Raw genomic sequence first — 72,089 nt, forward strand, 5'->3', positions numbered from 1 at the left:
CCTTATCTCTCTTAAGATAGAAGACCTCTTTCATATCAGATTAGAGACGTTTTTTGCTATTTGTAAACTCCCTCAGCTCAACTGTAAACTATCGAAAAAATGAATAGAATGGTCAGTTTTGTCCCAAAAAAATCATATATAATTGCACTTATATATTTCATTTACGTTTATATATTTATATGCAAACAGGCTCTGATACCAACTGACGAAATACAAATATAAGCAACGGAAGCAATCTGGTATCAAATTTGCATGTAATATTAATAATATAATAACATATTTTAATCAAACATACAATCGAATGAATAAATCTTAAAGTGTGAGCGCTACCACAAAACAAGCCTTCACGTTTCTACAATCTTTTGTTGTGTGATCCAAAAAATTTCCGAACTTTGATACTTGTATGAGCAAGTATTTATTCCAAAAAACAAATTCCCGCGGGCAGCACGCGCGTATACACACACATATAAATACCTATATAATATTACTACTTAATATAGTGACAGTCTTATAATTTTATCGTCCTCACAAAATTTTCTTGTGGTCCTTGTCCTTTGATCTACTTTACTTTTTTAAGACTTACAGATATTTGACCTTTGTCCCTTGATATGCTATTTCAAGATTTTTTTTTACTTTTTATATTATTTATCTCTTATCACTCCTTGTGGATCTTACCCCTTTAGCACTTTAGAAAATAGTGGCTCACTACTCAAAGTCGGTGGCGTGTGTTTCTTTTAGAAACTTCAGAGTATTCAACTTTCTTATTCTCATACTTGCAGCTACAATTTCTTTCATCTCAAGCCAAGGTAAATTTATCTTCTCCATCATTGCTCTTCCTCTATTCCCTTTATGAATTTTTTGATGTTTAGACACTACGAAATCCAAACAAAAGAGGAACAAAGCCAACAACCTTGTTGGGTCTCACAATTACCAAGAAATGATGAATAATTTGCAGCAGGATATTCAAGATTTTCTTTCTAAGCATGTTAGCTGCAATCATAAGCCGACAATTATTTTGGAATAAATCTCTGATAATCTCATGCCTTTAATTTTTTGCTACAAAATTTAATAATGCTAGAACATTATTAAATCAAAACTTATGTTACTATAATGTGAATTTGAATTATGACACTTTTAAGTTTTTTTTTTTATTACTGAACTGGTCTCAAAATTTTTGTTTCCCTATTGCTAATTAAGATATATTATTTTTGAATGAGATGCCATTATGAACGTATGAGATTTCCCTTGTATGTATTATATTCCTAAATTGCATTCTCAAGTACCAACAACAAATGTGAAAATCCCGAATACTTGAAAATAATTTCTTTTATGAATTAGTCCTACCATAATAAATTATGAGTTATTTGATTAAATATTTATAATTTCATCCCTTAATTGTCATGCGTTCGAGTCACCAAAAGAGCAATAGCTCTAGCAAAAGAAAATTTATGAATAATTTAATTTATTTATTATAACTTTTTTTTAAACTTTCGCTTAGCTTATTTCATGTGTCGGATATAAAATTCATCGATATTTTGTTAAATAACTTTTCAAAACAATCTTCTCACTGCAAAACCTTCCCAAAACTTGTTATGGGACATTCACCTTTGGAAGTAGATATGCAAGTGGATTTATAATGGGATAACTACATGGCATAACTAAGTCTAGTACATATTTAGATTTAGTAGCTATAGTTTAGATTAATTACATCCCATAGCTAAAAATAATATGTTAAATACAATTAATAGCTACATATATATTTAGGTAGAATACCCATCATCACATTATTCATTTCCAACCCAACCCTCCCATCTCTCTCTCTCTCTCCCCTCTTCCCCCACTCCTCCGGCGAGGAGCCTCCAGCTCCGGTCACCGGAGCAGCTGTCTTCTCCGGTAAACTGTACAAACCACACCACCGCCACTGCCCAACCGTCTTCTCCGTCTAGATCTGACTGGCGTCAGTCGTCTTCTCCGTTTTGCTACAGATTTGACCGGAGAAAAACAAGTTTTGAAGAAATTGCACGGTTTGCCCTCCAAATGATTTGGTCTTTAATATTTTCCGTTCAAATAGGCTGGTCTTTAACTTTAGGCAGAACTTACATGTTTTTGCCGGTGTCAGTGTATTCAGAAGGTCAATGAATACACTATATTTGAAGGCCTATAATCTGGTGCATGGTTTGCCCTCCAAATGATTTGGTCTTTAGTATTTGAAGACTTTCTACAGTACTTGAAAGGACCACAACTTCAAAATACCGTGTATCTAGATCAGAAGGTCTTTAATACGGTGTATTCATTAATTTTTGCCGGATCTGGAAAATAATGTTTTTTTATGAGTGCATTCAATAATTTTTTAGCATATAATCCAGTGTATTCATTAAATTTTTAGCATACAATGCAGTGTTTGGGGTGGGTGTATTTTATTTCTTGTATTTAGTATTTAAGTGTATCCGTTAAATTTTAGTGCAAAATTGTGTTTGGGGTGTATTTTGTTTCTTGTATTTTGAAGGATATTTTTTTGTATACAACCGATTTTAAATATACAGTATAAAAGTAGCTACAAATGAATACAGTTGAGTTGAATACATTTGACTTGAATATAATTTAGTTGAATACATCTGACTTGAATACAACTTAGTTGAATACATCTGACTTGAATACAGCGAAATCTGACTCAACCGAATTTGAATACAATCTGATTTTTTAATACAATCTACTGTAGCGCACAAATGTAGCTACGAAATGTAATTAGCTAAAATGTAACTATGCCCAATTTAAAACCCCTAAATGTTAGTCATTTATGTAAAATTCCCATTTATAACAGGATGATAGCATGTGACAACTTGGCATGGGTCATTTGCATGATTGCCCGTCAAAGGCACTAGTCTTTAATTTTTGCCCTTAAATTGGTGGTCTTTAATTTTTGGTCTTCGCTAAAAATCCCTTGGTTTCAGGTTCAAACTCCCGCTCAGTCAATTTTTTTTTTTTAAAAAAATCGCAATGTAGAGTTTGGATCCGCGAGGCATGCAAAAATCTACCTCAGACACAATTTCAAACTCACCTTTTGCAATCACCAGAAGGCAAAACTCTGCCTTAAGGCAATGTTTTTTTTACTTAGTTGAAATTTACAAACCTCTGCCTTAAGCCTTAACTTTTGCCCGAATAGGCCTAATTTTGGGCAAAAGTTAGTGTTGATTTTGTATTAATGATTAAGATTGAGATGTTGATTTGATATTGATGATTAAGATTGAGATGTTGATTTGATATTGATGATTAAGATTGATAGCTTAATTTTAGGAATATATTGTATTAATGTAAATGATTAGGAATTGATTGTGTAATATTGTCTTTCCTTATTTAGTCTTAGAACTCATGTATAAGTACCCATTCTTATGGGTTGTATATTCATTAAGAAATACAAGAAGCCCTTTCTTCTTGCTAAAAATCTTCAGTTAGGCCTAACTTTGCTACAAACTTCTATCTTGATGCATGTGAATATGCCAAGCACACCAAAAACTCTTATCCTCTGAGTGACAATAAAAGCACAATTCCTTTTTTGACTATTCATTCTGATGTCTGGGGTCCTACTCAAACACTTTCTTTGTCTGGTAGTCGATGGTTTGTTACTTTTATCGATTGTTGCACTAGAATGACATGGGTATATCTGTTAAAGGCCAAAAGTGAAGTTTTCTCCTGTTTGAAGTCATTTCATAAGATGATTTGTACTCAGTTCGAGGCTAAGATAAAGATATTTCGAACTGACAATGGCACAGAATACATGGATAAAACTTTTGGAGCTCACTTGGAGTCTTTTGGGATAATCCATCAAACTAGTTGTCCTTATACTAGTGCACAAAATGGGGTTGCTGAAAGAAAAAATAGGCATTTGTTAGAAGTAGCAAGATCCCTTTGTTTACCATGAACCTGCCGAAGCTTTACTGGGGGGATGCCATTCTAGTAGCTGCCTACCTCATCAATAGAATGCCACTTAAAACTCTTAATTTCCGGAGTCCTTTAGAAGCTTTAAAGGGTAAAAATGACTATACTGTTCCTCCAAAGATATTTGGGTGTGTTTGCTTTGTTCACGCTAGGAACTCTGGGAAACTTAAACCTAGAGCTCTTAAATGTGTCTTTATTGGGTATTCTCCAACACAGAAAGGGTACAAATGTTATCACCCTCCTTCTAGGAGATTCTTTGTCAGTATGGATGTTACCTTTCGGGAATCAGAGCCCTATTTCAGTATTACACCATCACCTCTTCAGGGGGAGAATTATAAGGAAGAAGAGATGGTTTTTCCCAGTTCTATTGTTGAAACTACTGCCACAAGGGAAAGTGAAATTGGAGAAAGAATTCAGGGGGAGACTATTGAAACTACTGCCATAAGAGAAAGTGAAATTGGAGAAAGAATTCAGGGAGAGACTGTTGGGCGTTTGGATAGGCCTGATTTGATAACTTACTCAAGGAGAAATAGAGCGGAAGAAGCCATCATGCAACCTGCCGAAGCCGAATCTTCTTCTTCTGGTGAGTTTTCTATACTTCCTAATGAGTTAGATTTGCCTATTGCTCACAGAAAGGAGTCAGATCTTGCACTAAATACCCTTTATCTAACTTTGTTTCCTATAATTCTTTGTCGCTCTCCTATAGAGCCTTCGCCTTGTCTATTTCTTCTGTGTCTATTCCCCAGAATTGGAGGGAAGCTTTTGCAGATTTTAAGTGGAAGCAAGCTATGATGGAAGAAATGAAGGCCTTATCAAAGAATGAGACTTGGGAACTTGTCGCATCACCACCAGACAAGAAGTTGGTTGGTTGCAAATGAGTCTTCACTGTAAAACATAAAGCTGATGGTTCCATTGAAAGGTTCAAAGCAAGATTGGTGGCTAAAGGATTCACTCAGACTTATGGAGTGGATTATCAAGAGACATTTGCTCCTGTTGCAAAAATGAATACTATTATAATTCTTCTATCTTGTGCAGCTAATCTTGACTGGCACTTGCAACACTTTGATGTGAAGAATGCATTTCTTCATGGGGACTTAGAAGAAGAGGTGTACATGGAGATTCCTCCTGGTTTTGGTACTGAACAAAGTCAAGGAAAATTATGCAGACTGAAGAAAGCCTTGTATGGATTGAAGCAATCTCCTAGAGCTTGGTTTGACAGATTCTATAAAGCAATGATCTCCTTTGGTTACCAACAAAGCAATGCGGATCACACCCTCTTTATAAGACATTTAAAAGGTAAACTCACTCTTCTCATAGTTTATGTTGATGATATAGTAATGACAAGAGATGACAAAGAGGAGATGGCCCGATTGAAGAAGTTGTTAGCACAGGAATTTGAGATCAAGGATCTAGGAAAATTGCAGTACTTCTTGGGAATTGAAGTTGCTAGATCAAAAAGAGGAATCTTTATTTCTCAAAGAAAGTATATTCTGGATCTCTTGAAAGAGACAGGTATGACAGGTTGCAAACCAGCAGAATCACCCATTGAAAGCAATCACAAACTACAAAGCGGAGTTGGAAAATCAGTTGATAAAGAGAGATATCAGAGGCTGGTTTGAAGACTCATTTATCTCTCTCACACTAGACCAGACATAGCCTATTCAGTCAGCCTAGTGAGTCAGTTTATGCATGATCCTCGAGATCCTCATATGCAAGTTGTCTTTCACATTTTGCGGTATCTGAAGTCTGCTCCAGGAAAAGGTCTACTTTACTTTAGACATGGTCACCTCCAAATAGAAGCCTTTACCGATGCAGATTGGGCTGGATCTTTAGATGACAGAAGGCCTACATCCGGTTACTGTACACTCGTAGGAGGAAACTTGGTCACTTGGGGAAGCAAGAAGCAAAGTGTAGTTGCTAGATCAGGTGGAGAGGCAGAATATAGAGCTCTGGCCCAGGGTGTTTGCGAACTAGAAGAATTGAGACTGTCTGAAAAAAGGAAACTTTCCTTGTATTGTGACAATATGACTGCAATCAGTATAGCTCGAAATCCAGTCCAGCATGACCGAACAAAGCACGTTGAAATTGATCGACACTTCATCAAAGAAAAAGTCACGGGTGGTGTCTTGAGTTTATTCCACGTGTCATCAGAAAAACAACTAGCTGATGTGTTTACTAAAGGCCTCAACAAACGGACTTTTCATACACTGGTTTGCAAGTTGGGCATGTGCGACATCTTTGCACCAACTTGAGGGGGAGTGTTGATTTTGTATTAATGATTAAGATTGAGATGTTGATTTGATATTGATGATTAAGATTGATAGCTTAATTTTAGGAATATATTGTATTAATGTAAATGATTAGGAATTGATTGTGTAATATTGTCTTTCCTTATTTAGTCTTAGAACTCATGTATAAGTACCCATTCTTATGGGTTGTATATTCATTAAGAAATACAAGAAGCCCTTTCTTCTTGCTAAAAATCTTCAGTTAGGCCTAACTTTGCTACAAACTTCTATCTTGCAATTTTTTTTAATATTTGACTGAGCAGGGGTTCGAACCCAGAACCCATGAGTTTTAGACGAAGGGTAAAAATTAAAGATTTCAAATTTGAGGGGCAAAAATTAAAAGACCAGTGCCTTTGAAGGGCATTCCGCACAAAAAAATGACTTGGCATCTAGTAGTCTCATAAATGAGCCGGGTCGAACAGGCTTGACTACCTATCCGTTTCCCACTTCTAGTAAAAAAAAAAATCAACCGAAAAAAAAAATTAGAATTAGTAAGCGTTTGGTCATGAAAATCAAATATTTTTTTACTTTATTTGGAATTTAGAAGTTAGAGTTGAAGATGGAGTTGTGTTTGGTTAAAGATGGAGTTGTGTTTGGTTATAGTTTTGAGATAATTACACTGTGTATTAATTAGGATACCAATGCTATCAAAATTGACCCATATTTTTAAATCTTATAAAAACTGACCCAAACTTTTTCCCAATCTCCACTATCGTCGGTCACTGTCTTCCCTGCCGGTGAAGCTCACCGGAATTACACCCTCATTCTCCCTCTCTCTCTCTCTTTGCTGCAACTTCTCTTCCTCGCCGGAAGTTTTTCGGCAACAACGACCACGATTTCTCTTCCACTGCCTAAGCGCCGTACACACTTCCGACGCCGCCTATTCCGCTGCGGTGGCTCAGATCTGGCAAAAAATTACCTAGGTCTAGGTCTATCCTTGCTAGATCTAGATCTATCAGAAAACTCATCGAGGTGGTGGTGGAGAGCAGGTGGCGGAGATGGAATTATCGGCGGTGGGAGTCGCCGGAGGTGGTTGAGGTCGGCGATGGAGAAACCAGTAGGTGCAGGGTAGTGGGTGTATAATATTGTATAATAGTGTATATGGGTGTATGCACCCTCTTATACAATATTATACATTTTTATACACCTAAGGAAATCCAATTAGAGATAAGCTGCCCATGAGCATCATGGCATAGGTAAAAGGGAACGAGGAGGCAAGCCCCCCCATCTTCCGCATATCGTTCCTTATAGCCTAGTCTATATCCACAGCTGACGTGACTTGTGTATAAATATGTATAAGTCTTATTCAAAACCAGTCCAGATATATGTTTATACCCACTTATATAATATTGTATAATTGTGTATAAATATGTATAAGTGTGTATTTTCTTGTATAATGCTGTATAATTAATTTTTTTAGTGTTTATACTTACACGTTATATACCTTCAAACACCTATATATATATATATATATATTACTTGTCTTTTGTATGTAAGTGTATAAAATTGTATAAAAGTGTTTTTAGGCCAAAGCTTTGTAATGTAAGTTTTGGGCTATTTTTTGCAATGTAAGTAAACAAATTGTATATTTGTGAAATTTCTCCTATAGTTTTTGCAAATAATATTTGATTGTTTGAATGCACCAAAAGTGAAAATAACGTTTTGAGGTATTTTCCAAATTTTAAATATAATTTGAAGTTGTATTTAGAATTTTGATGGCCAAACGTTGATTTTCGTGATTTTTTTTTCCAGAAAAAGTAGAAAATTCTCATGGCCAAACGGTCCTTAGAATACCAAAAAAGAGAGATTATAAAGAATAACAGAAACCGGACAATCTTTATTCAATTAACCGTTAATTTAAACTTTCCAGCCACTATACTTCTGCTTCTTTTTTTCACTACATCGAATCCTATAATTATTTACTTATAGGGTTTATTTAACAAGTTCCCTTTCCCTTGTTCTCACTACTCTCTCATTTCGATCCCAAAAAATGTCGAATTTCTCTCATAAAATGCGACTTTCATCAACTCTTCTAAGGCGTTTATTACAGCAAAGAGTTACTGCAGTTAATTCAAGAAATTTTACCACAACTGAAGGTCATCGTCCTATTATTGTTCATAAACGTAGTCTTGATATTCTTCACGATCCATGGTTTAATAAGGTAAATCTTATTATTTGGTTTTGTAAAATGACGTGTTGAAAGATCAGTAGAAATGTTGATTTGTTCGGTTAGTTGATTTATTTGTTATTGGAATCTCATGATCTGCAAATTGTCACTCACTCCGTCCCAATTTAAGTGTCTTAGTTTGACTTAGTTTGCCGAGGGTCTATTGGAAACAGCCTCAGGGCAAGGTCTGCGTACACTCTACCTCCTCAGCAGTGGCGGAGCCACACTATGCCGAGGGTGTTCATCCGAACCCCCTCGGCGGAAAAAAACACTATTTTTACAAGGTTAAAATTATTTTTTATGTATATATAGTAGATGTTGAACCACCTTAGACTTCTTCGTATGTTTACTTTTTTATATTTTGAACCCCCTCGGCAGAAATCCTGGCTCCGCCACTGCTCCTCAGACCCCACCTTGTGGCATTATACTGGGTATGTTGTTGTTGTAGTAGTTTGACTGAGCATGGAGTTTAAGAAAGTTAAAGATACTTTTGAATCTTGTGGTGTTAAACTTAAGATATGTAGAATGTACCAAAATGCCCTTTAATCTTGTGGTCTTAGACATGCTGGGTGGAAAGTTGGAATTAAAGAGTTGCCAAAAAAGGAAAGAGACATTCTGTTTGAAAGGGACTAACAAGGAAAGTAAGACAAACAAATTGAAACGGAGGGGTATTTTTCATTTTATGACGGAGCAGTTTGTGTGCACCTAGCCCTAAACTAGTCTATCGGGGAAATGCACTGAGCAATTTTTTGTCCACCAAGGTTGGACTAGATGAGTACACACTGAGTGTTGTAGTTAGGACTCGAATTGGGACTTCTAGGTTGTTACTCCTATGCCTCAACCAAACGGTCATCCCCTTGGACACTTGCAAATTGTTAATTATAGTTGCGCACTTTGGAGTGGAATTTCTGTATGCATTAAGTTCCCAGTGAATGGAAATTTAGGAACGTGAGGTCAACTTTGGTTAAATATAAGCAAATAAATCCTGGTGTTTGTTTTGTGCAATCTATGCAAATTCTTAACAAAGAAATAATAGATTGAAGGAAGCCAATAGATTTACTTCGGGGCTAAGGGAAGTGTTAGTACCTTATCGGCTTTCGACTATTGAACTGAAAGTACACTATTTCAACAAGGTATAAACTTTAGCTATCTGTATTTTGTAGGCCATAGGCGTGAGATCCAATCCTCAAGTAGTTGTCCACATTGTGAAAACTTCCGCGTTTTTGTCTTCAGTACCAACAAAATGCATTCCTGATTTCGTAGTTTTGATTAAAGTATGTGAAGAAATGAACATTAAGTCTAACTCAATCCGAAAAGCTAGCTCTTGAGGGGAGGATTATTGAAGACAATATAAGGAGATTACAACCCATTCCCTCAACTAATGTGAGACTTAACCCCCATTCCCCCCCCCCCCCCCCCCCCCTTCCCCCAGGACTGGACAACTAGAGCATGAATATTATAACACGGGGGACCCAACACTGAGAAACACAACAACATGAATTGATGGGTTTGACTTTGATACCATGGGATTGATCTTTGAGGGGAGGGCGCTCAACCAAGCGTCTTCCCAAGTTCTGATTGTTCTGCCATTTCCCGGTAGAAAACTAGATATTTTTAGTAAATTTGTTCCACAAGATCAAACTGCTTCCAAACTTCAAATACGTGTGGTGCGTTGTTAAGAGTCCCACATCGGTGGGTTAAAGGGTACATGATCTCCTTATTTGGACTTGGGCAATCCTCCTCTCATGAGCTAGCTTTTGGGGTTGAGTTAGGTCCAAGATCTATTTCTTTACATGGTATTATAGCCAGGCCCGCCCAACTTATTTTTTCCGATGTTGGGCCCCGATATTAAAATTGCCCACGCACCAGATGTCCAGCCCTGGGCGTGAGGTGGGGTGTTAAGAGTCCCACATTGGTGGGTTAAAGGGTACATGGTCTCTTTATATGGACTTGGGCAATCCTCCTCTCATGAGCTAGCTTTTGGGGATGATTTAAGCCCAAGTTTCTTTACACGTTTGTTGTGAACCAATGTTTCTCAAAGTGATTTTCAACCAATAATCTCCTCCAGAGTGCATTGTCATCCTTGTTGAATCTCCAATGCCATTTCTGTGTAAACTTTCATTACGGCACTTCAACTGCTTGATCCCAAAACCCCCATTCTTCCCGTTTCTAATAAATTGTGCATTAACAGGACATGCAATTTTTTTTTTTTTTTGGTTGAAACTGGTTAAGTTGTATTCCTCAGCATTAAGGATATGCTGGCTACCTCCAAAAAGTTACAGAGCTCCTAAAATTCTACAATTTGATTTGCAGCTTCTACACATTGTTGTTTGCACCAAGAAAATAAAGATGCAATTCTAACTTTCTGGATGGAATAGGATCTATCTTCAAAACATCTACTATTTCTCTCCCTCCACACAGTCCACCGGATGCAAGATGGTGTAATCCTCCACCATCTCCTTTGGCTTTTGCTTCCTCCCCTTCTGATCCAACTACTTAACAAGTCCGCTGTATGTTCAGGCATGATCCATATAGTGTTAGTGAGATTGAGTAGAAGTGCCCAAAGGGGAGCAGTGAAGCTGCAATGGAGGACCAAATTTTTGTTTGTTTCCTCTGTTTTGTTACAAAAGAAAGAAACACCTTGACACCAATTGCATTCTTTTCTTCTCTAGCACTTCATGTGTGAGACAAACTCTCTTTATTTCCAACCATGTAAAACACTTCACCTTGGTAGGAGATTCACTTTTCCGGATGTAATTCCATTGATAATGTGGTCTCCCAGAGGGTTTCATCATCTTTTTTGTAGGCACTGTTGACTGTGTAGCATCCATCACTGATATGATCCCAAAAGATCTTGTCTGAGTCAGTTGTAAGGCCACTGGCAGTTGCTAGTTTTCCCAGTAAAAATGCCACCCTTTCCACTTCCCATTCATTTAAAAGTGTCCTGAAAGTCAGATCCCACTCTTTAGGTGGCCAGCATTCACTTACTCCTGCTTTAAGGTTGCTGCTATGTTGAACAAATCTGGGAACGAAACCATGAGAGGGGCTTGGTAAATCCAAGTTTCCATCTCCTACTTTTAGTTTGAGGTTTGCTTCCAACAGAGGCCATAGAGCCCTGATAGCTCTCCATACTCCAACACTATAGGGATCAATGACTTCCTTTGTGCACCAAGGTTTTGTTTCACCAAATTTTTGCTTGACTGCTTCCTTCCATAGAGCATTTTTCACCATTGTATCTCCAGAGCCATCTCATCATTAGACAGTTATTCTATAGCCCTAAGTTTTTGATTCCCAAGCCACCTTCTTCTTGCTAAGTAGTACGTTTTTCCATTTCATTAGGTTGTAACCCTTCGCTTCTTTACACCCTTGCCATAGGAAGTTCCTCCTTAGTTTATCCAACTTTTTGATAACATTGGAAGGAGTAGGAAATAGGGACATTCCTTCGGATGTGTGCAGATGGCGGGAGATTGGAGATTCTTTGTTAGGTCAAGAGGTTACTAGATGAGAGAGGATTGTACTTTCCCCATGACTCTATATGGGTTCCTAGAGTAGCGAGGAAGGTGTGTTTCTTTGTATGGTTGGCAGCTAATCTGAGCAAGAGGAGGATTACTTGTGCCAGTTGGTGCTTTATGTGTAAGAGTGCAGGCGAAAATGTTGATCACCTTCTATTGCATTGCAAGGTGGCTAGTCGTTTGTGGAGAGTGGCTCTCAATTTGCTTAGGATGCGATGGGTGATGTGGGACGGTGAAAGAGGCTTTGCATAGTTGGAATCAGAGAAAAGGGAAGAGAAGATGAAGGGCATAGAGTGTCGCCCCTTTAGAAATTATGTGGGTCATTTGAAAAGAGAGAAATAGGAGGGCATTTGAAGGGGTGGAGCAAGATTTTGTAAAGTTGCAAAGTAGTGTTTTATCACTAGTTTCCTTTGGTGTACTTATGAGGTCCCTATTTGTATAGAGGATCGGGTCTCTTTTGTTGAGAATCATATTTTGGTGTAGATTCTCTCCTTTTGGTATACGGTGTGTATATGAGGATTCCCCCATTTGTTAATAAAATCATTTACCTTATAAAAAAAAATGGGAAATAGGGACATCACATATTTGGGAAGAGAATCAAGGACAAATTTAATTAGGGTGAGTCTACCCCCAAGTGATAAATATTGAGCCTTCCACCTAGTTAGTTTTTTCTGAGTTTTCTCCACCATGCCATCCCATATCTCCACTATTCCCAATGACATGCCTAGGTAAGTTGTTGGCATATTCTCCACTTTGCACTCCAAAATATTTCCCAATTCTTGAATCTGTGGCACCTCTCTATAATGGACCTTTCTGTTGCTTTAAAGACAAGTAGAATCTTCCTGATGTAGCATATTTGCTCTAACTTTGGTTCACAAAAAAACACTGTATCATCTGCATCCCCCGCCAACACTTGAAATCCCATAATCCATCTGTTATGCAATGCTATTCTCATCATGCTATCAAAACCTTCCATGGCTAGAATAAAGAGGAAAGGAGATAGGGGATCTCCTTGTTTAAATCCCCTTTCTGATTGAAAAAAAAAACCCACAGGTTATCCATTTATCAGAATAGAGAACCTGGCAGTTTTAATACAGAACTCAAGCGATCTTAACCATTTGTTCCCAAAACCCATCTGCCTAAGGATGCTCAGTAGAAATTTCCAGTTAACATGATCATAGGCTTTCTCTGTGTCTAGCTTGCACATGATTCCAGGCTCCTCTCCCCTTGAGTCCACACACTCACTGGCTATTAAAGTTGCATCCATAATCTGCCTCCCTTTTAAGAAGGCCATTTGATGTTTGTTCACCAGGTTGTGCACCACCTTTGTCAGTCTTTCTGCCAATATCTTGTACACTTCACCTATCAAATTGATTGGTCTGTAATCCTTCAGTACAGAAGCACCTACTTTCTTTGGAATTAGTGCTAGAAAGGTGGCATTGAAGCGCTTTTCAAAGATCTGATGAGAATGGAAAAACTGGATAGTATTAATGATTTCTTCCTTTAGTAGCTCCCAAAAGGAGAGAAAGAAACTCATTGGATATCCATCAGCGCCAGGTTCCTTATCCATAGCACAGAGTTTGATACTCTCTAGAATCTCCTTTTCATCAAACTGCCTTTGCATCCATGCCTGTTCTTCATTTCAGATGACTGATCCTCATGAGATCCTTCACTGTCAATAGGAGACCTGGCCATATTTTGGAGAATCTGATCCAATTGATCCATTTGAGATTGAAACTGATCTTCCCCAAAAGTTCAACAAGAAGTTTCTGTTTATATATATATATATATTTTGATAGGTAACTGAAAGAATTTTATTGAAGTAAAGAGGGAGGCAACTTTAAGAAAAAGCTGGATAGAAGTACATCTAAAAGATAAACTTTACAGTGAGTGTAAAGAACTAAGAAACTCAGCCAACGCCTCCGGTTCTAAAACGTTTCCGTTTATATGGTGAAAAGCTTAATTGATATCCGATTTGCAAATAATACCGGGCTTTCCTGTTTTCATTCTTGAGTCCATGCATTTATTAGCAGTCAAAGCAGCATCCGTGATAGTCTATCACTAATAAAAATCATTTGGGAATTAGTGCTAAATACGAAAATATCCTTTTAAACCTTTCCGCAAGTGCTTTTGATTAAACCTTATAGAAACACCAATCAAGTTAATAGGTTAATAATTCTTCAGTACTTCAGCACCATTGATCTCCAGAATAAGAGCAATATAAGAGGAGTGGAGGCTCCTCTAAAAAAAATCATCATTGTGCTAGTGGTTTAAAGCACCCATCAGACCTCCTTTGGTGGTAGGCTAGCTCATCTTAAAGAAACCCATAATAATCCTAACTCGGAGCTTTGTTCAGATTCGTAGGAAAATTATAAACTGTAATTCCTTAGAATGTGATTTGGAGGTTCCGGAATGATTATTATGTATTGTATGAGTATAACATTCAACATTGTCTGCCTAGCTTGTCTTGATCATCTGCCTGTGCTTGTAGCAGCTCATATATATAGATATAAATCCGGGCTTACAATAAAGATTAACAACATGATGGAGTTTAATATAGACAAGTAGATAAACTGGAGTTACCTAGAAAGCCGGTTTGATTTGGCTATTTTTTACCGTCTTACCTATGAATAGAGTGTACAGTTTTTTGCTATCCTCTTGTACTTTATAAAGTAGGAACACCCTTGTTTTTGCTAATCTAATTATAGTACTGCTGGGAGGGAAAAAAAAAAAAAGAAAGATGAAGGAAGAAAGAAGAAAGAAGAAAGAAGAAAGAAGAAAGAAAATTATAAAAGGGAAACCCTGTTTAACTTGACCCGGTCGAGCTATCAAAGGTATATCTCTGAAGAAAAGATTTAAATCACCTTTTCTTTCTAGTGGATTGTATTTGACAGGGGGACAGCTTTTAGGTCCTTCATCATTTTCTTTCATTTTAAACAATTCATCTTCTGGTTTTTAAGTGCTTGAGTTGGAGTAATAACTGGCAAAATTGTCTATAGAAATGTGGATAATGCAGCCCATCTTGATCACTCATGCTGATAAGTGTAGTGCGATAAGCATTTTCTTGCATTAAACTGTTTCATGTTGTGAACTTCATGTGAACACTTGGAAAGATTGAAGTCAAGATTCATAGTAATATTTAATGAATTTTAGGGAACAGCATTCTCATTTACAGAACGTGATCGTCTTCACATTCGTGGCCTACTGCCTCCAAACGTGATGTCCTTTGAACAACAAACTGCACGGTTCAGTAAGTTTCTATCCACTATTTTATTGCAATTATGTTTGGGCTATCGTCAAAGTCAAAATCTATGACACTATAGCATCTGAGTTTGTAATGAATAGAAACTTCCCCGCAACCTCTGAGTAGTTCATTTTTTTGAGTTTGAGAAGAAATTTGTAGTGTTCTTCACTAGTTGGAGACTTGTAGGATCATGTGGATTTTATAATGGATATTTGTCCCTTTTTTAATATGCTTGAAATTTGAATTGTTAAAGCTTACCAATCCTTTTCACAAAATTTGAATCCTTAAAGCAACAAATTCAGAGTTTTAATCATGTAGGCATCCCCCCAACCCCTCCCCCCCTCCCCCCCCCCCCCCCCCCCCCCCCCAAAAAAAAAAAAAGTGCGTTGGTGTTCTTTTATTGAGTTCAATTACTTACATTGCCAACTTTAAACCTTTTTCTGCATGCAACAGTGGCTGACTTGAAGAGGCTTGAAGTGCAAGCTAGAGATGGTCCATCTGACCCATATGTTCTGGCAAAGTGGCGGATACTTAATCGCTTGCATGATAGAAATGAGACTTTGTACTACAAGGTGAGTAACTGAACTTGTCCTTTAACAGCATTATATTCTTTGGACATCACATACAACTACATTCCTATTTGTAAGGGGAGGTCTTGAGTTCGACTCTAAACAATAGCAGCATTTAGTTAATTTATATTGCTTTGTTATCAAAAAGTTGCATATGAGGAACTATGGCTGAGAGTTTTTCCTGTGGCAGGTTCTAATTGACAATATTGAGGAATATGCACCCATAGTGTATACTCCTACAGTTGGTCTTGTTTGCCAGAAGTACAGTGGATTGTTCAGACGTCCGAGGGGCATGTACTTCAGTGCTGCAGATCGTGGGGAAATGATGTCAATGGTTTACAATTGGCCAGCTGATCAGGTTGGTGTATATGTGAACTCTGCCAATCTATATGTCAAGCTTTCCTTGTTACTTTGGGGAGACATTTAAATATTCGGTCTTTCCTACTAAATTAACATGAACTGCTCATAGTTACCTTGTACAGATAGATCATTTGTACTTCTATATCTTCCCTCGATACATAAAGATGCATATTGTTTTGAACTTTTGGCTTACAAAAGGGCTGAATAGAAAACTGTAAAGTAATCGCGCTGGTGTTCTGCAATTAGTCAGCAGTTCAGGCGATTTTCAGATAGACAGACAATGTCAAATGGATGACGAATCAAAAAAGAACATGTCAAATTGATTAGATCACAAAGCTATGCAGCACATTAATTTGCTTTTGCATAATAACAGGTAAACATTATTTGTCAAATAGAAGTTTTTCGTCGAAACAGCCTACAGCACGAAAGGAGAAAAATGAAGATCTTGTGGTACCTATCATGAAATATGAACATATATACAGTTCACTGCAAAATATCAATCGAATGATCCTTTACTGACAACCCATCCCTCAAAAAGGAAAAACAAAAAGATAAAAGGGGAATAACTTCACTAGAGTTACAATTGGTCTTGTGAGATGGTTAACTCTTTCTTTTGACATTGATCTTGTTCACTAGAATGAATGATTTTACTGCTTCTCCATTATGTTTTAGTGCTTAACTGCTTTTCATTTTTTTTCTTCTGATAGTTATTTTATATATCAACACTCAATAATGAAAGTGCATTTCATAGCTGGAGTTGCAATGTAGGTTGACATGATTGTTGTAACTGATGGAAGTAGAATATTGGGTCTTGGAGATCTTGGCGTTCAGGGTATTGGTATTGCAATTGGGAAGCTGGATCTGTATGTGGCTGCTGCTGGGATCAACCCTCAAAGAGTACATTCTTGCTCCATATTGCCATTTCATATTGCTTGACGAATAAGGTTTCTTTCATGTAGTAAGCACTAAAACCAAAAAATGACACGGGAAAATGGAAAAAAGAACTTTTAGGAAGAGATGGAAAGAGTATTAGTATGTCATGAGATTTTCTTTCTTTTTATTTGAGGAATTTGATTTGTTAAAAAAGGTTGATGCTATTGTCTGTGACTCTTGAAGCATTTTTACCTGTGCTTGCATTAGGATATGAACAAAATGAAGAGATACCATGTCAAGCGCTTTACAACTTTCTATTCTGGTTCTTTTATTCTTTTTAATTAAGGTATTGTGTCATATATAGTGAATAGTTGTAGTCTTTTATGGGTTTCTTATAGTAGAAGCTACTTTTTAATGGTACAACTTATCTTCTGACATTACTGATGTAAGGCATCCAGATGTCTGTAATTCCTTATGATACAGTTTCTCTTGCCATCTTTAGTTTGTCGTACATACGTGTTTTTTCACTAAACTCTTGCCTTTAATATTCTTTAAATATACTGATTCTATTTTCTGTTTCCAATAGGTTTTGCCTGTAATGATAGATGTTGGAACTGACAATGAGAAGCTCTTGAAAGACCCTTTATGTGAGTACTTATTCTTTATCATGGTTAATGATAATGCACGACATAGTTCTCCAATGATCAAATCAATACAAACCAACTACTACATTATGTTTTCTTTAGTTTCTGGAAAATGTCCTGCATATGTGTCTTGTGTTTACATGAATGAATAGGAATATATTAACATAGCCAATTATTTTTAATATCTTAACTGAAGGCATGATCATACTACTCATTTAAAAGTGTGGTTGAATGGGATTTTATGTTGTGTATACCTGGCATTTGGAGTTACACTACTCCATCTATTATAAAAGAACTCAAGAAACAAGTGCATATGAACTTTGCCTAGCAGATGCTTAGCATTTGATCCAATCCATATTCTTGATAGATGTACTTGCACCTGATACATTCTCCTTAGGCTATGTATATATGTGTTATTTAGTACTTATTCGAACTTCCCGTTTCCATATTCTTCAAGTTTATCTATATGGATACTGTAGATAGTTGAAATCTCTTATTGCAACTATTGTTATCCTTGATATTGATGATTGCTATCATTGCTCAGTACCTCTCGGCATGTTGAATGTGTTAGGATCGTTTTTTGATATCTATTGTTACTCAGTCATACTTAGCTTGCTACCAGCAATGCCTATTGATTCAGGATCTCTCTCTCCCATTCTTACTGATGTTGGGGATATTCCTTTTTCATGCTTACAGATTTGGGACTGCAAGAGCGTCGGCTTGACGGAGAGGAGTATGTTGAAGTAATTGATGAATTTATGGAGGCTGTTTTTACTCGTTGGCCCCATGTGATTGTGCAGGTACTTCCCTTGGTTCATTCGAGCTCTTTTATTCATTCTCCTCATAGTTTCATGTTATGTATGTATTGCCCTTGAATTCACAGTTTGAAGATTTTCAAAGCAAGTGGGCCTTTAAGCTGTTGCAGCGTTATAGAAACAACTACAGAATGTTTAATGATGATGTCCAGGTAAATAACTTTATCAGTCATTTCCGAAGTATTTTAGTGTTTGGAAACATATGATTACAATAGTAAATGAGTGAATAATAAAAGTTATTGGCCCTATTGATTGACATATTTAGGATTAGGGATATGATTTGCTCATAAATCGGATGAAGTAAAAGCTTAAGCTGGTACAAACATTGGTAAAACACTCAGGGCATCTACTTGTTATGTGTCTGCAAACCTTACGGGGAGAGAGAAAAGAAAAAACTTATGTCATTCACCCCACTGTGTCTCATCTCATGTTATTTAGAGAGAGTGCAAAGGTTGCTCAATAATTAAGATATTCATGTTTGCTTTACATGGCAATACTTCCACAATATTTGCTTGTTCTTGGATGCCAAACTCGGGTGGAATTTTAGTGGTTAAGCGCCCCTTGTTGTTGCACCACTTACTTATACCCTCTTTGCTTATGGAAACAGACAAACATATACTTGATTGATCAGTTGTGCTCAAGAAAGGATAGACATCTTTTTATTCATAGTCTTTAAACTCCCACTTATTCCTCTATAAGGGCATACAAGTTTATTTTTCGATAAGGTAAATGATTTTATTTTGACGAGATATGCGGCGGAGTTGATAATAGATTAGAGGTTTGGAGACAGACCTGGGAGTCTAAAGGGTTCAAGCTGAGCAGGACTAAAACAGTATACTTGGAGTGCAAGTTCAGGGACTAACTCACTTGGCACATATGGAAGTGAGGATTCATACACATGTCATCTCCTGGAGAGGAAGTTTCAAGTATCTGGGGTCAATAATCTAATGAAATAGGGAGATTTATGAGGATGTTACACATCGTATTGGAGCGGGGTGGATGAAATGGAGGTTCACATCCGGTGTCTTGTGTGATAAGAACGTTCCACCAAACCTTAAAGGTAAGTTTCAGAAAGGGGAAAAGACACCATATGTACCCTAAAGTTGTCCGAATAAGTTGAATACACACTCCAATTAGTTGGGCGACCTATTACCCCCCTACACATTTCAGAAGTGAATTTAATACCACCCTAAAAGCTAATGTGGCACAAAAAATAAAAATAATTAAAAAAGTGGCGCGTTTTGTTGAAATTTATTTATTTTTTTCCCTTGTTTTGTCGCAAAATACATATTTTTAATACTATTTCCTCTGCCGACCCTTCCATCTCTCCGCCTAAAACCACTGTTGAACCACCACTAAAACCCAGCAGCAGATCCATTCAAAAGACCATTGTTTCCTCCATCCTAAAACAACCGGACAGCCACCAAACAAACCAGCGGATCGTCCCTGTTCCCCTGTGGAACACCAACTAAATCACCATCGTTCCCCTATTTCTTCCACCTGTGAGCTTAAGGTTTTGATTGTCCCGGTCTAAGCAAAATAGTCGAGTCAGTGGGGTTCTCGTTCGACTCCCCACCCTCCCCTTCTTCATATTATGGTGGTGGATTTGGTTGTGGTGGTGAAATCTATGTTTTTTTTTTTTGGTAGTGGAGATGTGGGTTTGGTGGTGTATAGTGAAGAAGCAATTGGCATGACATGGAATTTTTTTTTGAAATCTGACATAGTATCTTATGTGGCAATGACATGGCGATGATGTGGCACGAGTGTAAAATACCTCCCATTCTGTGATTGGTTATATGTGCGTTGGGGGGGGGGGGGGAGCGTGTTAGTTCTACTTAAATTAAGAACAAGGGGGGTATTAGGTCGCCCGATTAGTTTGAATGTGTATTTGACTTATTCGGACAACTTCAGGGTACATTGGTGTCTTTTCCCTTTTATAAAGTGGTGGGTAGACCAAGCTACTGTATGGGTGGAGTGCTGGCCGATCAAGAAATTGCACGTCCAAAAGATGAAAGTAGCGGGGATAAGGATGTTGAGATGGACGTGTGGGCATACTAAGAGAGATAAGATTAAGAACGAAGATATCCGAGACAAGGTGGGAGTGGCCTCCATGGTGGACAAGATGACGGAGGCGAGACTCAGATTGGTCGGGCATGTAGGAGGAGATGCATGATGCCCCAATGAGGAGGTGTGAGAGGTTGGCTATGGTGGGTATGAGGAGAGATAGAGGCAGGCCAAAGAAGTTCTCGGGATAGGTGATTAGACAGGACATCTAGTCAAATTTGGGGAAGCAGATGGGCTTCATGGGCTGAACTCAAGGCTAACGGGAGCAAAGGGGGAATTATTGTACTGTGGGATAGGAGGTTGTGGAATTGTGTAGATACTCAACAAGGGATTTTTTCAATCACTTGCAGATTCGAAAGCTTAACTGAAGACTTCAAATGGGCACTTACAGGGGTGTATGGACCATATGCAAACCCTGAAAGACTTGAATTTTGGCATGAACTTGCAGCTGTCAGAGGTTTATGGTCAGATGAGCGGGTAATTACTGGAGATTACAACGTTTGCAGATATGAAAGTGAAAGACTTAATTGCTCTAGGAGGTCCAAGGCAATGCGTGATTTCTCTAACATCATTCAGGAGCTGGAACTAATTGATCCCCCCTTAAATTGAGCTCAATTTACTTGGTCCAGGGGCGAGAACCACAATCAAGCCTCAAGAATTGATAGATTCTTATACTCAAATGAATGGAGTGATGTGTTCAAAGATGTGAAGCAGGTAGCAATGCCTAGGGCAGTCTCAGACCACAAACCAATTGTCCTGGAAAGTGGTGATTGGGTACCAAATCCCTCTTATTTTAAATTTGAAAACATGTGGCTCAAGTATGAAGGGTTTATGGAAATGGTAAAGGAATGGTGGCGATCCTATACTATTTCTGGTTCTCCGAACTTCATTTTTATTCAGAAGCTTAGGTCCCTGAAGAAGGACATCTCAACATGGAATAGGGATGTGTATGGCGTGTTGGCTAATAGAAGACTCAAGGCTCTGGATGATCTCAAGATATTGGATCAGATAGCTGACCAGAGAGTACAGACAGCTGATGAGAAGTTCAAAGCTTTTAATCTGAAATTAGAGCTCCAGCAGATTGCTCTAGCAGAACAGATATCTTTTTTTGATTAAGCACCGGGTGTCCGGGTCTCTTTGAGCCCCGACTAATCCCGGGGGTGCACAGGCCTTCGGCAAGGAGTTTCCCGCAAGTGCACCACGGGTAATTCAGGGTTTTACCCCAGTCCGATGACCCTCAAAAATTGTTTGCACCCAGTGGGTTTCGAACTTGAGACCTTGAAAGGGAGCACCCCAAGGCTCAAGCCAATTACCACCAGGCCAACCCTTGAGGGTTTAGCAGAACAGATATCTTGGAGGCAAAAATCCTGGTGTTCTTGGCTTAAAGAAGGGGATAGGAACACTAAGTACTTTCAGAGAATTGCAAACTCTCAAAGAAGGTACAACTGTATTGACAGACTCTTGGTGGAGCAAGAACTCATAGAGGACAAGGATCAAATAAAGGAGGAAATCTTGAATTATTATCAGTCTCTATATACAGAAAAGGAGCCATGGAGACCTACAACAACTTTTGAGAATCTGACCTCACTAACAGCAGAGGAGAGCGAGGGTCTGGAGTTACCTTTTGAAGAGGCAGAAATTTTGGCAACACTAAATTCTTGTGCTCCTGATAAGGCGCCAGGGCCTGATGGGTTTACCATTGCTTTTTTTCCAGAAGGCGTGGAACTTTATCAAATCAGATTTAATGGGGGCTATCAACCACTTCCACCTCAATTGCCACATGGAGAGGTCCTGTAATGCTTCTTAAATAGCCCTCATCCCAAAAAAAAAAGGGGGGGGCAATAGAGCTCAGGGACTATAGACCTATTAGCCTAATAGGAAGTGTGTACAAGATTGTGGCCAAAGCACTAGCAGAGAGACTGAAGGGAGTCATTAGCAAGCTGATTTCAGAACAACAAAGTGCTTTCCTCAAGAGTAGGCAAATTACAGATGCTTCCTTGATTGCTAATGAGGTTCTTGACTGGAGAATCAATAGTGGCGAATCAGGTCTTTTATGCAAATTAGACATTGAAAAAACTTTTGATCAATTGAGTTGGTCCTTCTTTATTGATATCCTAAAACAGATGGGATTTGGAGAAAGGTGGATAAGGTGGAGAAAATTCTGTATTTCAACCGTGAAATACTCTGTGCTGGTTAATAGAAGTCCGGTTGGTTTCTTTTCCCCCGGAAAGGGCTTAAGACAAGGGGATCCTCTTTCCCCTTTTCTTTTCATTCTGGCAATGGAAGGTCTCACTCAGATGCTTGGAAAAGCCAAGGAACTTCAGTGGATAAAAGGTTTTCAGGTGGGATGTAATCCAGATGACTCAATCAATATCTCACATCTGCTATATGCAGATGACACATTGATATTCTGTGGTGCTGAAAGATCCCAAGTTATTAATCTCAACCTCATTTTGCTCCTTTATGAAGCTTTAACAGGCTTGCACATAAACATGCTCAAGAGTACTATATTTCCAGTCAACGAGGTTCATAACTTGGATGAATTAGCAGAAATTCTTTGTCGCAGAACTGGTTCCTTCCCCACCACCTACCTCGGACTGCCTCTGGGTGCCAAATTCAAATCTAGTGGAATATGGAATGGTGTGATAGAAAGAGTGGAGAAAAGGCTTGCAACATGGCAAATGCAGTACCTCTCTATGGGAGGTAGGCTGACTCTGATTAGTAGTGTGCTTGACATCATCCCAACCTACATCATGTCATTATATCCTATGCCAGTCTCTGTCCTAAAACAATTAAACAGATTAAGGAGGAGATTCTTATGGGAAGGAAGCAGTGAGACTCACAAATTCTCTCTGGTGAAATGGCCTATAGTCACTCAGCCAAAAGCTAATGGTGGACTAGGCATCAAGAATCTAAAACTACATAATCAGAGTTTGTTAATGAAATGGTTGTGGAGGTATGGTCAACCGGAAGCAGGTTACTGGAAAAAAGATAATTATTGCCAAATATGGAGCTCAGAATCATTGGAGTCCTAAGGATAGCACATTTCCACATGGGGTTGGCCCCTGGAAACATATCAGCAGCTTCCATCAAGCCCTCTTTCAGAACATATCTTATAAAGTGGGCAATGGTTTGAATGTGAAATTCTGGAAAGATAGGTGGATTGGAAATGAATTACTGAAGGACTCTTATCCTAGCATATTCCTTATTGCCAGCGGCAAGGACTCCTCTATTGCTCAAAATAGAGAGGACAACACTTGGAGGCCCTTACTTAGAAGAAACCTAAATGACTGGGAGATCAATGATTTGATTGCTCTCCTAGCCACACTGGAGGTTTTCATCTTTACTTATCAGGAGCCAGACAGAATCTTATGGGGAAGTTCAAAGGAAAAGAATTTCACAGTCAAGGAAGGATACAATGTTTTTTGCTCTCATAATGGTGTGCTTGAGGATTGGCCCTGGAAGCATGTTTGGAGAACAAAAATGCCACTCAAAGTCTCCTGCTTCACCTGGACAGCTCTTAAGGAAGCAGCCTTTTTTGGTAAAGACCTCTGCAAAAGGAAAATCCCACTAGTTAACAGATGCTATCTATGCCACCAAAGCTTAGAAAGTGTCAATCACCTACTTCTTCACTGCCCTGTCACCTCTGATATCTGGAATTTCTTCTTATCAATTTTTGGATTATCTTGGAACCTTCCTCGGACCATTAAGGAGGCTTACACTAGCTGGATGTTTTGGAGAGTTGACAAAACCATCAAGAAGGTCTGGGAAATGATCCCAGCAGTCATCTTTTGGGTCGTGTGGAATGAAAGAAACCGCAGGTGTTTTGATGGGTTATCAACTCCAACACATTCACTGAAGGCTAAATGCTTAGTTTTTTTGTTTAGTTGGAATTTTCTTACTCCTGTTAATAGCATTGACAATTTTTGGATTTTGTTAGCTCCATGGTACTAGTATAGCTTTAATGTAATGGAGACTAACATGTTTTTTGCTTCAAAAGCCCTCTGGATTTTGCTTCTGGATTATGGCACCTTCCAGTTGCCCTATATCAATGACAACATCTTACTTCATAAAAAAAAAGGACATGACACACCTGCAGCTTTTCGAAGACATGACCCTAGATAGAAAGATATGGAGGTCGAAGATCAGGGTAGAATGTTAGTTGGTAGTCGAGCGTTGTCTAGTTTCCTTAGCGGTATTGGTATTAGTACTCTCCTACTATCTTATTTTCGATTTTAGTATTACCTGTTGTTTCCTTGGCTTTGGTTACCGCAGTATTTTTTGTTGTTGCTATTGTTCTCTTCTCCATTGTTTTCAGTTTGGCTTATTCGCTACTGTATTTGCATTACATACTTAACTCTTTTTTATATGCATTATTTGAGCCGAGGGTGTATCAGACTCAACCTCTCTACCTTCACAAGGTAGGGGTAAGGCTGTGTACACACCACTTGTGGGATTACACTGGGTATATCGTCGTTGTTGTTGTAAATGATTTTATTAATAGTTACCAAATCTCAGGGATACAAGTAGTATACTAGTATACCAAACAACATACGATCTACAACATCATATGATTCTCTACTAACTACACCTAACATTTTATACAAATTGGAACTTTATGGATGCACCAAAATGAAACTAGGAATGAGTCTCTATTCCTCATGTATACTTAGTCACTCTCTATCCTTTCAAAAACCCTTTCATTTTTGGTTCTTCCATAGGACTCACATGAGTGTTAATGGTGTAACTTCCCACACTCTTCGAATTTCTCTTCCTTCCTTTTAATGTCCAACTAGAGTGGCTCCTTCGCTATGCTCGATATCGTCCATTGCAACCCGAATCATCTCAAAATCTCACACCATAGAGGAGTGGCCACTTGCCACCTGACTATGTTGGAAGAGGTGGTCCACATTTTCACCTGAACATTGGTACATAAAGCACCAAAACATATTTAATTTTTTTTTCTTCAAAATTTTGCTGTCAGGATTGCAATCCTCTCTGCAAACAAAGTAAAAGACACACCTTTCTTGGTTCCATTAAGTCCAAACCACTAATGCGGAAAATCGGATTCCTCCCTCACCAAGAGCTTATGATTTTATGACTTTATTGTTGACAATTCATCTATTCCCACTCCCATCTCCATGATTCTTGACTAGAATGTGATGTATTTCCTTATAAAGAAGTCAACCAGGCATTAGAATCCAGCTACTTCCCACTCATGAAGGTTCTTCCTAATCCTTACGTCCCAATGAACTCCCACAATGTAATTTTTCGATTTTGTACTACAATCTCCTTCTGGCTTGAGATGTTGTAAGTATTCGGAAATGTGAGTTTCAAAGTCCCATCTGACACTGCATGTGACTCTAAAAGCTGAGTTTGCTTCCATCTCCTACCCTAAAAGTTATGTTCTCGACGAAGTACCATCCTTCCATAATATATCTCCAAAGCTCGCACTCAAATGAAAAAGTGGTAATTTTTAGTCCTCCACTCTCCTTTCACAATTTCATATTTTTCAGCTATCATCTTCTATAGAGCACATCTTCTTCGATAGAGAATGCTCCTGAATTCTGGAACTCCACAACCATTTCTCAAATAGGGCCTTGTTTAAAACTTGGAGATTTTCAACCCCAAGATGTCTCCCTCATATCTTTGGAGACGTAACAACTTCCCTGCTCTCTAGTTGAACTTCCGATTCTCATTTGCTGAATCTTGTGGGATTCCTTTTGAAACCTTTCCAATTTACTCGTGATACTGATGGGTGCGTGAAGCATTGACCTGAAGTACATGAGGAATCTCGATGAGTATTCTTAATTAATACTTCCTTCTCCCCTCTCGATAAGTATCTCTTTCGTGGTCCTGCTAACCTCTTCACAGCTCTCTTAACCACAAGGCTTCATGCTGCTTTGTCCTTTTTGGAAGCGCCCAATAGTAAACCAAGATAAGTTGTTATAACTGCTCCAAACTTGCAATTTACCACCTCAATCCTCAGTATTGTCCAGTTCACCCATTGGAATGATCTCACTTCCGAAGTTGATCTCAGGCCTGACACTACCAAGAACCATATAAGAACATGTCTTAGTTAATAATGTCTGCATCGCAAAAAACTACAGTGTCATCTACGAACTAAAGTTGTAAAATCTTCACTGTACGTTTTGCTCCTATTGCTGTAGAGAATCCCCTCAAGTGACTAGCCACTTGCAGTTCCCATAGATTTATTCATCATTCTACTCAATGCTTTGATTACCAGAATGAATAACAAGCCTGCCATTCACTTTGATTGGGAATCTGACCGTTGGTATGCAGAAATTGATCTACTTCTGCCACCAATCTCCGAATCCCATCTTCAATATTATAAAGTCTAAGAACTTCTCGTTCACATGATCATAGGCTTCCTTCTGGAGTCTACCACTCTGTTCCCCACCAAAGCCGCATCCAGAATTTGTCTTCCTTCCACGAACATATTGTAAGAAGTAGATATCGTCTCATCTAGCACCTTCTTTACTATACAAGAAAGTACCTTAGAGATTATTTTGTAGATGCTTCCTAGTAACAGTGTTTTGGACGGCGCGCGGCGACAAAAGGCGACAAGGGCCTGCCTCGCCTTAAGGCGCGGCGCGCGGCGAGGCGCTCGCCTTTTTGAAGTGCGGCGCCAATAAATACCAAAAAATTAAAATATTTAATTGCATATGTAAATAATCAAAATCTCACTAGCAATAACATATTAGCAAATATTTCAATTCAAAAATTAAAGGTAGATAGTAAATACTAAAATTCTAGAACTTGAATGAGTCAATGACTCAATAATTCATAAGTGACAAGACAAGCAACACTAAAATTAAAGCAATAGTGCAATACTAAAAGTCTATTCAAATTCAAGATCTTCAAGATTTCCAAATTCTTGATATCCAAGATTCTCAACATTATATTGCTCCTCATCTTCTTCCTCCTCGGGCTCGGTCTCGGTCTCGGACTCGGAGTTTTCATCAATTAAGCACCGAGACCGAAGTGAGCTTGTAGCAGTAGTAGCTACTCCTTTGCCCTTGTTATGTGACCTTGAACTTGAAGAACCGCCCCTAAGACCATAGATATTCTCCTCAACTCCAGACGCCCTAGAAACAGTACCCCAATCAAGATCACATCCCTCATATACTAGTTCCTCTTCTTCATTTTGGGGGCATCCCTCATCACTGCCTCACATCCCTTATCACTGCCTTACTGGTCCAAACAGAGAAAAAAAAACAGAGGAAAAAACAGAGGAGAAAAAAACAGAGCAATTAACAGAGGTGAAAAAAACTGAGGGTAAAAAAACAGAGGAGAAAAACAGAAAAAGAAGAAGAGAATAGAAGAAGGAAAAAAAAAAAACCAGAGGTGGCCGGAAATAGGCCAGTTGTCGCCGGAAAAAAAGAAGAAGAAAGAAGAAGAACAAATGAAGAAGCAGAAGTCGAAAATACAGGAGGAAGAAAGAAGAAGAACTGAAGAAAAAGAAGAAGGAGAAAGAGACATACCTGAAACCTTGAAGGAGAAGAGAGGCAAACAAAAAACCCTAGCTGCTATTTTCATTTAAGTCCTCCACTTCATTTAAGTCCTCCACTTCTTTTAATTGTTTTTTTTTAAACCCTGCTCGCCTCGCCATTTCTGCTCGCCTCGCCTTGGCGCCATTAGCGCCTTTCTCGCCATTGGCGCGCCTTTTGAAGGTCTGCTCGCCATGGCCATGAAAGGCGCAGAAGCCTCGCCTCGCCACGCCTCTCGCCGAAGGCGACAAGGCGCTCGCCTTTAACAACACTGCCTAGTAAACTTATAGGCTGTAGTCCTCGATGTTCATCGCTCCCACTTTATTCCATATGATGGTCAGGAAGCATGCGTTGAGGCTTTTAATACATTTTCTGATCTCCAGGAATGCAACAATAGTCTCCATCACAGGAGACCATACTCCAATAATGTTGGAAGAAGGGCAGGGTAAATCCATCTGGGCCCTCATTTTCTCATTGCCCTCTCCAATTACTCCCCTATTATCTTCTCCTATTTGATTGATCATTAGCCTTTCGAGCTTCGTTCTCCAACTCACTTCCTCTTTATACAATCTTTCATAGAATTATACCATCACTCCACTTACCTCTGGTCCCTTAAATACCCCTTCATCCACTTCCACATGTTCTGTGAAGTTTCTCCTTTTATTCGCTATTTCTACCCTATGAAAGAATTTTGTATTCGAGTCCCCCTCCTCCAACCATAAATCCCTATTTTCTTGTCCCCAACTAGTCTCTCGAGTTATTGTCGACGTGTCTATCTCTCTTTATCACCTCCTTCCTCCCCTTCTCAAACTTAAGGTCTCTCATCTTCACCTCTACATTCTCAAAATACCTCACTATTTCACACCCATATGTTCTCTTTTAGCGTCTTCAACTTCTTTCCAAGTGGTTTGCTCATGACTACATATCCATTTTCACTAGTCTCGCCACTTTATCTCCGAAGCTCGTTGCCTTAAGTTACATATTCTTGAATATGAAAGTGGCACCCATGCTTCTTTCCTTTGCAACCATCTAAATGATGGGTGAATGGTCCTAGATAAGCCTAGGCAGGGAAATCTATACAATGTTAGCTGCCATTTTCCCTCAAGAGGTTGAGTCCTATGCCCTAGCTCATGGGAAATTAGCCTCAGTAAGATCAATAAGAAAATGGTTATTAATAAATTCCTAGAACTCCTCCATAGCCCTTGACAACATTCTGCAACCCATCCTTCCCTCTAGGAACCTTGAACTGAGGGAGGTTTATGTAGTCGAAGAAACTGGAAATGTGGTCCCTGTAACTATGGGAAAAGGGAAGTCAACTGAATTGACCATAATGATGCTTTCCTTCATTTTTTTTTAAAATAAAAGAAAAGAAAAGAAAAGAAAAGAAAAAACTAAATTGACCATGATGTTGATGTGGCTCCCAGTATTGGTACATATTTTGAATGTCTCATAGCCGGTGCATGATGTTTAAGTATTACTATGTCAAACGGTGGGAATTGTGTTTGAATGTAAAAACTTTCAAGCTATGGTTGTGAAACTGAGAGAACTCAAATCTTGAAGGAGATACTAGAGTACACGAAGAATTTCTTCTATTTTGCTTGCTCCTAATTCTATAACCTCGGCCTGGGACTTGAGATAACAAATGGAATCCATCTGATGATACATTATTAGCCTTTTGTTTGTGATGGGTGTTTCTTACTCTCAACTAGACAGTTTGCTTAAAGTATCCTGATTTTCTCAAGTCATTTTCACAATTTCCTCTTGAAATTTAGAGCCGTACTTCATCATTCTTGTACGCGTCTGCTCATATCTTCAGATCAGATAGATTCCTTACTGAAGTTCCTTAAATTTCCTGTGCTCTTCATTGTTTAACCAAGTTTCGCATTACAAGTGTGGTACAATTTTGTTTTCTACTCAGGGAACTGCAGGAGTTGCTATTGCTGGTCTTCTGGGAGCAGTAAGAGCACAGGGAAGGCCAATGATTGATTTCCCAAAAATGAAGATTGTGGTGGCGGGTGCTGGAAGGTTAGACTAGTAAACTATTCTTTTCCTGTCACAACGCCCATGTATTTTCTTACTCGAGTCATTGGCATGCCATTATGCAAGAACGACTTCGTTCTTTATATACTTCATTCTTTCTAGATTGCATTGATGTACTATTGTTTCCATGTTCCACGTCAATATTACCCTGAATCTTAGAAATAGTGTTTGATTAAGTATAGTGAATTTGGTTATTCAGTCTTTGCATTAGTGGTTGTATGGTTAGTTATGGTAGAAGATATCGGGGGTGATACTTAAGAGGAATAAGGTCTTGTGTTGAGTTGAGCTGCTTTCAGTTTCACATGGGTTCTTTGGGGTGTGGGGGTTGGGGGGGGGGGGGGGGGGAGGGGAGATGGAGAGTTTGACAATGTTAAAGAAAATGGACCTTGGATCGAATTCAACACAAAAAGCTAGCTCATGTTGTAAGGATCAACCAAGACCATATAAGGAGACCACCACCACCCTCAATCAATGTGGAAAATTCTTAACACCTCCTCGTACCCCTAGGGTAGGATATTGGGAGCATTGGCAACATAACATGTGGCACAATATTGTGTAAACCAATAGTAGGGATGAGTCTTGCTCTGGTACCATGTTAAAGAAGAGGCCCTAATAACTAGCTCATGACTCGAAGATTGTCCAAGACCATACTAGGAGACCACAACCATTCAATTAATCTGGAACACCTAATAGACGAGGAGAATACTACCTGAGACATTTGATGCACTGAGCTTTTCCTCTTTTTGTTTTCCTAGAGCTTCTTAAGGTGCCTTTTACATTTTGGTAAATCTTTAAGGTTTCTATTTTTCAAAACTTTTAGTAGTGCAGTGCAGGAATAGGGGTTCTTAATGCCGCTAGGAAGACAATGGCAAGAATGCTAGGGGATACTGAGATTGCTTTTGAAAGTGCAAGGAGTCAGTTCTGGGTGGTCGATGCCAAGGTAAGCATCTCCTCATTTGTTCCTTTTTGACTCAAAATGTTCTTTTAAGCTTCAGTCTACCAATATAACATTTTTTTTGTTATGTTCCTTCCTCGTGTAAATGACATTCTTGTTATTCTTTTTCTTGTTGTGGGTTACATGACTACATCCCGTTCATAATTATCTTAAAGAATCTTTACCTTTCCCTTTATCCTATTTTCATCATTATCTTTTTAGTAATAGTAGAAATGATAGTTTTCATAATATCTTCGTTGTTCTTTTTAAGTGCATTTAACTTTTGAAAGATGTTGTCCTACCATTTCACCATTGAAATGGTAATAAAGACAACAAACAACAACAAAAAGCTATGCCTCAGTCCCAAATAAGTTAGGGTCAATTATATAAATCCTCACTAACCATGTTACATCATATAAACTTATCTCAGATCAATATTATACAAAATAATAATAATAATATAATAAAATAAAGAGTACTAGAAGTTCTTTATGTTTTCTACTGTCCTATAAGTCTTTGAAAGTCTAAAAGAACTCCTAGAAAAGCATAGGAGATAAAGTAAAATGCTAACATGATAATTTTATTCTCAACTAATTGGCATCAGCTATATAGATCTTTTCTTTGATGTACCCTATTTCGCTAAATTTGCATGTCTTCCAGATTGTAGGTCTTTCGGCACAATTTCCTTCCGAAAATGTAACAAAGATAACATAACCGAATAATTAAAACTACTGTAAACTGCATTTTCCAAAAAAAAAAAAAAAAAAAAAAACTACTGTAAACCATAGAAAAAAGAATTATTTTCTGTAAAAAAATTTTCTAGCTCAAATGATGAAATATGTTCTTCCACCTACTATACTTATTCAACCTTAAAAGCAAGTCAGACATCAAGGTTTACAATGAAAAGCCAGCAGTTTCCATTTTTGCATTTCTTGGGTGTAGAAAAATCAGAGAGACGAGATAAGATTCTTCCCATGGTGGAGTAACCCTGATCCTGAAGTACAGTTTTGTAGTCATCAGTGAGTTGCTCTAGATTTTAAAATGTATTTTGGATCTATTTGATAGTTTGAGAAAATAGAAGGAAAGAGAAGAATAGTTGATCTTGAAAACTCTAAATGTTGCAATTATCATTAAAATGAAGTTTTTGGTTCAAAAGGCTGCAGCAAAGATAATTTCTTAAACCCCGTTTGTTCCACATAATCCTTGAACGCAAGTAGAAGTGTGAGAATGATGTAAAGAACATCAAACTAGCTGAGAAAAGTAGGTTACAAATGCTATTCTTTTTTTTTCCGACCTCCTCCATGGTGCATAGCCAGTCTTCTCAAAATCTTTTAGAGTTCCCAGAGGTAAAACCAAAATACATTTTGAAACAATAGAGAAAAAAATTCAGAATCAATTAGGAAGAGGTCAATTATACAAACAACCAGTGGTACTTGAGTTTCGAAGTAAACTAAAATAACATTATGCTTATAACTAAAATAATGTTTTGAACTACTCCTGTCTTGTTTCAGGTCTACCATTTATCCTAAAGGTCCCAATAACCCTTAGGAAGCATAATTCTTGCAGCCGATATATCTGTGAATGGATTTCAATTGAAGTTCATAGGCATTCTAATAAATCTAGTAAGACGAGGTTCCAGAGGAACTGAGAGATATATTTTCATTTGTAAAGTTTGCCCATTTGTTACCTTTTTCACTGAGGAAAGAGAGTGAACTTCAGCCTTACCAGTTTCAAAAAAAAAAAAAAAAAAAAGAAGAAGAAGAAGAAGAAAGAGAGTGAACATAATAGAAAACCTTCTAGAAGGGAAGCCAACTGAATTGAGCTTCTCTTTCCCTTAGAGCATGATCAAGTAAGTGGAAGCTTGGGAGCAAACAAATATATGCATGTGCTATTCCGTTTTTTCATTTTATGTGTCTTAGTTTGACTGAGTACGAAGTTTAAGTAAAGAGCACTTTTGAATCTTGTGTCGTAAACTAAAGGTGTCTATGACATACCAAAATTACCCTTTGAATCTTGTCGTCTTAAACATGCCATGTTATTCCTATAAGGGACTGTCATTGAGGGATAAAACGGGAATGTTGGAATTAAAAACTTACTAAATATAGAACGATCCATTCTTTTCTAATAACAGATGGACCTTAGGCTTAATTCAACCCAAAACTAGCTCATGAGGTGAGGAATGCTCGAGACCATATAAGAAGACCAAGTCCACATCCCACAACTGATATGAAAGAACTTAACACCCTTGCCCTTCCGCATGCCCAGAGCCTGCCAACCAACTGGAGTGTGAACAACATGATATTGGGCCCTGACATAAGGTAAATCAAGAACTGGGATGGTTTGGCTATGATATGATGATGGCAAATGGACCTTGGGCCTAATTAGTGTTGTCAAAGGTGCGCTCAAAGCGCGCTGAAGCCTTGAAGCGAGGTTCAAAACATGCTGAGCACTTCGCCTCGCTTAATGTGCGCTTCAGTGTCGTCATCAAGACTATAAGACAAACTTTCCCTGCGCGTGCTCTGATGAGGTGACACTAAACAATTGATATTTCACTTTATCATAAAAAAGGAATTAATTTCTTTGTCCATATATTTGTTATTCATGCTTATTACTATTAGTCTTGGGTTTGCCTTAGTAGAAGATGCCCCCTTTGTACTTCAGAAATACCCGATCCAGAGATTAAAAAGAATAGACTTCGGGGTTCTCCGGTTCAGCTAGGTCCATAGTTTCGGAATTTATACGCGAATCAAGATCGATAAAAGGAAGTTTACAGAACTTTTGATTTAATTGATAAAAGTCTATTTGAACTTCCACGTGGCCAATAAAAAAATTTGGGCATTTTAATTGAGTTCCCACGCGTTTTGACGACATGCATTCACTTTCTGGGCCATGTCACCGAATAAGGTGGTATTTATTCTACTTTAAAATAGTGGAATGGGGTTATAGGACCCCCGCAAAGTATAAGTGTGTTACAGCAAAGTTCAGGGGTGTTTTTATGCATTTTCCCAAGAAAAAACTGTTTGACTCCTCAAATAGTTACACCTTCACATTTTTACATAAGTGGGAGGGAGGGAGCATCTTATTTTTACGTATACATCTTTTTTTTTCTCCCTTCGTTATACACCTTCCTTTACTAAATCATGCACTTGAAGTAGATTTTGTGCTTACCCTAACAAAATTTGGTACTTTCCTATACTTTTGGTCTTTGACAACATTAGCATGGACATTTGAGTAAAACTCTAGATTATTTACCTTATCAAAAATAATTTGAGTAAAACTCTAACGTTGTATGTTCTCAGTTCATTATTTCTTGTATCTTGTTAAAAAAGTCTCGTCCACTGCGGTGATGTTAAAGACTTGTGCCTAAGTCTTGAAGGCAGGTGCAGCAAATGGTGGATGCCTTTCTTACTTTAGGTGGCGCTTCAGTGCACGCATAAAGACACCAAGCTACTATGAGACGCCTTATACCCATGAGCTCTATCTTTAAAGATGATTTTATTAAACAATAAAAAGTCAACAAAGGGGTATAATTTGTTAGCGAATGTAATGAATGAATTTGCTACTGATTATAAATCGAAATTATAAATTTACTACTCCCTTCGTTTCATTTTATCTCTTAGTTTGACTGGGCACTAACTTTAGGAAAGTAAGAGAGACTTTTAAATCTTGTGGTCTTTAAACTAAAGGTGTGTAATGTACCAATACGCCCTTCGAATCTTGTGGTCTTAAACATGTAGTGTGAGATGTTGGAATTAAAGAGTTACTAAGAGCCCATTTGGATTGGCTGATAAGTTGGTCAAACCAGCTTATAAGCCATTTTTTAACTTATATGGGTGTTTGGTAAGATAGAAAACAACTTAAATTAAGTTAAAAAGTGTTTAAAATAAGCCAAAACCAAGAAGTTGCTCAAACCCAACTTAATTTTTGTTTTTTGGCTTAAAAGCCATTTTGGTTTGACCAACAACTTTACCCTTTTATTCCTTATATTTTCTGTTAATTCCAATACTACTCTTACCTCTAAAAAACCTTTAAGCACTTTTATCCAGACACATAGCTGCTTATTTATAAAATAACTTTCAGCACTTAAAAAGTAGTTTAAGCACTTATGCTTAAAAGCCACTTTTTTTCCAGCTAATCCAAACGGGCTCTAAGTATAGAATGTGGCATTCTTTTAAAATAGGGACTAAAACGGAAAGTAAGACACATAAATTGAAAGAAGGCAATGTACGAAAACTAGCACTTATTCTATATGATGAACTTAAGATTTCATCTTTGTGTCTGAATCAGAAGTGTAAAATGATATTGAACTTCTGATTCAATTATTTTTCAATTCAAATAGTGTAATTTTTTCTTGTATTTACAGTAACTCTTTTCCAATCATTCAAACAATTTTTATTTGTTTCTTCATTTACTCCGCGTTTCACTAATGGTTGCGCTTGAATTATGCCTTGCACATAAACCTTATCAATCCTTGGTGCTTTTCTATGCACCCCTTTGACAATGCTGATCCAGAGCCCAAAGCATACAGATATAAGTGAGAGCACAAGCCCTATGAACAAGTAAAAAATCTGCTGGTGGTTTGGGTATTCCATAAAAGATGGGAAAGAAAGTACAGATACAGCAACAGAGTGGAATATTTGACGAATAGCAAGTAAATATAGGGTTACCTGGTACCTGTTGTTGGGGGAAGGTGGCAGGTAGCCCGTGGAATCAGTCGAGGCGCTCGCAAGCTGTCCCAAACACTATTTTTTTTTTTTTTTAAAATATAGGGTTATACCACATTTTAAGTATCAACCTCCTTTGGCAATAATTTTTTGGGCTAACTTGACAAGCAAGGTCGTGAAAAGTGCTGACATGCTTGTTGCCTGTGAGCAATTCTCAATTTAGACTTTGGTTGTGCGTTAAATGCATTTAATGTAGTTCTTTAGATTGTCGTAAGTAGTCTGATCCAATGGCTACAGTGCAGCGATATTGTAAATGTAGTTTGGACTTCTTTTGCTTTTCTATTAATATCTTCCTTTGTGGATATGAAATTTTTTGAGGATGTGAAATGTATTAGGTAGGTTTAACTATGACATAATTATTGATGGGTGTTTAACAATGTATTTAGGGATTAATTACTGAGGGACGTGAAAATGTTGATCCTGAGGCTCGCCCATTTGCCAGAAAGATCAACGAGATTGAACGTCAAGGACTAAGAGAAGGTGCAACTCTCGCGGAAGTGGTAATTAGCCTTTATCCTTTCATGAGCGAAGACTTTCTCATTTTTTATTTAAGAATCGGGGTTTTTATGGTCTGTCTCATCTTAGTGTAGGGCTCGGAGTTCTCATATTGTCTCAATTATTTACTGTGAATATACGCAAGTAAATATATATGAAAGGAAAATTTTCACATGACGGCTGTTTCATTTATCAGATAAACATTTGAGATCTCAAGGAAATGTTGACCGAGGCAAAAATAAGAAACGGTAGTTGTGTTCAAATGCATTTAATTATGTTGGTGGGAAAATAGAAGCTAATTGGACAGAGGAGCGGAAATAATATGATGGTGGCTTAACTCTGATAAGGCCAGTCAAGATAAATTAGATTTTATGGTTTACCTAAACAATGGTGCTTAGAACTTGTTTCAACATGAAGAGCTGAACATGGATTTTGGTGCAATAAAATCTTCCCTAGCTAAAAGTGTAAAATCATTCTATAAAATATAGCAAATATAGGTATTTATGAGATTGTGACTTAGCTTTGAATCACATTGCCGATCAACTGTTTTCTTAACTCGCATGGCTCGTCTTTTCCATTGTGAGAACTGAGAAGCCATGACAGAGCTGAAGAGAGAGAAAGTTAGGTACGCGATGGAGAGTATAGAGATAGAAGCTTATATACCAATATAAATGCATTGATTCATAAGTGAAATTTCCCATTTGTTCTTTGCCATGTACTATTAGTTTGACACAAATTACAATGTATTGATTCCGATCAGGTACGCCAAGTGAAGCCAGATGTACTTCTTGGTTTATCTGCTGTTGGAGGCTTGTTTTCAAAAGAGGTACAGCATGTAGAAATTGATAATTTGAATTTCTTTTAGCTACATAAATACGTACACTGCAAATTTTGTAGCATGTAGGCTGCGTTATTTTAATATGATAATCTAAATATGAATTCTTAATTTTTATACTAATGTCAAACGATCATGAAAAGTATCATTCAAAATTAAAACAGAGAAGAGTCATGCTAACTAAAGAAGTTAATTTATATTTTAATTACACATATTTGACATAAAAAGGTTTGTTTAAATATACTACCTCTGGTCCATTTTAAATGTCGTTTTAGCCAAGACAAATTCGATCCAAAATAAATGTCGTTCAAGGAAACCAAGAAGGCACTAATTATTCTTTTCGAAATCTACTGTTGCTTCAATAAATGATTATACGATATCAGCCTTCCAACAATTATTACTCATTTTGAGGGGAGAGAAAGTCTAATCTAGTCAAACAACCCTTATAGTTAGTGCTACTAAATAGTTTTTTTAATGGTGTTCCAAAACCTTAAACGGCATTTAAATGGACTGGAGGGAGTATTTTAAAATTGCATGTCCAAATTCTAATATAGCATCTAGTTTTTGGTTTTACATGATCAGACATGCTTGCTTGATTCCAGATTTAGCGTTTTATGTGAAAATTTGACATATTGAGTGGTTTTTTTTATGTTGATTAAGTACATTTGATGTCTCCCCTTAGTTCATTGTTTTAAAGTGTTTATGATCATCAAACACTTCATGTATCTCTAGCTGAAATCAATTCCTCTGTTTCTTGGATGAAATTTGGCAGCTAGAAAAAAGAGAATCGTTCTTGTCTTGTCATACAATGTGAAACCTCCATGCTACTTCCCACTAAAGAATATGTCAGTTTTGTAATAGTCTATCAACATTGAGGCATATGGTGATTGAATTTTCATGTTAGTGCTTCAGTAAATTCATTGTAGTAGACTTGCATTTGCATGCTAACAAATAAAGAACAGGACAAGACCAGTTTATGGATTCTCATTTTCCATTTCGGATTAATAGCTTACTTCATTTTCTGATTTAAAGTTTAACATAGAAAATATTGTGCTTTAATTGGAGCACAGTGTTTCCCTCCCATATCTTTCTAAGCCATCAGTGGCCGCTTAAAATGTGTGGGAAGACATTCCCCCCCTCCCCCCCTCCCTCTTTTTTGTTTTTTGTTGGCTTGGCTTGTGGATTCGCATTCGTACACCGGAGAAAATGAGCTGCTTTAAACATTACTTACAGAGGGGAAAAAAGGAGAATGGTATATATTAATTGAAAACATAAAAGGTCTTGAGAAGTTGTGAACATTTCAGGTACTGGAAGCCCTTAAGCATTCAACTTCAACCCGGCCTGCAATTTTTCCAATGTCAAACCCAACGAGAAATGGTATATACTAATTGAGAACATACAAGGTTTTGAGGTTGATAGCTTTCTCATTCACTGTTTTCTTCATTAATAGCTGAATGCACCCCTGAGGAAGCATTTTCTATAGTCGGTGACAACATCATTTTTTCAAGTGGAAGCCCATTCAAGGATGTGGAACTTGGTATGTCTAGTAACCATTGGTTCTAAAATCTGCTATCATTCTTCTGGGTTCCTCCGTCTTGATAGAGTTTTCATACTTTGCTCCTTTTTGTTGGTAACTTTTGGACTCCTTTTTGTTGGTAACTTTTGGAATACTGGTTTGCATGTAACTATTATACATAAATAGCAATTACAAAATAATATCTGATGTAATCTGTGATACCCCGTTGTCCCATTTTATGCGACTGATTCTTGACTGGGCAGGTAGTTATTTTATAAAACCAAGATTTATGACATATAAGCTAACTCTATGCCAAATACGAAAATTGCCCTAACTACCAACAGGTAACATGAGAGGTGGTAAGTGTTCCACATAACCCTTCCTAATAAAAATTAGTTTTTTATCTACCGGGGTTCCAACAAGTCAAAAGAGGGATGTTAAGCTTAGATAGTTTTTAAGTATAGAAAAGGTGCCCGTCTTTTCATAAATATTAATTAGGAAAGAGAGTCGAGATAAAATAGAAAGAGGGGTGGTTTTTAGGTAGAAAACAAAAAGTCATGCTACTATTTTATCTGTCATGCACATAATTAAGACTAAAACAACAACAACAACATACCCAGCGAAATCCCACAATGTGGGGTCTGGCGAGGGTAAAGTGTACGCAGACCTTACCCCTACCTCGGAAGATAGGGGTATTTTAAAGTTTAATATTTTAAATTTGATCCAATTTCTTGTTTATGACAAATACTACTTAGTTTAGTCATGCACTACTTAAGGAAACAAATATCTTTTAAGTAATTTTAAGTGCGTACAATTTTAATGTATACAGAGTTTTTAGTGGTTTGAAATCTAAGGATTGCTTATGCCAAGTCTAATTGGAACATAACCAAGTTTTATTCAGACGTTGTTTAACATTTAAGACAGGGACTTCCCTAACTTGGGTTGAGAGATACAATAAAATTGCAATATATTGGGTGGAAAAGTATCTTGTATGATTAACTTGATCTTTATTTGAGAGTTTCTCTGTGTTTCTTTTATTCACTCTCATATGAGAAACATGCTACTAATAGGAAAAGGCAAATGTTACAGTCCACTTTTTTGATATTTATTTTGCCCAGTTTATTTGGAAAAAAGAGTTACTTCTTTGTGTAACGTTTATATGGTTTCTTCTTGCTTTCGACAAGAAAAAGATGAATCATGGTCTTCAAATCATGTATAGCCAACATAAAAAAAAGAAAATCTTGTTGTTACCTGTTCAAAAAAAAAAAAAAAAAAATCTTGTAACGAAAAATTCGGTAAACTTGATATTGGTATAGATAAAGGCATACAAGATAAATTGATATCAGATGATAATATGTAAATCTTATTTGGGTTAACAATGTTTTATCTGCATGTGAATTTTGCAGGAAATGGTCAGGTTGGACACTGCAATCAAGCAAACAACATGTTCCTTTTTCCTGGGTTAGACTCCAAATGTCCAAAGTTTTAGATAGCTAGTCTAAGCTTTTCAATATTCTCTGTTCTGTTGACTTTCTTTCCTCCTAACAATATTTTCCATACATGCTTCAGAATAGGACTTGGTACTCTTCTGTCTGGATCTAGAATCGTTTCAGATGGCATGTTACAGGCTGCAGCGGAGTGGTACTTCCCTTTTTCGATGCTTTTGTAAAGTTTCATGTCTATTGATCTATTAGCACACGGTAGCTTCTACCTCGATATTCTAACTACAGCGTGGATTTTGCAGCTTGGCTGCATATATGACAGAGGAGGAGGTGCTCAAGGGGATTATATACCCTTCGATATCCAGGTATATGCTTTAGGATTACTAGGGAACTTCAATTTACAGGTTTACAGGGGTCAACTCAGTTACCCAAAAAAAATAATTTTATGGGGCGGGAGGGTACTTCGATTATAAAAACCGGAACTCTGAGACTAGTAAAAGAAATTGTTGATTTTAATTTTTAAGTCGGAATAAGTAAATAAGATAAAAATATAACTAGCAAAATTCAATCTACTGTCAGTAACTGTGTTTTTTTTTTTAATCCAACTAAAAACTAATAAAAATAAAATTCATGGGACTTGTGCCCACACCTTGGGCTTATATCAGTGAGTCTTAAATCTCGCCCGTGGTAGTCAAAACGCATCGTCTCACGCCCTCGCCTTTTATCAAACTGTTGGAACATAAATTGTGGAATGTCATTTACATAAAATATTATGTGAAAGCGCAAAGTCCGCTCACATGTTTTGTTGCTGCTCAACCAGTTCCTAGCAGCAAAGTTAAACATTTACTGCAGGGAATTGTCAGATCAATTCATATTTCATATTTACTGCCATCTAAAAATAGATAAGGAATATAAATTTCTCAGTTTGAATCAGAAGTTTCTTTCCGATACAAGATACAAAAATAGAATTTCAGAATTAAAAAATTCAATTTCAGAGAAAATGCATCTGAATTTCTTTAGTTGGGACCGATAAGAAACTTGTCTCAAGTTGGGACCAGCTCTGAAGATCTACCAAAATCCCAGTGAAACCCTCTTTGATATCAAGTAAATGTCGTCGTACAAAGCTCCAGACTTCCTCAACCTTCTTAGATCTTGTTCTCCGTATCTTAAGAATTATTTTTACATTTTGAAATGCATCACTAAGATGTCATTGCTCTATATGCTTGAGATTTACATTGTTAATAACAAAGTTAATGATCTGTTTTCATCACAGTATACGCGATATAACAAAGAAGGTAGCTGCAGCTGTGGTGAAAGAAGCTATAGAAGAGGATCTGGCAGAAGGATACCGTGAAATGGACAGCCGAGAGTTACAGAAACTTGATGAGGTATTTTTACTTCATTCGTTATTTCCTTCTTATCATGCTTTGAATTGCTTGTCATTATGTGGAGGGTCTACCCCAAACAGCCTCTCTACCAAGGTAGGGGTAAGGTCTGCATACACTCTACACTGGGTATGTTGTTGTTGTATCTTTCTATGTACCAGTCATCTTTGTAAATACAAAGGAGTTCCCATAGCTGTCTTTGCACCAGCGGCTTTTATTCTGACTATGTAATTAGTTACCCAGTTATTGGATGAACAAACCAAAAGCATATAGGATGAAGTAAGTGCTGTTTGCATTTGTTATAGTTGATGGAATTAGCAAGGAAGTCAACTAAATTGAACCCACTGGAAGCATAAAGGGTCTCGTAATAAGCTAGAATTAAGACAGAATATATTGCAAGCTAGGCTCCATAAGAATGAGGGCATAAGAAGAATGAATGTGAAACAAGATTGTGGTGTGTAAATGCAGGCAATTTGGATATCTAAGTTCATTCTTCTGGTAGAATGGCAGTGATAGATAGAGATTTAACACAGAATTAAAATAGGATAGCCAAAATGGAGGAGTGCAACAAGGGCGCTATGCAACAGAAAGGTTGCCTAACAAGGTGAAGGATTAGTCCTATAGCATGAATGTGAGACTAACAATGTATGCAAGCAATTGTTGGGCCTCTACGACCTGATGTACCTGCAAGATTAATGTTGTAAAAATTCGAATGTACAATTGATGTGGGAATAGACATGATTGGACAAGATCACAATGATCACATCCAACGGAGGGTTAAATTAGCACACATAGATGATAATATTTAATGAAGACGCCTTAGATGGTTTGGACATGTCCTCCGTACATCTACTAATGCACTAGTTCGTTGGTGTGATAATATGATGATAGAAGGTAATAAAAGAGGATGAGGTATGCCTAAAATCATATGGAGAGTCAGGGAACTTATCTCAAACGACCTACAGAACTATGAACTTAGCTGAGAACTGAACACACTTTAAGTAAAGAATTCATATTCGCCATACCTATTAATTAGGATTGAACTAGCTATTGGTTTTGGGATAAGTGTGACATCTGAGAACCTATTTGCCTCAGAAGTAAGATAATTTTAGTGTTGGAATGGTGCTAAATAGAACAAATGGATATAGAGAATTCATACAACCGAACCCAAAAGCTAGTTCACAAGGCGAGGATTGCCTAAATACCATATAAGAAGACCAATTACTTATCGCACAACTGATGTGAGACTTCTGACCCACCGCACAACCTATGTGAGACTTCTGACTCCTAAGTCCTATCCACCCCCAACCTCAGCACGCCCAGGACTGGACGTGTAGAGTGTGGACAATATAACATGGCAGTCCAACATCCGGTAAATCAAGATCGATAGGTCTGACTTTGATACTATGTTATAAAATGGGTTTTAGGGCTAACTAAACCCCATCTGACTAGGTCTAGTGGATTGATTGAAACTTGAGTTTGAATTTGATGCTTTATGATTATATTTATAGAAGAAAAAAGAATCTATAGTATGAAATGAAATAGAGAAACATAACAGTAAGGTTAAGGGAACTGTATAAGCAGCATATGAATTCTATTGTATTATTGCCCATAAAGAATGAAGTACAAAAGAATCAAACTCTGAGTTAGAGCATCTTAGTTGGGGGATAATGTGATACTCATGGGGAAATTAAAAGGATCTGCAAAAAAAAAAAAAAAAAAAAAAGGACTCGAGCATGAACTAGTACACTACACTACAGAGATATGTTCGACGTGCTATTGCACGTATTACCTACTTCATAAAGGCCATTCCGCATATTTATATAAATGCCTTTGGCTCAATCACCTCAATTTTTAGAAGCTGGCTAATAAAATGTTCCACCATAATGGGATCTTGACCACTGTGATAAAAGTACATCTTTCATAATTCTAGAAAATGAACGAAAATCTTTTTTAGAGGAAGGGAGTAGCGTAATCATCATAAAAATACCCTCTTCCAACGGTATGCTCAGGTTTGTAGGTGCTACTTTGTTTCTTGCTTCCTGAGAGAAATTGAAATACCAAGGAAGCCCTCCCAAGGCACTTTCTCTCATTCATCCATTCAGATTTATTCAACTGGTTTGGCTCTCTGTTAGGATTATCATGTTCCATCGTTTGTCAAGGTCTCCTCCGCTTATGTGATACCTGCTGTGCTTTTATTCAGCATGTAATTGAACTACAACTAAGGAAAGCCAAAAACTTTTTTGACCGTTCGAGAAGTTTGTTCTGCTGGTTGTAGTAATTGCCTACATTAATATTATTTCAAAACTTGGGAATTTTAATTGGTGGAACTCTATTTCAGGCACAAATATCTGAGTTCGTGGAGAACAATATGTGGAGTCCAGATTATCCAACACTGGTTTACAAGAAAGATTGATTATCTGTAGCGGCTAGCAAAGCTTCATCTTTTCATGTTTCTCGCAACATCAGCGAGGGCGTGGTGGATCAGCGATCATGTACATTTTGGGACACGATGGCATCATGTTTAATTTAGCATCCAGTAATATCCCTTTCTTCAACATTTGATCGGCCGATGACTTCTTGGTATTATAGCTTTTATTGAGTGGTCCATAACTTGGTTGTCTGTAAAAGGGAATAAATGCCCTTCTCCTCCTTCCATTCTGATTTTGAGCATCGTCAATGCAGATGTAATGTTCTGGGCTCTTGCTGCACAAATGTACTATAAATTGCCCTTTGATGTAGATGTTGTGTACAAGTGTTGGAAGTTCTGATAGTTCTGTGTACTCATTTTGACTTGGACAATAAAGTATTCACGTCGTCCCCCCAAAAATTATTACTACAAAATAAAACGGGATAAATTTTGAGAATTAAAGTTCATGGTTATCCTTACTATTCACGTCGTCCCCCCAAAAATTAATACTACAAAATAAAACGGGATAAATTTTGAGAATTAAAGTTCATGGTGATGGTTTTCCTTACTTTGGTTATCTTCGATTTTTGTACCGTTGGTACTTTTCTGTCTTCTATATTTTTATATTAGCTTTTATTCTTGCATCTCTTTCAAACATTTTTGGAAAAATGAGATTTTCTTGAGCTGGGGATCTATAAAAAATAACCTCTACCCCACAAAAGTAAGGTAAGGTAAGGTCTGCATACATTCCCCTCCCAACCCACCCACCCAAGCCCCCACTTGTGGGAATATATAGGGTATGTTGTTATTGAAGGTGCATGGCTAGTGCACATATTTCATCGTGTTTGGCATACCATGTGGCGCTATGGGAATAACAAATTTATTCATGGAGTCTTTTTCCAAGACTCTTGAACCATAATCTATTATGGCAAAACCCTTGGAGGATTTCTAGGATCTCTGCTCCTTGGACTAAGAGGCTTTTCCTTCAGATGGCATACTAGATGAAGACACAAGTTTTTAAAGGGCTTACAAACTTTATAAATTAACAGACTACTTCTGAATTTCTCAAACATGATTCCGTAGATATCGAGACAATGTAAAATGTTCAAGCAGCTGAAAACTGGATTTGGCACTTAATCTCGTTGAGGTATCATTTCAATTTGCATTACAGTTGCTTTAGCTTTTGAAAAGTGTAAGAAGTGTGGTTGATTGTAAAATAACATATTAATTTTCTGAAAACGAACAAAATCTTTTGGACCAAAACAATTAGTTAATTGGAAAAAAGTAAAACAAGTGCTCCGAAATCTTATTCTCAAACGGTGGTCCCAATGCAAAACTTTTCTCCAAAAATATTTTGTAAAGTAAATCAAAGCCAGAAACAAATCTAAAACACCACCAATAATTGGATTTTTTTTTTGGAGCGATATTATGCTGGATTAGTTTTTGAGAACGAGTTTTTGGAGTACATTTGAAGTCGATAAATTTGAAACATACCAACTTCTTTTCCTTTTTAAAACCTGATTTAGTTCTGAACTTCTGAATGAAAACTTTTCTAAACCGAAAGAGTTGAATGGGAAGCCGCATGAGGTGAAATCGCATGTACGTTTTATAGAGTGGCAGTAAGGGTGTCACACGTAATCAAAAGAGTTGGTTGGCGGTTCAAACCTCAGAGGGAGTTGAATAGTGGCCTTTCAGTTCGTTCAAAGGCACTAGGGACGAACCATTGCAGACGGTGATACTTCTGGAGTTCGCTCATGGGCTTATTCCTAATGTATTAGCTAGATTGTTAGGCATGAAGAACTACCCCACAGCTCCTGGAGCTGGCATACGACGGATAACTCAGCCACTGCGACAAAATCCTGGATCCGCTACTAGAGAACTCCCATGAACGAATGAACAAATTTGAAATGCAAACGCCAGATTGGAATAAAAAGTGATCCGTTAGTAGATAGAGGTCATAAGTTTATGACAGAGACATGTTTTAGTCAAAGACAAAAATAAATCATTTCCACGGATGATTTTGGAGCTTTAATTTAATGTATTTTCAATTCTTTGTTGTGTATTAAACATTTTCTGCTTCTAATGTCCTCTGTCTCTTGAATGATGATAGAATCCGGATGTGTGAACAACATTTCCACTACTAGTCATGAATAGTAATTTGAGATGAATAACATTTCATTACTATTTCATGATTAGTAATTTGACATGAACAGCATTTCCATTTTCCAATCATGACCATTCGATTGTCCCAACTAGAGATCTACAGAGTCAAAAAGAAAACGATAAAATAGAGGCACAGTTTAATAAATTAAATGTTGTTTTTGCCCAGAAAGCACCAAATACCATAAAGAACAAGAAAAGATAGATGACTATTAATAATTTTGCTATAAAGATACTCAACCAAAAATAAATAAAAACTCCATTAATTCTTTTCATTATACATGCCGGTGTTTGACTCTGCATTGAGTTTAAGAAAGGAGGACTTTTGACGCTTACTAAAAGTACCCTTAAAGAGTTTCCAGATATAGAAATGTGTCATTCTGTTTGGAACCAAAGAACCAATTTTTTTTAAGAAGTGTCATACAAAATAGATAGAGAGAGTAATATTACACAAACAACAACATGAGGTAATCGATAGTAGTGGACATAACACAAACCACTATGAAGTTTGTTTAGATGTTGAATAAAAGAATTTCAAGGAAAAGAATGACCTTTATGCTGCTATAACGGTCTACATCCTATGTTGCTCGAAGTTGTCGGACTCTTCAAAATATTGCCGCACCCGTGTCGGGTTCCCAAAAATGCACTACTTTTGGAGGATCTGGCACCCACCTAGTGGCTTTTTTTGAAAAGTCCGAGCAACATAGTCTACATCACCAGCTTCCAACTCATGTTTTGATTTTTCCTGCAGGAATTTCTGTTTCCAACTCTTCTAGAGCTGCCCATAACTTTGAGTCCTTGAAATCCTTGATAACAAATGTTGCCCCAGCCTCCGATAGTAAATTTTCGGGGTTCCTTAGACCTAAACCTACAACCGGCATGCCAGCTGCAACTCCAGCTTTTATTCCAGAAATAGAATCCTGCTCATGTGGAAAAAGAAACAACAAAAAATAAACATATTGTTGTTCTCCAAAAATTTTTGTTTATGCACTTCTCTCATATAGATTTTATGTGCTTCCCATACCTCAAAAACGAATGCGTGCTTAGGAGATACTCCAAGTTCCTGAAGAGCCTTCAAGTAAGGGTCTGGAAAAGGTTTTGCTCGTTCACATTCACTTCCGATGACAAGTAATTCAAAGAAATCCGAAAGCCCTAGCATTGAGATTATCAGCTCAGCATTCGGTCTCGGAGCATTAGTGACAGCTGCTCGTTTCAGACCGTGGTTCTCGATCCATTTGCATACCTCCTCAAGGCCATCCAATGGTTTTAACTGTTCTGATGCAATTCTGTGGATTTTCACAGAGATGTTGTTAGGATTGGTTTCAAAATATTATAGCAAGCGAGTATACTTTATTTAATGTAATTTAGCTGGTTCTGTAGAAGAACTCATAGGTTTCGGCCTAGTGTGCCAAGTTATGCAATTTAGATAGATTCTGATCCGAATCATGCTATTTATCGGTCATATACTGGAAAATCTGATGCTGTTTTGGAGTAGGTGCAAAATAGTTCCTAAAGTATGCTCTGAAGAGTTTTGGTCCTTTAAGTTAACACTTTTGGTCTCTGTCAAATATTTAATGAACTGTCTGCTAGATTTGACAGGAATTGTGAAAACAAAGATTTAATCAAAAACACTTGGGAAAGTCTCATCAAATCTTAGAAACTGCAACACAAAAAACTATACTAGACACCAAAAAGTAGACCAAAAATAGAAGAAATTGCACCGGAAAAAATGCTCCAAATTCTAGAAAGAGATAAAAAATAGCAGAAACTGACCCTCCAAATGTGAGTTCCCTCTAAATCCTCTTTTTTTCACAGTTCCCAACGAATCTAACATACAAAGTTCATTAAAACTTCGACGGATTCCAAAAGTGTTAACTTTTGGCAAACTTAAAGGACCAAAATTGTTCAGAGCATACTTTAGGGACTATTTGGAACCTACCCAAACATAAGGGACCATTTTTGTCATTACTTCGTTTTGATTGATGGACTTGTTGTCTGTTGGTGATGCAGTACTAGCTTACCTTCGAAACATGTCTTCCTTATCATCCATAAATTTGATAGCTCTCTCGAAATCCCAATCTGGGAAGAGGACACGACAGAGCTCATCATTATGCATACCGCTAATATTCTTTATGAAGAACTCCTCACTTATAGGTGCTCCACCATTGAAACCTATCTGATTGAAATAAAAACTTTTAGTTAAACAAAAACTATCTCCTCGATTTCATAGCACAGAGTTGGAACTGATCATAGCAGAAGGACAAGGCAATACAACCTCTTGAAGCATTTCTCGAAAGGCATAGTAGTGGATAGGATCTGAATCACATAACGTTCCATCAATATCGAATAATATTGCTTCCAATGGAGCATCAACTGCTAATGAACATTTACTGCTTCCAGGAAAACGGACGTTTAGTAAGTGAAGCAATGCCATACAGAAATCCACTTTTCTATATATATGCTAGACACAGAAGTTCCAATTCTTCATATAGATGCCAGAAAATATACTACAAAGTCATTATGGTAAGAAACAAATTTCAAACAAAAAGTTAAAATACGAAAAAAAAAAATCAGAATGAAAAGCATCCATTGTCTAATGGATAGGACAGCGGTCTTCTAAACCACTGAATTCGGAATATGGTAAAGTAGCTCCTGGGTGGGGAACTACTCCTTTGATGGGTGTTGCAATGGCCTTATTTGCGGTATTTCTATTTGTCTGAATAATCAGGAATCCTATCTTCTTTTTTACCAGAAAAATCCGAACTAAATAATTTCTGCCTCGCTATTGCAATAAATAGAACTAGACACAAGTTGCAGAAATTGTCGAAAAATATGCAATATGATACTGCGTATTGGATTGAATGAGTGTTTTGAGTGAGTAGTTACAATCTTGTTTTCGCTTATGTATCCTGCTAAGATGAGTACAATAATTATTTACAAGTCAAAGATGTCAATATTGTTTCCTGCTCAAAAATTAGCTTGAGTGGCTCTGCCATACTTTGGTACATTACATACTTTTTTGATCTACGAAGTGCAAAATAAACACTATGGAAACAATATAAACAATTTCTGACTCTTGTTCATCTAAACTATTTTGGTTTTGTTACTGAAAAACATAATTAGATAGAAAGGCCTTTTTATAAGGACATTCCTCAACTCAGTCAAGCCATCAATTGATTTTGAAGTAAAACTAGGTTGACAATCAGTATTTACATTAAGCCAAGCTGGTTCCGCATATTAAGCTTCCTTAGTTCTGCTGAACTAAGATATATTTAAGCATATATAAGTGTATACTCTCTCTGGCAGTCTAATCTTTTTAGATAAAGTGGTAGCACAATTCAATGTAATATCAGAACAGTTAGAGCTCCCTAGGTTTAAACTTCATCATAATACTCCATATTGTCAGGCAGCAAAGCTATCCCTAATCATGATGGTTCACCAGGGCCTCTTTCCTCCTCCCTTTTCGACGAGGCTTCTTCACTATGTATTTCCCTTTTGTTCTGTTTTTGATATACGTTACTTGAGCTAAGGCTCTATCAGAAACAACCTCTCTACCCTCACAAGGTAGTGGTAAGGCTGCGTATACACCACCCTCCCCGGACCTCACTTGTGGGACTACACTGGGTATGTTGTTTTTCTTGTTGTTGTCATAGGGGTCGGGACCCCCACAAAGGGGGAGGGAGTCGACTGAACATCTTAGCCATTGGTGGGAATTTCGCCCATGGTCGATCCTCGATTCATGTTCACCCTGGAGGATCGTGTTGGGTGAATTTTGACACTGTTACCCATTATAGAAAAATATTAGACCAGCTTGATCCATGAAAAATAAAAAAGGCCGGGCACGTGAGGAATCGTATTAAAGACATAAGCATATATAAGGGTCTGTCTGGTATGGAAGGAAACATTTTGCAGAAAAAGTTTTCCAATTTCCTTTTTTTGGTTGGTCAAAATGTAAACATTTTTCTACGGAAACAAGTTCCTTAAAATGGCTTCCTGAATGAAAGTAGAAAGAACAAGTGCCATAAGTGGCATTCCAAGTTCATTGTCTCCTCCCCACCCGCCGAACGCCACCAACCCTCACCCCTTGACCATCCCACTCCGCACCCCATCCCACTACCATAGTGTTTTGCTAGATTACATAAATATATTCTTGAAATAATATTTTTTTTCTTACTCACCAAACACTAGAAAATAAGTAAGAAATCCAATTGTTTTCCAAGAAAACATTTTCCTTCATACCAAACACACCCTAGTATATAAAGTGTGCATCTCTAACAAATTAAGCTTTCAGACAGAGTAATAATGCAATTCAAATACATCCCAAAAAAAAAACAATAATTCAATACTAACAATTTATATTTTTTGAATTGAAAAAAAAAAAAGGAGTTACCATTTCTGTTGGTTGGAAGTTTTTGATGGAGACAAAGACATCCTAGGAACTACTGACGTGGCAATCTTGGAAAGATTCTTTCTTGAAGTGTAAAACTGTTTGTTCTTGGTAAGTACATTGGAAGGAACACTGCAAAAAGAAAGCAGAGCTGTCATATAGTTTTTTCAGATATAATGAAATTGCAAATGATGAAAATCTTGAACTTCCCACTATCTTGGAGTATACAAAAGGACTTTCTAATTTAATGGATTTTGTTTGGGAAAATGACAAAAATGGTACCTTATATTTGAGTGTAGGTTCAAAATAGTCCCTTAACTATGCATTGAAACAGTTTTGGTCCTTTAAGTTGGCAAAAGGTTAACAACATTGAGCTCCATCGAATATTTAATGATTTATGTTTGTTAGATTTGATAGAAACAGTGGTGAAAAAAGATTTAACCATAAACATCGAGAAAGTCCCGTCAAATCCTAAAATGTGCACTAGATACTAAAGGATGGAGTATAAAATATAGCAAAAATTACACATCGAAAAGTTGTACTCCCTCCGTCCCAATTTAAGTGTTTTAGTTTGATTAGACACAAAATTTAAGAAATAAAGATAGACATATGAATCTTGTAGTCCTTTATTAAATATGTATATAATGTATTAAAATGTCCTTTAAATCTTGTGGTTATAAACTTGTCATGTAGTATGTTTGAAATTGCTAACTTACTAAATACAGGAAGATATACTCTTTTTGGGGCAGACCAAAAAAAAAAGTAAGACACTTAAGTTGACACGGAGAGAGTACCAAATACTAAAAATAAATAAGAAATACTATAGAAATTACAAGAATTGTAATTCTAAATGTGAGTTCCCACTAATTCATTTTTTTTTTTATAGTTTCCGTCAAAACTAACGGACAGAGTATTTGACGGAGACTAAAAGTATTAGCTTTTAACAAACTTAAAGAACCAAAACTGTTCAGTGCATACTTCATGAACTAATTTGAGCTACCCTCAAACATAAGGAACCGTTTTTGTCATTTTCTCGATTTTGTTTATTAAGGGATGTGGTGGTGAGGTGTGTGTGGTTCTGTGGTTTCGTCCTGGGATCCCACTCACTTTTGTTATTCACCGGCCAATCATTCATTGGCCAAGAATTATTCGAATATTCTCTTTTGCCCATTTGTTTTTAGTTTAATCATTTGGTATTCAAGATTCACCAGCTTGACTAATTTAAATTCGTGTCGCGTTGGATCTATTCATGGAAAATTCACTAAATATTAGGGTTTTTTATATTCTCAGCTCGAACCTGATATCTTTGAATAAGGCGGGAAGAATAAGGCGGGAAAATCTCATTCATCCACGACATCATTGATGGTTCTTTTGCCCAACTACGAAGAAGGAAACCCAACTTGATTCCTCACACAGATACAGTCAATTAAGTAATACTAGTAATTATCTCAAAAGTCCTTCTTTAATTTTTTTAACATAAAAGTCATTCAACTAAGACAAATTATCTCAAAAGTCATCTTTTAATTATTATTTTTTTAATAGAAAGGTTGCTCAACTATGAAAATTATTTCAAATATCACTTTTTTCAATTTTTAACAGAAAAGTTACTCAACCAATTCAGGTAATATTTTCGGTTGATAATTGCTTATGTGAAAAGAAAAAAAATAAAGCCTATTTTTTCAAAAATAAAAAAATATTCATTTTAATTAATTATTAAATTGACATGCTCCACCAGTCCGATCCCTTAAATTAAATGATCTGAATATATAGTGGCACTGGTCTCGTTTTCGCTTTCCATGTATCCATCAACCCCCCGGTCTCTCCAACTTAATTCCATGGTTAGGGAGAGGAATCGTTGACAATTTCACCAACAAAAATTCAGACCATGTTTTAAGGAAGATTGTATGTGATTGGTTTAAACAAAATTATAGTCCAAAATCAAGAGAATTTTTCTTGGGAAAAAGACACTACATGGCCATCAGAAATTTGTTGGGTAATTTGCACGAATGTCCCTCAAATTGGTGGTCTTTAATTTTTAGCCTTCGCTTAATACCCCGAGGTGTTGGGTTCGAACCCAGGCTCAGCTAAAAAAAAAAAAATCGTAAGGCATAAGTTGGATGCCTTAAGGCAAACTTTTAGTCAAAATTAGGCAGGCAAATGGCCTTAAGGCAGAGGTTTGTAAAATTCCAGCATTTTTTTTTTTTACCTTAAGGCAGAGTTTGAAACTCTGACTTTGAAACCCACCTTATGCCTTCCATTTTTAATTGTTTAATGTGAATGGGCAATTCGCAGAATTGCCCTTTTTTTGGAGTGGTATTTAAATTTTGCCCCTCATATTTGTGGTCTTTAAATTTTTCCCTTCGGCTAAAACCCATAGGTTCCGGGTTCGAACCCCCGCTCAGTCAAAATTTAAAAAAAATTTGCAAAGCAGAGTTTAAATTTCGCTATGCCCGCTCCGACAGACTTTTAGTCATGTTTAACTAAAAGTCTGCCGGAGGGGGCAGACTTTGCCTTGAAGCATATATACGTATTTTTTTTTTAACTTTTCAAGGTAAACTTTTAGTAATACTTTAACTAAAAGTGTGCCCCATAAAACATGACTAAAAGTATGCCCCATAAGGCGTAAGTTTTCCTTAAGGCATAACTAAAAGTTTGTCTTATAAGGCGAAGTTTAAATTTTGCCATGCCCCCTCCGGCAGACTTTTAGTTGTGTTTAACTAGAAGTCTACCGGAGGGGGCAGACTTTTAGTTAAGGCAGACTTTTAGTTGTGTTTAACTAAAAGTCTGCCCCCTCCGGCAGACTTTGCCTTGAAGCATATATATATATATATATATATATATTACTTTTCAAGATAAACTTTTAGTTATGCCTTAACTAAAAAGTGTGCCCCAAAGACATAACTAAAAGTATGCCCATAAGGCGGAACTTTTTTTTGAGGCATAACTTAAACTTTGCCTTATAAGGCAAAGTCTATGCCTTAAGAAAAGTTCTTGCCTTATGGGGCATAATTTTGTTATGCCTTAACTAAAATTCTGCCCCATAAGGCATAACTAAACTATGTCTTAGGAAAAATTCTGCCTTATGGGCAGACTTTTAGTTATGCCGGATCCGGCATAACTTTAGCTTTTCCTTAAAGATTGTATGCCGGATCCGACATACACTCCCCCAGTCCTGCTTGGCGAAATTATTTTTTTATTTTATGCCTGAGCGGGGGTTCGAACCCAGAACTTCATGTATTCGCCCACCTTTCCAAGCAAAGGGCAAAACTTAAAGACCACAAATATGAGGGGCAAAATTTAAAGACCACAAATTTGAAGGGCAAAATTTAAAGACCACCCCAAAAGAAGGGCAATCCGCGCAAAAACATGAATGTGAATTATGTGAATCACATATGATTATACAAATAGCTAATACAATATCGATAAACTTTTTATATACAAAACAAAAATTCGACGATAAATATAATAATCTAAGGATTATTAATAACTTATTCTTATTTTTATCTTTATATATTAACTTGTTTGCAAACCAAATAATTTTTAATTGTTTCAAGATGAGGAACGTGCTTATATAGTATCTCAACTGACTATATATACCTGAAATTCACCCATGTAAAACAATTAAAGAAAAGTAAAAGAAATGACTGCAAAAAACTATCAAAAGATTGTAGTAGAGTGGTAAGTATTTCTCCATTATTAATTAAATTTGAGACCTACATATGGATATGTTTTTAGTAGGAAGCATTTTACCTTAACAGTGAGATTTTCTGAGGAATACAAATTAATCGAGCTCAAAGAGAATATCAAACAACGAATGAGAAACCAAAAGACAATGTGAGTGTCAAAATTATTAGGTTGTGTGTACCTAATCGTAGAAATTGCGCGAATTGCCTTTCAAATGGGCTGGTGGTTAATTTTTGCCCTTTAGCAATTGAACTTATGCTTAGTGGACATCAGTTCTTTAAGGATGTGGTGCATACGGGCAATTCGCAGAATTGCCCTTCTTTTGGGTGGTCTTTAAATTTTGCCCCTCATATTTGTAATTTTTAAATTTTGCCCTTCGGCTAGAATCCATGGGTTTCAGGTTCGAACCCCCAATCAGTCAAAAATTTTAAAAAAATTCACAAGACAGAGTTTAAATTTCGCTATGCCCCCCCGGTAGAATTTTTGTTATGTTTAACCAAAAGTCTGTCGATGGGGGCAGACTTTGCCTTGAGGCAAGTAAGTGTATATATATATACATACACTTACTTTTCAAGGTAAACTTTTAGTTATGCCTTAACTAAAAGTGTGCCCCATAAGACATAACTAAAAGTATGCCCCATAAGGCGGAATTTTTCCTTAAAGAATAACTAAAGTTATGCCGGACCCGGCATAACTATAAGTTCCGCCTTATAAGGCAAAGTTTATGCCTTAAGGAAAAGTTCTACCTTAGGGGCATACTTTTAGTTATGCCTTAACTAAAAGTCTGTCCCATAAGACATAACTAAAAGTATGCCCCATAAGGCGGAACTTTTCCTTAAGGCATAACTAAAAGTTTGCCTTATAAGGATAAGTCTATGTCTTAAGGAAAAGTTATGCCTTATGGGGCATACTTTTAGTTATGCCTTAACTAAAAGTCTGCCCCATAAGACATAACTAGGAAAAGACTTTTAGTTAAGGCTTAACGAAAAGTCTGTCCATAAGTATGCCGGACCCGGCATACACTTGTTAAGGAATAACCAAAGTTATGCCGGATCCGGCATACTTATGACAAGTCTTCCCAAAAGGCATGAGTATGCCGGGTCCGACATAACTTTGGTTATTCCTTAACAAGTGTATGTCGGGTACGACATACACGCGACCCAAACCTTGCCTTGCGATTTGTTTTTTAATTATGCTTGAGCGGGGGTTCGAACCCAGAACCTCATAATTTCTGCGCGAAGCTCAGGGTTGCAACGCGAAGGGCAAAAATTAAAGACCAGCAATATGGGGGGCAAAATTTAAAGACCACCCCAAAAGAAGGGCAATCTGCGCAAAAAAATACATAACTTGTGAGATATTATGATGTGGAATATAAATTTATGCCCGCAAAAAAAGTTACTATTTGTTATGAGGGACAAAAATTAAAGACTAGCACAAAATAAGGGATAATATCTCAGATGATCACTCAACTATGATTAGTTCACTCAGAAAGTCACTCAATTTTATTTTTTAACCACAAAGTCACTCAATTATGGCTTGTTCACTCAGAAAGTCACTCAACTATTAGTGTTTTACTTACAAAGTCACCCAACCTATTTAAGTGATTTTTAATTAAATGCTATTGACATGAAATTTTTATTTAAAGCCAAAATTGAAAGAAATAAAGAAGTACCAATTTTAACCATATTATTAACCGGACCCAATAAAAATATACTCCCTCCGTTCACTTTTACTTGTCCACTTTGAACTTTTTACGCTATTTAAGAAATAATAAATGAAGTGCATAATTTACAATGTACCCATATTAATTGATACATATTTTTATTGGGTTTCAAAAATATTTTGAAGTGAGTAATTAATATAATGGGTAAAACAGGAAAAAAATATTTGTCTTATCTTAATATGCTAAAAGTAACAAGTAAAAGTGAAAATCTATTTTTGGAATACTGGACAAATAAAAATGAACGGAGAGAATATTGATCAAGACCTTTTATTTTACCCTCATTTCCTCTTAATTTCTCTTTTAACAAGAATTAAAAGAAGAAGAAATACAAAGTCTGGCAATTAACAAGAAAATTAAATGCATATTGGAATCAGAAAATTAGTATATGAAAAAAGGAACGAAAGCTTAGAGTCGATTCAACTTCATTTTATTTTCCTAGCTTACAATGGTTAATTGCTTAGTCTCGCATCTTACTGTTTGGTATTAGAATTTTTTTTTGTCAGTGATGGAGGCTTTGTGATTTGCCGTCCAATGTATCCCATTTTCGGATAAAGATCCGGGGCTGAACCCATTGGAAGACACCTGTGGTTGACAACATTCTTCACTTAGACACCTCAACTAATCCTTTTACCTATTGAACACTTACACTGCTCAAAATTTGTATTATTAGACACTTTTCGCTCAATCAGCTAAAATTACAAAGTGTGTGTAATACACTTGTTGGTGATGTGACACGGTGACTAATTAAAAAGATGACATGTGGCATTTGAGTGCAAATAATAATTTAAAATAAATTACTCGGAAAAAGAAAAGAAAAAACTATTTTTCAGTAAAAAATAAATAAAAATACCTATTTTCTAAACCCCACCCCACCTACCCCACCACTCCTTGCCCTTTCTTCTAGGGCTAGGCATAAATACCGAAAGTCGAAAAATCGGACCAAACCGAACCGAACTTCAAGAAACCGAAACCGAAAGAACCGAACCGAACTAGTTTGGTTCGGTGTTTGGTGTTCACCTTCAAAAACCTGAAACCGAAATAGCCGAACCGAACTTTGATGAAACCGAACTGAAGAACCGAAATTTATACATTACCCCAAAAAATTAAAATAGTCCAGACCCATTAAGTTTAAGCCAAAAAAAAATCTAATTGTAATAAGCTCTCTTTTGCTTTTGTATCCCTAATTTTCCACTTCAGTTGAAAAAATCAAATATCTTTAACAAAGAAAGGTGACTAGAGAATGTGTCTTTAGGATTATGTATGTCTTTTATGTGTTTTCTTAATTATTCTTACTGTATGTATATAACACCTAGTAATCCTATATTATGGTTATGGTTTGCTATTCTTGTGTATCCTTTTTGTTTGATTTTGATTTGTTAGTTTTATGTTTTGTTACTTTTGAGAATATGAATTAGTGTAAATAGAATCACTTTTAATATCATATCAAAAAAACTAAATTGAAAACACCGAAACCGAACCGAACCAAACTTCAAAAAACCGAAACCGAAAGAACCGAACCGAGCTAGTTTGGTTATTCAGTGTCCACCTTCAAAAAACTGAAACCGAAATAGCCAAACCGAAGTTTGATAAAACTGAATCGAAGAACCGAACGCCCACCCCTACTTTCTTCCTAGAACTCTCCCACCGGCGCTATACCCCTGAAACCCTAGTATTGTTTTTTCCTGTTGGTTCCATTAGATTCATACATTTGACTAGGACATTAAGAAAATCAAGTTTGCTAGTTCTTGAATCTAAAGAAAGGTAGAAGACGTTTGGGTCATTGGAGTGAGAAAGACATTGGTTGACCGTAATCCACTATTTCCGATCACTTCCGAGCACAGACACCACCAACTACATATAAACAATCATTCCACTTTGGTTCCCCCCCCCCCCCCCCCCCCCCTAAGTCTAAGAAATGCGAAGAAGAAATAATAATCGATTTCCTCAAAAACCCGACAAATTTGATCCCTCAGTACCTTTTGTGTTTTCTGTTCATTTATTGAACTTGAGATGATGAGAAGTGACGTTTGTTTGGGGAATTCACCTGCGGATAAGTTAGTTTGTTTTTTGAAATTGAGAGCATAATTTGAACAAACGTGACGGTGGTTTTCATTTTTTCTGGTAAACAATAGTGACAATTGTTAGGTTTAAAGAAAAAGGAGAAGGATATGACAGTGGCAGTGATTTCCAGATCTAAAATAAATGAAAAAAATTAATATTACAGTTGTAGTGGCATCAACGATGATAGTGGCAGCGATGGCGGGTTGGTGGTGTATGGTGGGTGAAATAATGGCAAAGAAGAATGAAGAAGAAGAGATTTTAATTTTGTTTTTTGGGGCTAAATTAAGAACATTCACGCACTGATAGAGATTGTATTGCACTCACAATGCCAAGTCAGCGAAAAGTGTCTAAATGACACAATCGGGCTCTACCATAGGTGTCTAAATGGAACAATACTTAGTTGAGGTGTCTAAGTGAAAGATATTGTCAAGCACGGGTGCCTACCGATGGGTTCAGCCAAGATCCAGTCCAGTAGAAGTTGGTCATGAAATTTTCAATGGCCCTATAGATCAATGCCATGTGTACCATTAAAAAATTCATGGTCGAGATGCATTTTAGCTCATAGGCTTATTAAAATAATTAAAAACAGTAAAATACACTAACTGCAACCATTAGTGTGTAATACACCCACGTTTCTTACCTTTTAAATTGCAAATATGTTCCTTTAAACTAGAAGCTAAAGGAAAGTGCACCAAATAGTTATTATGTATATTTGGGAATCCTTCATCCTCTCCGTAAAGGATTTCATGGGAATGGTCTTCTCTTAATTATCTTTTTGAAAAGAAATTTTATAATAGCATGTTAAAATACAAATACAAGTATTAATCTTTTCTCTGTACTTGGTGTCAAATATTGTCAAATTTCTTACCAACAATTTTTCCTCAATCAATGGATACCTCATTTAGAGAAAGAAAAACTAATGAATTCTCTCATAGAAAATATAGTACTCTACGCTATTTTTTTTTAACTAATCCAACTCCACGATTGGAGTGTCACGGGTATGATTTGGCTAGCTATTGTAATATCAAAATTAGATTTTATGAAACCGTCCCATCGTCTCGATTTCTCTTTTGTATCGGTACAATTTAGTATTATCTTTAAACTATAATATAAGAGTCACAAATAGAAGTTGGAACACGATATCACGATATATAGTTCGGTTCGATCGGTTCTTAAAAACCGTTGACACCCTACTCCACACAATATTTGGCATCTCACAAGATTGCGAACGCTCCAAATGACTTGTACTGAGGCTATAAAAGGTTCAAATCTAAAATATAAAACACAATCAAAGTTGCATCATTTTGCAATGCTGCAAGTATGGTACTGAGAGTTCACAATATCCTTCTCTTTCTATCACCCTTTTTGCAAGGATTGGTGAAAGTAAGAATACCATTCTTTATCTGTCCAATTAAATTGAGTATAAACAATACTCAAGTTAATTAAATATATATATATATATATATATATATATATATATATATATATATATATATATATATATATATATATATATATATATATATACATAATGTATTGTTATCTTGAAACTTTTGCGATCCTCGACTCTCAAAAAGGTTTGCCTGCAAAATGTAGACAATTTAAAAATGTTAATAGCTAAATGTGTACTTTAAAAAATAAAAGTAAAAACTTCATCCAATATGAACCTGATCAGGAGGAACTGAATAAAACCTTTGTGAATGTGCATCAACATTAAAGCAAAGAGGTTCCTATGCAAATGGCAAACATGAAGGTAATTGAAAATGAAATTATATACTCCCTCCGTTTCAATTTATATGAACCCATTTGACTGGGCACGACATTTAAGAAAGAGGGAAGACTTTTGAAACTTGTGGTTCAAAATAAGCCTTGAAAATTTGTGTGACTGTAAATCATTCTTAAAGTGAATTTGTTTCCAAATTAGGAAAGAGGTCATTCATTTTGACACGGACTAAAAAGGATATAGGTTCAAACAAATTGAAACAGAGGGAGTATATGACTATTTTTTTTAAAAGCAGTTCGTTAATATTATCGTACGAATTTGAGTAAAGTTGGGATATTCCATCGAAAGAGAAAACACTGAATTATGGGATAAGCTAGCACACGTCATATTTTGAGAAGCACTTAAATCAGAATTCTCGAAAATGATTCCCGTTGATACCGAATCCTACCAATTAATGAAAAAAATAATGTAATTGAGTAAACATTGTAAGAGTTATTCTAATCATTGAAAAATAACTCTTGAAAAATAAAACTAGATATACTTGATTGAAAATATTTGCATTACCAGATAGAGTTCTATCATCGGCTCTCAATCCAATTTGGTTAACGCGACTTGACTTGTTTCTTGGAGCTTTCTTGCTATTTGCATTTGCCTCAAGGCAGCCTTTGTCCCTCTTTTTACGTCGTGTCCCATCTTTCTTTTTTAAGCCTTTGGCTTGTGTGAGAATATCTGTGTTATTATTTGCTTCTGATAAATCTTTTCCTAAACCGCTAGTACAAAGAAATGGAGTTGTTACCTTCATGATTTCTTTCAGTTTTGAACTTAGCTCATTTGCACACGCTATTGCTTCCTTATAGCCATCATCTGTTTCAAAAGCTTTTGCCGCCAATCTAACAAATATAGGACAACAAACTCTATAACGATTCGTAGTGATTAACTTCGGATCCTTGATCTCTATGTCTTGCCCATCAACTTCTTTAATATCTTCGGCTTTTGCATCTATTGTCCACCTTTTTAAAATGTACTCAGTTGGAATTCGACTAACTCCTCTTATCACATCGAGAATTCTTATTGTATGACAACACAGTATACCCATGGACTCAAACTTCATGCAAGCACAAGATATATGACCTATCTCTGTCGCCTTAACAATATACTCTCGAGTATGCCCATGCATACTGACCTTATACATGGTGGATAAATTGTTCTCCTCACATCTATTCACTTTCATTGACAAAGATTTCATATATTCATCTTGAAAATATGTGAAAATATTTGATGTATATACCTCTCTAGCATGAGCCAAAATAGGGACTTGTGCTTTTAATACTGGAAATCGTTATGATGCATCACAAGTATCTTGCAACTCATTATATCTCTTATCCTCAATTGCTCGATCGTAATGCTTAGAAAATTGCACGATTTGTAATCAGACTGCAAGCAATCCTTCAAATCACCATTCAAACTTTCACTCAATTGTGTGCAATACCACCTGAAAAAAATTTCTTTCTGTATGTTGCAAATAATTTTTCTCTTAATGCATATATTCCTTGTAACCATTCATTTTCATGAAGGTTATATTCATCAAGCATGCTATTCCAAGCATCTATAAATTCGTCCTCATCCACATACACATAAATGCATCGTCTAAAATCACCACGAAAGGAAATGTACCTTTTATGAATTTGATTGAGATGTTTAGTTTCATTTTGTCCATGTGCCAGACGCACAACCTGTGATGAACTTCATGCATCACAAGTGAGATAGCCTTACTTATAGTAGCATCTTGATCTGTAAAAATTGTTTTCGGTTTTTTTCCAGACATCGCTTTGAAAAATGTCTCAAACAACCTGTAATGACTCTGAAGTCTTATCATACATTAAAGCACCTCCGAAAACAATCATTTTCCTATGATTGTTCAATCCAACGAAATAGCCAAGATTGTTCAATCCAACAAAACTAGCCAAGGGTCGGTGCTCTCTATTCGTCTGGTAAGTGGTATCAAATGATAGCACATCTCCAAAAGTCTCATATCTATTATCATTTTTGAATCTTTCCAAAATATATTTGTGATCATGTCATCAACATCCAACTGTACCGCAGAAAAGAAAGATGGATCGTCAATTCTCTTCTTCTCAAAGCATTCTAATAGCGCTCCTGGACTAAACAAAAAAAACATAGTTACCATTTTTCTAATATTAGAATCTAGTAGAATTAAGAAGTTGTCATATATTTCTTATCAACATTGTGTATAAGTTTATTTACCTGCTTCCCCTTGTCTTATAGCTTTTTGTCGTTTTGGTCGGAGGTAGTTCTTCTGATCTAACTTGGTGTAACCCAAATTTACTCAGCCGCCAGCCTGAAGACTTATAAAATCAAATGTTGCTTTAGAAAATAATCCAGCATCCTCTGCTAAATCTATTTCATGAGCCTGAACTTCATCTATCTTTTTGTGAGATGGTAACATATGAACATTATCGGTGGAACAAGAGAATGATTATGTTCCAACTCAACTTTAGTAATACGGTACTTTCCCATTGACTGACGGGTAACAATAATATGAGCTTGACACCCTGTTCGAGTTTCTCTTCGGGATTTTTTAACTTGTTCTTTTTGTTTATCATTCCTACGAAAACCCTCCTTGTAAAATGTAATCTTCCGTGGCGTCACATAACCTAATTTCTTATTTGTATTGACGTACTCTCTGCGAACACTAAAACCAATCCTTCTTGCATACTCATTGTAACAATTAAGTGCATTCTCATCACTATCAAACTCAAGTCCTAGTTTTGGCTCATAATTTACTAGCCTGTGAGAGTTACCTTGTAAAGTTTCTTCTGGAGTAGTTTCACACATGCTTTCCCCCTAATTCTCAATTATACTTCAAAATAAAAATCAACACATTATTCAATTCCGAACAATGATTCAAACAAGGAATCAACGTGATACTAGATCAATATCAAATAACCAAACTTTACAATAAATAAAGGAATCAAAATTTTACAAGATCAAACATTAACTAATATTAAAAGAGAAGAAAAGAGTAAAACCTTGTTTTCCAGAAGAATCGCTGAAACCTTGGATTTCTTAGGAAAAGAATAAAAGGTACTTGTAAAAGATGAATAATCCCATATCTTTTAGTGATATGTATTATCTTTCCAAAAGGAAAGAGTTTTGGCGGTCAAAAAGTCGGGCATAGATTCCTGCCATCTAACTTTTTTTTTCTTTTTGAGAAAATATTATTGTGCACTTTGCTGCTTTATTTTGCAGTTTAAAAGGTGAGAAACATGGGTGTATTACACATTAACGGCAACCGTTAGTGTATTTTACTGTTTTTAATTATTTTAATAAGCCTATGAGTTAAAATGGACCTCCACCATGAATATTTTAATGGTACACATGGCATTGATCTATAGGGCCATTGAGCATTACATGACCAACTTCTACTGGACTGGATCTTTATCCTCCATTTTCATACTTTGTTTTAATTATTTGCTGTCATGTGTTTCTTCTTGTCAATTGCCATACTTTGTATTTCTTCTTCTTCTTTTAATTTTTGTTAAAAGAAAAATTACGAGGGATTGAGGGTAAAACAAAAGGTCTTGGTCAATATGTTTTTAGTGGGTTGCGTCAATAAATTGGTTAAAACGGATACCTTTTTATTTCCTACAATTTTGGCTTTAAAATAAAAAATTCATGTCAATAAAATTTAATTAAAAAATTACTTAAATAAGTTGGGGAACTTTGTTGGTGAAACACCAATAGTTGAGCGGTTTTTTTATTAGAAATCAAAGTTGAGTGATTTTCTGAGTGAACTACTTATAGTTGAATGACTTTGTGACTGGAAAATAAAATTGAGTGATTTTCTGAGTAAACTAGTCATAGTTAAGTGACCATGATCCTTCTGAGATATTATTCCCCCATAGTAGGGGCAAAACAAATGGCCCCTCTCACGAGATTCTATCTAAACAAACCTATTCAGAGAACTAGTGCACTCCTAACTGCGAATGATGAAATTTCAATTTTTTTTATATTACACGTCCTAACTAATTTATTTTTAGAAAGTAATTTTCTCTTCTTTTTTTTTCCTCTTTTCATTCCACCATTCCCTTCACAGCTCCTTCCTCTTCGCCCATCTTTATCAGCTTATTTAGATGATTTTAATTAGCATTTTATAATATACTATCATATTGTTTTGCAGTGTACCTGTTTCTCCTCCATTCGGTCACCACCACCTCACCAATTACATCGAAAATAATTTAGGCACTAGAGTAGTTTGATATCATTTTTATGCTCCCCTCACTAGTTAGGCACTACAACAAAGTATAGAAATGACAACAATTCTTTGGCAACAAAAATAATATTATTGGCAAAATTCAATATTTGGCCACAACTTAGTTTTATCGTTGGCATATATGATGAAACTTTTAAAAATGAACTTTTTTTGTTGCCATATATTGTATTGTTGGCAAACAATTTAATTTTGTTGTCATATATTGACTATTGTTGCAAAAAGTATTTTTGACAAAAAAAAAAAAAAAGTTATTGCACGTCGTTGCAATAACAACCGATGTGAACAGTTTATGCAACAACAAATAAATGTTATTGCCAAAAATACTTTTTGCAATAATAGTCAATACTATGACAACAAAAAAAAATTATTGGCAAAAGATCTCCTGGTAGCATATATATTTTGTGGAGTTACCCTAAAATTTACTCAGCTAGACTTGCCATGTAAAAAGATCTCGACACTTTTTTGCAGTGTAAAAAAGTTTGGACACTTTTTCCAAGAATTAAGATGTTAAGGATAGATGTGCAATCCTCTAAAAGATTAAATTGAATTTGAAATATTCACAGGGGAAGAAGGTGAAATAGTCATGTGGAGCAAAAAATAGATGTCAACTTATATGGTTTGGTCATTGAGAAGGTTTTGATGATCGACATTTACACCAAGGATCAGGTCCTTGATCAGGTTCCCTGGGCACTGTACGAATGTGACAGTTGTAAAGCTGTGGCACTGTTCCGACTTGCCAAGCCACAATGGAACAGTAGTTGCATGTCGGGTAAAAGACAAGGATCATTGCAACGTCTCTATCCATATCACATGCCACTCACATGATCCTCACATGCTCTCATTGGTTCCTTATATAAACAACATGTTGGCATTTGTTTGAACTACCACTTCAAAATATATTATTCTCATTGTTGAAAAGAGTAGCTGCCACTGTTTTCTCTGAGCTCTCAACATCAAAACTAAAAAACTCCAAGGACCAGATCCCAAGACTGAAGATGTCTTAAGTCCTATGTTGTTTAGTCTTTGTCTTCTTGGTCTAAATATTGTAAACCTACACTTCTTTTAAGAAGGGCTTTTGTAGGTATTTGGTTTATTAAGCTTTTTGTGTAAACGCATGACTATAGTTAGTTATGGTTCGTTGAGGTTCAACTAGAGTTCGTTGAATCGTTTGGTTGTTGGCTAGATTTAGTCAAGAGAGTGCTTGCAATAGAGTTATTGTAAGGGGGGGGGGGGGGGGGGGATTAGTGGGCTAATTCCTTGGTTGCAAAAGGCTTGTAATCTGAAAACGTTGCTCAGTTAGTGAAGTTGAAAATCCTATTGGTATAGGTCTTGGTTGTTATTCCCTTGAGCAAGGAGTTTTCCACGTAAATATTGTGTCTCATTTATTTTCTATTTTTTGCTTGAGGGAACAGATAAGAAACCTGGTCCCTTATCTATTTTTGGTGGACTCTTAGTTTCTATCAATTGGTATCAGAGCGGGTAAAAGGCTAACACCTAGAAATGATCTCTCATTATGGTTGCTCCACCAAACTTCGAGGAAGGACAATCAACCATGAGACCTGCAAGGCTTAACGGACAGTATTATGGATGGTGGAAAATAAGGATGCATGACTATTTAATGGCTGAAGATTCTGAACTCTAGGACATTATGCTTGATGGTCCTTTTGTTCCTACAAGGACTGATACTGAAACTGGAAAGCTAGAAGTGAAGCCCAGGAAAGAATACACTAAAACTAATAGAAAAGCCATTGAAAAGGGTTTCAAGGCAAAGAAAATTCTAATGTATGGTATTGGACCAGATGAATACAATCGTGTTTCATCTTGTGAAACTGCCAAGGAAATATGGGAAGCTCTTCTAACGGCGCATGAAGGAACCTCTCAAGTCAAGCAATCCAAATAAACATGCTCACCACTGAGTATGAACTATTTAGGATGAAGAATGATGAGTCAATCCAGGATATGCACACTAGTTTCACCTTCATTATCAATGAGCTTCATTCTCTTAGTGAGATTATTCCCATCAACAAGCGAGTTCTTAAAATACTCGGTGTTCTACCAGGATCTTGGGAGATTAAAGTTAATACTATAACTGAGGCTAAAGATCTAGAGAAAATGACTATTGATGATTTGATTGGAAATCTCTAAACCTATAAGGTGAAGAAAAAAAAGGAGCTTAAAAGACGGGAGTCAAGGAAAAAGAAGGACCTGGTCCTTAAAGCAACTAAAAGTGACTCAAGTGGTGATGAATCTAATATGGCCTACCTTACAAAAAGGTTTCATAATATGATTCGTAAGAATGTGGTTTCTCCAAAATGGGAAGCTCCAGCAAGAACTTCAAACAAAATGACTTATGTCACAAATGTGGGAAGCCTGGACACTACATTAAGGAATGTCCCTTTCACAAGCAAGATCACTACAAGAATGCTGACAAGGGAACAAAGAGAAACTAGGTCCCTGACATGAAGTTCAACATAAGAGATGTGGCTGATAACTTGGTAAAGCAGGCTCTAGCTGCTTGGGGAGACTCTTCTAGTGAGTCTGAAAATGAAGAAACAGGCGATACCTCCATGATGGCCATTGAAAATAAACCTGCAAAGTATGAGTCCATTTTTTCACTCATGGCTAAGTCGGAAGATGAAGATGACGATGAGAATCTAGAGGTAAATTTCTTTGACGTTTAGAAAAATCCGAAAAGTTATTCTCAAAAGAAATTAATATCTATTGCAAATGTGCTAATTGATACCTATCATAACCTTATGAATGAGAAAAATGCTTTAAATGAAGAGATTGAAGGTTTAAAACAAGTAAGGGATGATATGGTAGTTAATATTGTTGATTTGAAGTAACAAATTGAAGAGTTAACTAGGGATAATGCTCAGTTGATTAGCCAGATGAACAAATGGGTGAACACCCATTCTAAAGGAAAACAAATGGGTAGTGAGATTCAGTTTAAGCTTGAAAGTGAACTCAAAAAGGCTAAAATGAATCTCTCTGCTGAGCTAGAGAAAAATAAGCAACTTCAAGAGGACTTAAGACGTATGAAAATTGAGCTTGATAAGTCCCTTCTTGGACATGTTCCTCAGATAAAGTTGTTGCTATGTGCAAGGGTATTGATGGTAAACAGGGTATTGGTTATAGAAAGGCCAAGACCCCGTTCAATCCTCATAGCAAGTACGTTTCTGTGACTGATAATTTGCTTTGCGCCCATTGTGGCAATAATGATCATTACAAAGTCTCTTGCAAAGCAAGATTTCAGTTTGTACACAGAAATAAAGTTTACATTAAAAACAAACCCAAGAATGCGGGACCTGGTCCCTGCAAGGTGAAATTTGTGTTACTTGCATAGGCGAATAGACCTCTTATTCAACCATTCTATGATTACAAGGGACCCAAGTTGGCTTGGGTTCCAAAGTCTAACAAATGACTTTGTTTGCAGGCTAGCGTGAGAGGGAGCAGTCAAAAATAGTTCGTGGATAGTGGCTGCTCAAAGCACATAACTGGTAGGATGTAAATATTTCTCTCACTCAAGGCCTTAAAAGGTAGGAGTATGTCTTTTGGTAATGGAAAGAAAGGATATATTCTTAGTATTGAAAAAATTAACAAGACACTCTCCCATGCTATTGAGAATGTGTACTATGTGAAGGGTTTAAGTTACAATCTGCTAAGTGTGTCCCAAATCTGCGACAAACGGAACAGAGTGGAGTTCTTGTATCATGTGTGCACTATCACCAATCTTAAGACTGGTGAAGTGGTACTAACTACAAAAAGATACAAAAACATCCATGCAGCAGATTTTGGCTCATCTGATGATGGTGACTTGACTTGTCTCAGTGTTATGGATGATAATGCTGAGCTGTGGCACATGAGACTGGGACATGCAAGCTTCACTCTGTTGAACAAACTTGTGTCAAAGGACCTGGTCCCTGGGCTACTAAATGTCAAGTTCAAAGATCTCAAGGTGTGTGATGCATGCATAAAAGGGAAGCAGGTCAGGACCTTCTTTAAACCAAAGAAGGAAGTAAGCGCCTCTAGGCCACTTGAGCTTCTTCATATGGATCTTTGTGGGCCTATGAGGATTCAAAGCAGAAGTGGCAAGAAGTATATATTTGTGATTGGTGATGAGTTTTCAAGATTCACTTGGACTCTATTTTTAAGAACCAAGGATGAAGCATTCCATGTGTTTGTAGCCTTTGTGAAACAGATTCAAGTGAAGCTGGGACATCAAGTTGTAAGTATAAGATCTAATCATGACACTGAATTTGACAATGCTAACTTTAATGAATTCTGTGCTGAAAATGGGATTAGTCACAACTTCTCTGCCTGTAGAACACCTCAGCAAAATGGTGTTATGGAAAGGAAAAACAGGACACTTAAAGACATGGCAAGAACAATACTGATTGCAAGTGATGTGCCCAAAAGCTTCTGGGCAGAAGCTGTTAACACTGCTTGTCATTTGATCAATAGGTGTATGATTAGGTCCTTGCTTAAGAAAACACCCTATGAGTTGCTGAGTGGAAAGAAACCCAAGCTAACTTACATTAAGGCTTTTGGATGCAAATGCTTTATTCTCAACAATGGTAAAGAGGCCTTAGGAAAGTTTGATGCTAAAAGTGATAAAAGAATGTTTCTCGGGTACTCCTCTCACAATAAGAAATATAAAGTCTTCAACGAGAGAACTCAAATTGTAGAAGAAAGTGTGCATGTGATCTTTGATGAGACAGATGAGTTGGGAAGCAAAGGGACATAAAGTGGTTAAGCAGATGATAGAGACCTCTCAATTCCAAATGAGGTCCTAGAAATCACAAATGGTAAATCTGAAATGATGAATCAAGTTAAGGCAAGCAATCAAGAAGATGTAGCAGAATATCCAGATGATGCCAAGGTACTTGGTCCCTCCATCACTCCACTTGAAGCTGAAGATAGAGTAATTGATGCTGTGTCAAGTACTCCTAGTGCTGATCAAAGAAGTGGAGATCATGGATCTGTAGATGCGAATGATAAATCAAACGTGGAGGCACCTGGTCCCTCAAGCACTGAAGTTTTAGTATCCAATTGGAAGCACAAAAGATCTCACCCTCTCGAAAATGTAATCTCTCCCTTAGACTCCGGCATCCAAACCAGGTCTAAGGTAAGAAACATGTTTTCCTACTCTGCATTCATTTCTCAAATTGAGCCCAAGAATATCAAGGAGGCATTGAAAGATGCTGACTGGATTAGTGCTATGCAAGAAGAGCTTCATCAATTTAAAAGGAACAAGGTGTGACACCTGGTCCCTAGATCAACAGACAGAACAGTGATTGGGACTAGGTGGGTGTTTCGCAACAAGCTTGATGAGTTTGGAAACACTATAAGAAACAAGATAAGACTAGCAGTTCAAGGGTATAATAAAGAAGAGGGTATTGACCACGATGAGACTTTTGCACCAGTGGCAAGGATGGAGGCAATCAGGATTCTAATTGCTTTTGCATCCTATATGCAATTCAAATTGTTCCAAATGGATGTCAAAAGTGCATTTGTTAGTGGATACTTGAAAGAAGAGGTCTTTGTCAAACATCCCCCTGGCTTTGAAAGTCATGATCATCCTGAGCATGTTTTCAAGCTTGACAACTCTCTATGGCTTAAAGCGGGCTCTTCGAGCATGCTATGAAAGATTATCAAAGTTTCTTCTGGAAAATAGGTTTACAAAAGGTAGAATTGACAACACTCTGTTTCTAAAGAAAAGAGGGAAGAATCTTTTGATTGTGCAAGTATATGTTGATGACATCATCTTTGGTGCCACTCTTGATTCCCTATGTGAAGAGTTTGCTAAGCTAATGGGAAGTGAATTTTAAATGAGCATAATGGGTTAGCTAAACTTCTTCTTAGGACTGCAAGTCAAGTAATATCAAAAGGGCACCATAATTAGTCAATAAAAGTACATCAAGGAGATGCTTAAAAGACTTGAAATGGAAAATGCAAAGCCTATTGATACCCCTATAGGAACTGCTACTAAGCTGGACATGGATGAACCTAGTCCTTCTATGAATGAAACCATGTATAGAGGTATCATTGGGTCACTACTATACCTAACTGCTAGCAAGTCTGATATTGTGTTTAGTGTAGGGCTGTGTGCTAGGTTCCAATCAAGTCCTAAAGAGTCTCATTTGAAAGCTGCTAAAAAAATATTGAGGTATCTTAAGGGTTCACAGGTCCTGGTCCTCTTCTATCGCTCTGGAGATAATTTTGACTTGGTTGGTTTTGCTAATGCTGATTATGCTGGTTACTTGGTAGATAGAAAGAGTACCTCTGGAATGTCACATTTTCTGGGGTCATGCTTGATCTCATGGGGAACAAGGAAACAAAACTTAGTGGCTCTCTCTATTGCTGAGGCTGAGTATGTGGCTTCTGCCTCTTGCTGCGCTCAATTGCCGTGGATGACACAACAACTTGAGGATTTTGGTGTCTTCACTGATTGTGTGCCTCTATTATGTGACAATACCAGTGCATTTAATATGGCAAAAAATCCAGTGCACCATAAAAGAACCAAACACATTGATGTGAGACATAATTTCCTAAGGGATAATGTGGAGAAGGGGTTGATTTGCATGAAGTTCTGCAACACAGAAGATCAAATTGCAGATATCTTCACCAAGGCATGAGCAGAGAACACTTTGAAAGGAATCGTCTGGAAATGGGCTTGATCAAGCTCAACTAATTGCCCCTTAATGATTGACTATGTCAAGAGGAAAGGTATAATGCTTAAAGTGTTTTTTGGAGAAATCTACTCACCCTTATACTATTACAGGTATGCGCGCATGACACTCTCAGGAAAACGTAAGCACCGGAGACATTGCATATTTCAGAGTTACTGCCTAAGCTTTGTCAAAAATAGTCAAGAGACCTGGTCCCTCTGACTCAGGTTAGTAGTCCATTCACTACTTACATACTCGTAAATTGTCAACTGCCATGTTATCATTTGTTGCCGCCTCCCTTTCAAAATCCCAAAATTGAATCATTACAGTTCTTCAAAATCGACCCTACTTAAATGAAACGTTTTGTTATGCCAATAAGAACCAGTTCCTTCACCCACCTTTTAAAACCCAAACTGTAAAATTCTCTATCTCACTTTACTCTTAACAGTCAAGGCTTCATCGCTCATATCTTCTCATATTTCCTTGCTCCAAAATCGATCATGTCAAACTAAGAGGCTTCATTCCCTAGTGCCTCAGAAGCCAAACCCTCTCTTTCCTCTCTAAAAAAGCTTACTTCAACCAACCCACAAACAAGTTCATCGTCTCCAACAGTCCCCTCTCCAAAAGACCAAAACCCTAAAATGTCCTTACTAAAACCTGCTGCTGGTTCATCTAGAACTCGTAAAAGCCAAATCCCAAAGAAGTTTGTGCCTACTTCCACTTTCCCTGAGAAACCCAATTCGGAAGGAAGCACTCATAATATGATAACTTCTCAACATCTTGAGGCGTCTGCGGAAATTCCTGAGAAGGATGATTTACGGTATGGAAGTGACTAGTCAAGGAGTGGAAATAGAGACTGTATGTGCAACTGAAAAGGGGAACTTAAGGGAAGTTTCTCAAAGCTCAGGTAACCCAACTTCTCTTACAAATATGGATGTTTTTGGTGATTTGGGTAAAGGTGTAGTAACGTGTGATGAAACTGCTAAGGATAGGGTAGATGATGTTGTTGATACCGTACCTGGTAACAATGGAGAGATGGAGACTGAGAAAGTAGGTGCTCCAACTCAGGACAGGATAGTTTAGGTCATACTGTGGTGACAGAGGGAACTGGTCCTTCTGAGATAGCGTTTGCCTCAAAATCAGTGTCTACAATCACAGTTCCTTAGAAAGAACCTTCACCTGAAAGGAAAGCCTCTTCAGAAGAGGAACCAGGTTCCTCTAGCCACTCTGAGAAGGTTAACTCTGAAGGTAATGAGATAAACTCCGATGATGATATTTTATTGAGAACTATATATAAGCAGAGGTCTGGGGCTGCTAACAAGATGAAAAAGGGGGAAAGTAGGAGAAAACATTTTGCAGATAGAAAACCTGCTCATAAACAAAGAAAGAGACCTCTTACCACTAGGCAGAAGTCTTAGTCAAGATTAGACTCTGCCTTACAGGTTAACAAAGAAAAGACTACTGGTAGGAAGTGGAGGCAAGTAATATTAGCAAATTTGAGTAAGTTGAGAGATCAAGAGGAAGAGGTGATTACTGTGTCTGATAAAGAAGAAGAGGAGGAGGAAGCCACTTTCGTCAGGAAAAATTCCAAAAAAACAAAAAATCCATGGCTGTTGAGGAGA

General features: G+C 36.9%; 2 protein-coding genes across 2 annotated transcripts; one reads left to right on the top strand and one right to left on the bottom strand.

The window, feature by feature from the left end:
- Window positions 1-8,082: 8,082 nt before the first annotated feature.
- On the top strand, window positions 8,083-44,127 carry LOC132609358 (NAD-dependent malic enzyme 62 kDa isoform, mitochondrial). Its single transcript, XM_060323313.1, has 19 exons — window positions 8,083-8,385; window positions 15,057-15,153; window positions 15,601-15,719; window positions 15,907-16,074; window positions 16,845-16,973; window positions 17,536-17,596; window positions 18,290-18,393; window positions 18,477-18,560; window positions 29,902-30,008; window positions 30,852-30,963; window positions 36,068-36,181; window positions 36,937-37,002; window positions 38,316-38,388; window positions 38,462-38,548; window positions 39,934-39,988; window positions 40,097-40,168; window positions 40,272-40,334; window positions 41,243-41,357; window positions 43,696-44,127. Exons 1-19 carry the CDS (start codon window positions 8,215-8,217, stop codon window positions 43,768-43,770), a joined length of 1,872 nt encoding a protein of 623 aa, XP_060179296.1. The 5' UTR covers window positions 8,083-8,214; the 3' UTR covers window positions 43,771-44,127.
- A 2,016-nt stretch (window positions 44,128-46,143) lies between these two features.
- LOC132609359 (haloacid dehalogenase-like hydrolase domain-containing protein Sgpp) lies at window positions 46,144-50,541 on the bottom strand. Its single transcript, XM_060323314.1, has 5 exons — window positions 50,315-50,541; window positions 48,200-48,314; window positions 47,946-48,100; window positions 46,949-47,210; window positions 46,144-46,844 (listed from the first exon to the last, which is right to left on the bottom strand). The coding sequence occupies exons 1-5, from the start codon at window positions 50,467-50,469 to the stop codon at window positions 46,653-46,655; spliced, it is 879 nt and encodes a 292-aa protein (XP_060179297.1). The 5' UTR covers window positions 50,470-50,541; the 3' UTR covers window positions 46,144-46,652.
- Between the last annotated feature and the right edge of the window lie 21,548 nt (window positions 50,542-72,089).

The sequence above is a fragment of the Lycium barbarum genome, chromosome 9 (assembly GCF_019175385.1).
Source record: "Lycium barbarum isolate Lr01 chromosome 9, ASM1917538v2, whole genome shotgun sequence".
Lineage (NCBI taxonomy): Eukaryota > Viridiplantae > Streptophyta > Magnoliopsida > Solanales > Solanaceae > Lycium > Lycium barbarum.

Bases quoted from the DNA above. Each gene is read 5' to 3' on its own strand.
- LOC132609358 (XM_060323313.1), top strand. From the start codon at position 8,215: ATGTCGAATTTCTCTCATAAAATGCGACTTTCATCAACTCTTCTAAGG. The intron at 36,182-36,936 runs GTAATTAGCCTT...GATTCCGATCAG, and splicing joins GTGCAACTCTCGCGGAAGTG to GTACGCCAAGTGAAGCCAGA. The intron at 41,358-43,695 runs GTATTTTTACTT...ACTCTATTTCAG, and splicing joins AGTTACAGAAACTTGATGAG to GCACAAATATCTGAGTTCGT.
- LOC132609359 (XM_060323314.1), bottom strand. From the start codon at position 50,469: ATGACAGCTCTGCTTTCTTTTTGCAGTGTTCCTTCCAATGTACTTACC. The intron at 48,315-50,314 runs GTAACTCCTTTT...TCCTGGAAGCAG, and splicing joins ACTTCCAACCAACAGAAATG to TAAATGTTCATTAGCAGTTG. The intron at 48,101-48,199 runs GTTGTATTGCCT...TATTTCAATCAG, and splicing joins TTCGAGAAATGCTTCAAGAG to ATAGGTTTCAATGGTGGAGC.